The following is a 54,661-nucleotide window of genomic DNA, read 5'->3' as shown; positions in this document are numbered from 1 at the left end:
TTGTGTCCAGTTCTGGACCCCTCAGTTCAAGAACAATATAGAACTCCTTGAAAGAGTCTGGTGCGGGGCCACCATGGTGATGGAGTGGAATATCTTCCTTATGAGGAGAAGCTGAGGGAGCTGGGGCTCTTTAGCTTGGAGGAGACTGAGGGGTGACCTTATTAATGTTTATAAATATGTACAGGGTGAGTGTCAGGAGGCTGGAGCCAGGCTCTGCTCAGGGATGGCAGCGACAGGACAAGGGGCAGCGGGTGCAGCTGGAGCAGAGGAGGTTCCATGGGAATGTCAGGAGGAACTTTGTCCCTGTGAGGGTGACAGAGCCTTGGGCCAGGCTGCCCAGAGAGGCTGGGGAGTCTCCTTCTCTGGAGACATTCAAACCCACCTGGCTGTGTTCCTGTGGGATTTAGTCTGGGTGATCCAGCTCTGGCAGGGATTGGGCTAAATGAGCTTTCGAGGTCCCTTCCAACTCCTGCTGTTCTGTGACTTGGTGCAGCTGGGAGCTCAGGGGAGCAGAGCAAGGCAGTGGTTACACTAGGCTCCCTGTGCCTCAAGAATACCTCTTTTTTGGAGTAAATCAGAGGTGATGATAAAAACAAGCCCCCTTTCCTAGCTCCTGGGGCGGAGGGCGTGTGTTTGGGCAGTGCTTACAGTCAACACCCGCATGCTCTTGGATCAGTACCCGGTTTAGCAGGGCCTGGTGTTGTGATGGAGTACGGGTGTGAGCCCGGCTTCACCCTGAGCCGCCTCACAGCCAGGTCCCCTCACACAGCTGTGCAGCCGTTTTCTACTTTGCTTGTTTAAATCCAAGGGCACTGCTGTGGCGATGAGCTGGCAGCGTTCCTGGATCATCCACAGCCCCCCGCAGTGCCGCTGCCTCCCCCAGCGGCCTTCAGGTTCCCACAGGCCGGCCTCCGCGGGCCCTGCCTGAGCTGGGATGGAGCCCGGGCTCCCTGGGGGGTGGCCGTGGGGCCCGGCCATGTCGCCCCGTGCTGCTGGTAGAAGCCGGGACGCGGCGGGTCCGGGGCGGGGAGCGGAAGGACAACGTGTCCCCTCTCCTGAGGCGCAGGTACGCCTTGTCCCCCCTCCCGGCTGAGCCGCCCGGCCCCGCCTGGTCTGGGCAGCCCTCGGGACGTGGCTTTAATTAGCTGTGGGCGAGAGCCGCTTTCGCGGGGGCCATCTGCAGCCCCGGTGACAGGCAGCGTTGCTAATCGCGGGGGATTAAGCTGTTTACAGTCGACCCAGCTGGAGAGCGCCCGCAGCCCGGTTTGGGGCAGTAAGAGGGGGGCTGAGGCTTCAGGTTGGCCCTGTCTTCAGAGGTGCAGGCACAAAGCAGCGTGTGTCTACCCCCAGGTTCTGGCGAGGCCCAGCAGCGTGTCCAGCGGCAGCTGTCAGAGTGAGTAAGTGCCTACGAGGAGAGGGGTGTCCAGAGCCATGGAGCGTGCTGGGAGCCGTTGGGATGCTGAGCGGGGCCTGGGGTACGTCTCTCAGCTGAGAGTGGGGCCTGAAATGGTTTCCTGGGGTGGATCATGGCCCTCCTGCCTCCACCGCTGCGTCCTGGGACAAGAACGGGCTGGTTCTTGGCTGGAGCCACGACCGGCTGGCCCTGGTTAAGAGCACTTGGTGTGTCTGATCTGGCAAGGAGAGGCTGATGCCATGGGGTGGTTTGTACCACCCAGCAGTGAGGGATAGCCCTTCTTTCTGAGGCACGTGAAAGTACCATCTTAACCACTGGTTTCAACTCCCAGCGTGAAATGGATCAGCCTTGGTCTGAAGGGATGGGCAAATTAGCATTGTCTGTGCTGTTCTTAGGTGTTTATTGTGGGTCTGTCTTTGTTCTGGCCATGCTAAAATGGCATTCACTTAGAAGAGCTTGATTTACTTTTCATGAGTGGTGCTATTCACTGTGCTTTGCTTATAACAACACAAGTGTATTGATGAGTTTAATTTTTGTTTGCTTAATTGGCTGTTTCAGGTTTTAACATGTTGGGGTGTTACTGCACAGCACACACAGTCAGCACACAGTAAGGGTTTTAGCTGGAAACACAAGAGCTGATACGAAATCCATTGCTCATGGAGTTTGCAGTTAGCAAAATCTGCAGCTTGCTCAGTATCTCCTTTGGCCTTAGAAGAAGTTTCCAGAAAGCACTTCATAAAATCATGTTGCCTTTTGAGTAAGATTAACCACTGCTTACAAGTGGTTACATTAAAGTCCTGAATGGCAAAACAGCACTGACAAACACACACAAGGGCTTCATGTCCTTCCACAATCTGAATCCTTTATAACACCCTTTTGTGATACATTGCTAGCTGGCTGGCTGTTCCTGGGATGCAAGGAGATCTTCTATGGAACACTGGTCTGCTGCACTTTGTGGTTGCTCTTCCTGCAGTGATAGGTGCCCTGAAGAAGACAGACACGCTTTGGCTTTTCACTCTGTAGTTGCCAATTTTTACTTGCCTGGAAAAAATAATGGGATCTTCCTCTTAGTGGTACACTTGGTGTTGCATGAAAGGCCCAAGGATAATTGCAAAGCTGCATGACTATCTCCTGTGGCTTCAGTAATTGAGTTTCTTCCCCAGTTTGTGATGATTACGGCAGGAGTTTGCATGTGAGAAGGACAAGTGGGCTGTTTGCAAACAGGGATGACTGAAGCTCAGATGTTTTCTTAGAAGATAATGAGATAAACATAGTTTGGAAACAGTGTGTGATTTGACTGGAGGCCTTCTGGTATTTGAATATGTTTGAAAGACACAATGGGCATGGATTTCATAGGCCATGCTGTCTGTCTCTTTCTGTTCAGACTGGCTAGGGGGGTTTTAAGATGATGTGGGTGTGTTTCTCTTTTCATAAAACCACCTTCATTTATTAAAAAGGGGGTGGAAAAGAATGGTGGTTAGAATGACAGTGTGATTGACAACTTGCTTTTAAAATTCGAGGGAATGAAAGCACAGTCCCTTCAAATTGCACTTATCCTCTAGCAGAACTTACCAATCTGTGCTCTGCATGAGAATTTTATCTCTAACCATCTTCCTTAGTGGCTGGACTGCAAATTGGGTTGGCTGTGTAACCTCCAGGTTAGTGGACAAGGTTGGTTCTCTGGATATGTGAGTATGATTTCATCCTTTAGTGTGGAGAAGGAATTGGTTTGTGTAGCCTTGAACCATTGTAGGGCTGTTAAGTGAAGCAGTTTTCAGTTGTTGAGCAGTTACACAGTACGTTATGTCAAGAGACTGCCTTTCCTCCCAGCCCTGGAGAAAATACAGGTGTGGATGAGATCAGAGCTGGATTTCCAGTCAATGAAGAGGGGTAAGCATTGTACTTCAGCTGGAACCTGTTGCTCTGATGTCTGTAAAAACATTTTCTTTTAGATCTGTTCTTGTTTGGTGTCATGTAGACCTGGTTAGATGAAAAGCAGTTACAGACTGCCCTGTCTTGGCAAGAGGATAATTCATCCTCATCAGCAACAAGTTCTTTTTGGGGCATAATGCTGGAAGTCTCCATTTTCCAGGTTTTCTGCTGAGAATTGAGTCTGTCCCTTTCAGTCATTCCTGCTCTGCCAGACAGCATTGTCTGCTGAGAAGCAGGAAAGGAGGGGTGTCTGTAATGTTTTCAGGACTGCAGCTGGTGGATTGAAGACAAGAAATCTGTAAGGGAAATACCTAAAGCCAAACTTTGGTGAACTGGGGGAGATGCCAAGAGAAACGTACCTGCTCCTTTGTTTCTATTTCTTCTTATTTTTCTCCAGAGCAAAGAAGCATTCAGAAGAGTGTGAATGTTGATGTGTTGGGCACTAGAAATCAAGTAGGTGTTTCTCCTCACTGGCTGGAGGCTGCAGCATTCAGTGTAACCCCCAGCCAGAGAGCAGAGCAAGGCTGGCTGTGTACTACACCTCTGTCATCGGGAAGAGAGATCCCACTCTGAGACAGACTAATCTCTCCTGCCCTTCTCAGCCATTTCAGGACACCAGCAGTGGGTTCTCCAGTTCCTGCTTCCTGCAGCAGAGTAATCTCTGCCCCAGCCTGCAGCAGCAGCAGGGCTCTAACGGTGTGGTTCACAGGCTTCCCCATCTTGCTTTGTCAGCGCTCCCTGCTGTGAATCTCCCTCAGAGACACTCACCCCATGAGGGTTACACTTTAGAAGGAAGAAGGAATGAGAACATTGCCTTTCTTCAACATCACCATCAGGAAGCCAAGGCAGCTGGTAGCTGCTCCATACACACTGCTCACCATCGCCCTTCAGAAAGCAGGAACAAGAGCAGTGACTATCCAGTGGGAAAACAACAGCATCAGCATCCTGCTGCTTCTTGTATGGATCCTGTGAGCCCTTCACTACTCAGTGCATGTGTGTCCCCTCGTGCTGTAGATTCCCCTCTTAGGCATGAATTAGTGGTGTGTCCCCCTCCAAGGGGCTTGAGTGAGAGTGCAAATGCTTGTGGTGGTTCAGCCCTGACCTTGGGGGATCCTGATCCATCTGGTTTAGAGTCACTTCAGTCACTCCTGCAGTCCTCTCAGATTTCTGCTAACTTGTGCTGTTCAATCCAGAAGCTTAAGCAAGAAAGTGCTTTGATGGGGATATGGGGCTCTCTCCCCCTGGATCCCAAGACTTCTCCAGCCCGTGGCAGTCTGTGCTTTGCTCCTGATGATTCAGCTCCTACTGTCCTGAGCTTAGGAGAGCAGCTAGCTGGAGTAAAGACCAGTGCTGCTCAGGCAAGATTGAAATGGGGTGTCCCATTTGCTAAAGATAGGAGCCTTAGTGCAGCCACAGGGGACTTAAGTCATGCAGAACCTCTTTCAGTCTCTCACAGATATGGATACATTGACTCAAACATGTGGAGAACAAAAATTCCAGGTGACACCCAGCCAAAACCCCTGGCTTCTGGGGTGGGCTCTGGCAGGCTAGTGGATTCAGAAGCAGATTCCTCCTACAATTCCTCCCCTTACTTCAGATGCCAGTGCCAGGCAAAACCAACTCTGGAAATGGGTAGTCGTTACATTCACACAAAAAGCCATTCCTCTGAAAAGGTTCTTAAAGAAGAAGAGACATCTCATGGGGCATCCCTGTGTACTGGGTCTGCAAAGGAAGACCTTCCAGCCAGCCTGTATCCAGAGGGTCTGCAGGTGTCACTGAAGACAGGTTTGCAGGGGGCTCAGATGAACGTTGGTGTAGCCATGTATGGGACTCCAAGGGAAGTGTGTGTGAGAGTCACTTCTCCTGGAGACAAAGAGTTTAGCCCAGTCCAGCAGCTTGGTTTTAAATCTGTGGAAGTCAACAACTCTGGACCTCATGTTAAATCCAGCAGAGAGTCAGAAGAGATACGTGACACTAGATCACAAGCAGCCAGAAGAATGGTGGGCAGCAGCCTGTCCAGCCCTTCCAGTATGCAGGTTGGAGAAGGCTTCAGTGAATACACAGATTGTATGAGGGTGAGCAGAGAAGGAAGGAGAAACAAATACTCCCACCAGAGCAGCTGGAGGAACTGGGAAGCTGGTGCCAATCTCAACCAGCCTGAAGAACCTTCTGTGGAGAGGAGTGCCAGAGAACCACAGTGTGGAGAAAGGAACCAGACACAGGATGCTCTGTCCAGAGAGGTGAGAGTGTGCTCCCTGTCACACCTGTCTGTTCACAGGTACTGCTTGTGCTTGTTTCTGCCTCTTGTTAGAGGTGCAGAGTTGAGATACAGCAGTGATGGGGATGCTTGTCCTATAGCTTTTTCTGTCTGTGAATGGCCAGAATCTCCTCTATTCTGGTCCTGCTCCAGCCCAATGTATGCACCTTTCTGCTTCACATTCTTTGTTGTTCTTGGGAATGTAAACACATGTTTACCTTCTCTGGATCTGCATGCAGGAGGAAGGCATCAAACTGGTTTTTGCTCTGTGCATAGTTTCAGGGCCCTGAGATTTCAGTTCTGTTGTGCTTTTCCATGTCTGAAGTCTGTGTGAGTGTTCCCAGACCGATCCTGGGGACCAAGGCACCTGATACAACACAGTACCATGAGGTAGTGCTGTTCTGGTGTCCATCCAGAATGGACATGCCAGGCACAGACAAGTTCTTCAAGAGAGTAGAGCAGTGTGAATAATCATTTGAGTTACTGTCTTTTGTGGGTTTGCAGGTCTCAGAGAACAGCTTCTGGTCCTTGAAGATGAATGAGCAAAGGTAAAAAGACCCTGTGTGAGTGTGCTGGTAGTTAATGGGGGAGGCAAACTGCTGAGAAGTGGCTGAGGCTCATTCCTAGGAATGTTTCCCTTCAGGATTTAACCTAGGCTATTCTGCTGCAGCTGGCTCAGGGCTTGCATCCAGTTCTTTTCAAAGGGTTGCCACCTAGAATGAAACATACCCTAAAAAATGCTCTATATATCTTTTAAATTCTAGCTCCTAAACTCAATCTTGGTTGTTGGTAGTGATAAAAAAAGTGTTGGTGCCATATATGCTACTTCTCAGCACAGCAAATTGCAGTGTGCTCACTGCAGGGTTAGTGAAGATCAAAAAGTAGGCTTACCCATAAGACAGGACTCAAATTTATGACCTGTGGATAAGATGTGTGTGAGATTTGCTACCAATTTAGTACCAGTGGTACCTTAATTTGGCATGAGGCTGCAGGGTTTTCACTCTTTAGAGAAAATGATTTGAAATACCTCTCTTGAGCTTGATGGCTGATCTCTGATTACCACCTCCTGGCTGTGTTTAACTTCCCTTTCTGTTAACCAGGTCTCACTTTTGCTTTTTCTTTTCAAGCTTTCAGCATTTGCATGACAGACAAATGCTAAGGAGGTGTTTCCAAGCGTGGAGGGGACACATCCTCTGGAAAAGGGCTGCAGCCACACAGCTTTACAGACAGCAGCTGCTTCGGAAGGGCCTCGGTGCTTTGCAGTGGGCTGTGCACCAGAGGAGGATGCAGCTGGAGGTAGCCCAGCAGAGACATGCCTCAGCTCTGCTGGCTGTCAGCTTCTGCAGGGTGAGAATGGGCTGGGGACAGTAGAAGTAGTGCCATGATTTTTCTGTTGTGCAGAGAAAGCAGAAATCCTATTTGGGTAGGGAGGAGGAAAGGGGTACCCTGTGTGAAACTCACTGCTGTGCACTCTGTCTGTTCTAACCATGTGGTTTCTCATTCAGTGGAAAGAAGCTGTGACAAAACAGAGTGAGAAGCAAGCTCCACAGCCTGACCCATATTCTTATACCCAAAGTTCATCAGTGGGGTTTTCTGGAGTAGGAAGATTAGCAGCTATGACAACCTCAGCTCAGCACCAGCTTACAGCAGGATACTCAAAGGAAGCTGAGCAGGCTTGTAGGTAAGCTGAGAGCATTCTCTTCCTGTTACCTTGGACAAGTGAGAGGAATTTTTCTAAACTAGTGGGAAACTTGTTTCCAGGTGCTTGGATGTATTGCTGCAGATAAAACTAGGATGCCTTTTCTTGCAGTGCTAAAGAACTAAACAACCCATGGCAGAGCTGCTGGGCACTGGTGTTTTCAACCTGACAGATATGGTCCTGTATTATTCCTTGAGTTCAGCTGCCACCTGCATATGGGCTACAGGCATGAATGAGATCTGAGGGAGGCAATGCCACAGTCTCTAGCAGGACAGAAGAAGTGTCAAAAGACAAACCCCTTTTGTTGTGCCTTCTGATTCTGAAGGCAAGAGAATAAGTCCAGACAAAAAGAGAGCTACCTAGAGAGAAGGAAGGCTCTGGATTCTGTTCTGTGAGTGCCTCTTTGGAGAGAGGGATAATGAACCATGCTTGTGATTCTTCCAGGGTGGAGGGACAGCTGTGGACACAGCTTCATCGTAAGCAGAGAGATGAGTTCTGGAAAGCTCAAGCAATCAGAGATATGAGGCGGCTGGCTGGTAAGCACATATTCCTTAGCCTTGGAACAGCTTGGAGGTAATCAGCCTATCATGGTGGTTTGTGCCTAGTTGTTGCTTTGACTTGATCCTGCAAATATCTGGGATAGTGGAGGGTGGCCCACTCTCTGTGTTCCACACCTTGTGCCTCGTTCCTGCTGTGAATTCAGCTGCAGCAGATGCTGTTGCTCCAGCAATGTGAGCTGAGACAGCCAGAGTTCAGCCAGGGGATGTTTGCTGTGTGACACCAAAGTTCCTCTAAGGTATTTTCCTTCCTGCCAAACTCTTCCTGCCCTGCAACATAGCAGCTTTCAGACTGTGGCGCCTGCAGAAGGAGCTCCTGAGCAAAGAGGAGGCCAGGCTTTTGGAAGCCCGTGCTCTGCTGGAAAAGAAGCAGCTACAAAGGGTTTTCTGGAGCTGGCATTCCCGATTCCTGGAAGTGAAACAGACCTCAGCACTGGCAACTCGCAGCCAGAGAAACCTGATCTCCCAGTAAGTTGATGAGGTTTGTTTTTCCTGTGATAAATCTGTTCACTGTGAAAATCAAAGGAAGGACTGAACCAAACCAGACAGTGATGTATTGTTCCATCTTAAAGCCATCTATTCATTTGGTTTAGGTGTTGACAAAGACAAAAGTAGGGATACAAACATGAAAACAAACTACTGTGGCCAGAGATGTTATGACTTGGCTCCTGTGCATTGCCAAAGCTTTTTGGTTGTGACCTTTGATGTCCTGAAGACCAAGTCCAAGAGCACCCGCTGTGCAGGACAGTGTGGCTTTTTGATGGAAAAAACTAATAGAGGATGGCTTTTGTCAATCTTTCCTGACTTCTCAGGAAGAGACCCAAGCTTGTACACTCTTGATGTGGTTTTCCATGAGGTTTCATTTTCCTTTGCTTTTTTTCAGATGCTTCAATGCATGGAAAAAGATTGTTGAGCAGAAGGCACTTCACAAGTGTAACATGGCCCATCTCAGGGCAGTGTCACTGAGGAAATACTTCCAGCAGTGGGTTCAGATGCTGCAGGTCAGAGAAGGCAACAAGCAGGCAATGATGAGCTTCTTCCTCCTACAGTGGAGGCAGTATTATGGTGAGCAGCTCAGGGGGTAGGGTGGAATCAAAGATTGGAGGTGCTTAGGCTCCCTCCTCTTCTTGAGTAGTGAAAAACAGTTGGGATGTGAAGAACAGTTGGGATGATACATGGGATTAACAAACCTGAGTGGGCAGAGGGCTGGGTGTTTGGATGTATCAGTGAAGGTACAGGGAGATATGTTGCTCTGCTTCATAAACCTAGCAGAAAGTCTTAAGTTTGAGGGCTGGGCTGTGGTTCTTAGGAATGCCTCCTGACAAATATCTCTTGTCATTCTCTGTACCTGGGTAAGGACCAGTTATAAGCTTGGCAGCTGACAAGACTGCAACACAGAGACATGAAGATGGGCCGTTGTGGGCTGTAGAGAGACATCTTCCTGAGAAAACATGTTGCTGTCTTGATGACTTCTGCCAAAAGGTGAAGCTCCAGAGAGTGTATCAGCTGTGGAAAGCAAGGCTGTGCGAGCATCGCAGAGCTGAGTGAGTGAAGAAGAGCCAGTTCCTGGAGCCCTCCCCTCACTAGTAGTGTCCACTTGACTTTTGGTCCTTGTAGAACAACCCCTTTTACCATCTATCATCCATGTCTGTACTAGTGTGCCCCTCTGGTATCCCTTTTCAGTCACTTTGCCATGTCATTGTCTTCTGTCTCAGTTCTTTCTCTCAGGCATTGGACCAGTGTAGACTCAGAAATGCTCTGAAATTATGGCACCAAAAGTGGCTCATGCTGAAGACAACTGAACAAAGTCTCAAGGACTTGCACAGGACTGTCTGTGAAGAATCTCATTCCATGCCATTTTCTGAGGACCTCTCAACATCATCTGGTTTTGACAGCAGTGCTCCAGCTACTCTGGCCTCTCAGAGCTCACTGGAAAAGGTGAGGAGGTCTGGGTACAGCCAGACCACTCTGAGGTTTTAAATTGCTGGGATTTTTCAGGGGAAAATTACTGCTTCAACAGGATACTGTCACCAGCAAACTGCTTAGTATTTAGGCCTGAAGGACACTGAGCCAGTAGGGTTCTGGAGCTTAAATGTAATCAGAAATAATAAAGTCACTTCTCTCTGTGCCCTTTCCTGGTTCATCATTTAGTGATACAGGGAGGTGCTGAGCTAGTGAGGTTCTCTTGTGCACTTGCTCCTGTTTGTGGCTGCAGGGTGGAAGGGATGAGGTACAGCCTCATGGCTGAGAAAACACCTGTGTCCCTTTCCCCTTTTCTCACTATAGAAATAACTTGCCTTTCACTTCCATGTTTGCAATCCAGAGCTGTACTTGTTAGCAGTTCCTTTGGATGCAGACTGGATTTCCCTCAGTTCTTCCAAAAAAGAAGAGTCATTTGCACTGTCAGAACTGTTAGCTGAGCAATTCCATTGTAAGGACACTCACCTCACAGCCTGTCCTCCCCTCCATCCCTGCAGGAGTACAGTTTTAGTGACAGCAGCCAGCAGAGCTTCTCCCCCCTTCCAACCACTGAGGATGTCACACACATCCCATGTTACAGTTCTTTCCTGCAACTACACCAATGCACAGAGCTGCCAGCTGAGCTGGGTGGGGAGCTGCACTTACAGCCCTCCTTTCTTCCCTGGAGTACTGGATCTGGGTGAGTTGGAGATTGGTTTGTGGCAGTCTGGTATTAGTGGTCCCTTGTTTGGTCTGGCTGAATTCCTTCCTTCTGCATAGTCCCTCATGTGATTTCACACCATCCTTCAGGATACTTTATCCTCTTCTTTCTTTCCCTTTTCCCCAACACTTCTGTCTTGCAGAAGAAATTGGTTTGTGGGAGGTCCATTCCAGTCTTTGGCACTGCAGGGGCCAGAGAGTAGTGTCCAGCCTCTCACCAGTTACTCCACATGGGAAGAGGTAAGGCTGAGAAGTCCTGTGTTGCATGGAAATGTACAGGTGTTTTCTGCATTGTCCAGTTCAGCAAAAGAGTGTCTGGGTTTAAATACCAGCATGTGGAATGTCTCACTACTGTTCTTTATTGTCTCTCTTGGACAGAATGGTTGGGAGATTGAGGCATTTCTCAGGGTAACTCTTCCCTGCCATTTGCCACCCACGTTGGAAACTGGGCACGTGTCAAGGGTTTAAAAGTGGTGTGTGAGACCCTCCTGCCTGGGTGTTCCTGGGGAAAAGGCTGAGCTGTGCTGACTGCCTGTGTTACAGCAACAGTTACAGGTCCTTTTTTTGCTTTTCTGGATTACAGGTCTGCAGTTCTGACAAGGAGGTGAAGAGCTGCTGGCAGCCAGCAGAGAAAAGCTGCCTGCAGAAGTACTTCATTGTCTGGACAGCGAGGACTCGGCAACTCGTAAAGGCTCAGGAGTACTGCAGGCTCATTCAGCTGTCTCGGTAGGTGTTGTGCTTTCTGGAAGCTTCCTGAAGCTGATTTGAGAGCTCTACACGTGCTTTAAAAACAAAATAATAATAAATTCTTCCTCTAGCTATTTTTTTCCTGTCTTCAGTGGGAGTTTTGAAGCCCATCATTTTGGTTTTTGCCTGCTTCAGAATGAATATCTTTGAACACTATCGTTTCTGGTTTGATGGGGGGGCCTCACAAATCAGAGCCAGCCCTGCACTGCTGAGAACTAACCCCAGGAACTTCCTATCTACTGAACTGGCCTCACTCACTGCTTATTTGGAAGTTGAAGAGAACCACAGGCTTGGTGCAGCTAGGACAGAACACCTTACTCCTAGCAGAATCACAGAATTATCAAGGTTGGAAAAGACCTAAAAGATCATCCAGTCCAACCATAGCAGCTTGCCCTGTCCATCATTTTCCCTGACATTTCATGTGGAAAGGATGTTAACAGATCAGATAGGTTACCAAAACTCCCTCATGTGGATGTTTGTTGTTAAATTTTCAGTTACAAGGGGGTGAATCTCTGTGAGTTACTCCTACGTTTGGTGCAGTGACCTTTGTCTGTCTTAGAGCTGTTCTCAGCTGGCACCACTGGGTTGTGGAAAGCAAGAACAGAAAAGCAGCAGCAGCCCTAAACCACCGAGTCCATTGCTGCCAGATGGCTTTCAGCCTCTGGAAGAAGAGACTGGCCCAGAAAGTGGAAGCTGACCGGAGATTCCGCTGTCACATTCACCAGATGACTGCTGATGCTCTGTGGCGTTGGCATTCCTGCTGGCAAAGTGAGTTACCCCATCCTATAGCAGCACTTGTGTCTGTGGGGGATAAATGCTGTGGGAATGGTTGGGATAGAGAAAGTCCCAGTTATGGTTCTAACTCTGCACTGCTCCTCTGGAACCTCCTCTGGAGCAGCACATACTATAGCAGGGGTCAGGAAGTGCCTGTGTCGCTGCCTTCGTGGGGTTTGTAGTGCTTCATGCTGGGGAAATGCTCCTCTGCCAGCTGATTGGAAAAGGAGTGGGTCTTGCTTTCTCTGCACTACCAGAGGAGTTTTCAAACTGTGTTTTAGCAGCTGGGGAGTTAAATGGAGTTCAGATGCAGCATTCTGAGCTTGAACGTGTCTCCTTAGACCCCACAGTCAGGCTTTGCTTCAGTGGGAGCAGGGTGTATCTTTTGGGGCTGCTTAACAGTTTTGATCCTGTCCCTCAAGGGATTTCAGGTGCTTTAAGTGCTAAGTGCTTACACTGTGCCAGGGAAGGAACACTCCCAGAAGGAAAACTGCCTTGCAGATTGAGAGTGGAAGTGATCTGTAAACCCTTGCTTGGGAAAGGGCAGGGGAAAAAAAAAGGAAGTCTGACTGCCTTACAGACAAAACCCTATGAAGTGAATTGAAAAGTCTTTAACTGCTAAAGAGAGGACAGGAAATTTTAGGAAGTCTGGTTCCATTTGGTATTTGCAGTATATGTATCCTCTGCTCTTGTCTGGACTCTGTAATAGGAAATAAACCCATCAGGCTCAGCTCAGCAAGGTCTTCTGTTGTCTCACAGGGAAGCGTGCTGAGAGAGAGCTGCAGCAGCGATGGGCTCAGCACAGCAGCCAGCAGAAGAAGAGGCTGGCCTTGCAGACATGGTATTGCCAAACAAGGAAGCAGAAATATGCAGCTTTATTCTGGGAACGTCTTCTCCTGTACAGGTTTGTTTCCTACCCTCAGAGAATTTCTGAGGAAAGCTTTGAGTGAAGAGCAATTTATGTAGCAGAGAATCCAGTGTATTCAGACCATCGCTCGGGTTCGAAAGTACAGCTGACATGTTGGAGCTTCCCTGGGGTCACAGAATCCCAGGGGTTGGAAGGGACCTGGAGAGCTCATGGGGTCCAACCCCCTGCCAAAGCAGCTCCCCAGCTCATATTGCACAGGGTGGCGTCCAGATGGGGCTGGAATCTCTCCAGAGATGGAGACTCCACACCCCCTGGGCAGCCTGTCCCAGGGCTCCCTCACCCTCACTGGGGAAAAGTTCTTCCCCAGGTTGCTGTGGAACTTCCTGTGCTCCAACTTGCAGCCATTGCCCCTTGTCCTGTCCCCACAGACACTGAAAAGGGGCTGCCCATTTCCCCCTGCATCCCATCCTTCAGATATTGATAAACATTAATCAGGTCCCCCCTTAGTCTTCTTTTCTCCAGGCTGAACAGCCCCAGCTCACTCAGCCTTTCCTCACAGGGGAGATGCTCCAGGCCCTTCATCATCCCCATAGCCCCTCTGGACTCTCTCCAGGAGATCCCTGTCTTTTTTATCCCAGGGAGCCCAGAACTGGACACAACACTCCAGGTGGGGCCTGACCAGGGCAGAGCAGAGGGGGAGGATCCCCTCCTGTGACCTGCTGCCCACACTCCTCCTGATGCCCCCAGGATCCCATTGTCTCTCTCAGCCCCCAGGGCACACTGCTGGCTCATGGCCACCCTGTCATCTACCAGGACCCCCAGGTCCTTCTCCACAGAGCTCCTCTCCAGCAGGTCACCCCCAGCCTGTACTGACTCCAGCAGTTATTCCTTCCCAGGTGCCAGACTCTCCACTTGCTTTTGTTGAACCCCATCTGGTCTCTCCCTGCCCAGCTCTCCAGCCTGTCCAGGTCTCTCTGGATGGCAGCGCAGTGTCCTGTGTGTCAGCCACTCTGTCAGCCATAGACTCACACTCCCCAGCTCATGCTTCTCACTCTAAACTTTTCTTTCCAGAACTTCAGTCCTAGTTATGCAGTGAGGGATTTGTAAAGTAAGCAAGGGATATGCAAACAAATTTGTGTAATTTAAAAAAATGAAAGCCCCATTGTGATGGGAATTATTCAGTATTTGCTGAAAGGAACACTGTGCTGGGAGAGATCACAGAATATCCTGAGTTGGAGGGACCCATAAGGATCATAAAGTCCAACTCCTGGCTCCTCATAGGACCAGCCAAGCCAGAGCACGGGGCTGAGACCTGATCTTTACAAACCCAAATATTTTAGATTCTGAGCACAGCATGGTGATTTGAATTTAAGGTAATGTGAGAAACTGAGTTCAATATACCCCTGCAGAAAAGCAATATTCAGGGAAGCCTCTGAAGGGAGATGTTCAGTTCATCACTGTAGTTCTGAGTTACAGTGCAGATCCTGAAGACACAAGAATCAGGTCTGAAGAGCAAGGTGCCTTCTGCCAGTCATTAACAACTTCTTTTCTCTCTCAGCTGTTGTTCAGTAGCTTTCTCATTGAAATCTTTTTTGTTTGTGGTTTAAGCTGTGGGAGGATATTGCCTGCCTGAAACATGGTGAGGTGTCCAGCTGCAGTGAACCAGGAACTGCTCAGGTGGTTCTCTGAGATAATTCAGTAGGATAAGAAGGAATAAGATTACTTATGCCAAGGCTTCACTTAAGGCATGAGAAGTGCAGGTTTGGGCCCCAGCAGATTTCCTTTTGAACTGCAGGCTGAGGCTGAGTGGAGACAAAGATCTGCAGAGGAAAGAGTGACTAAAATTCAGTGAAACCTTAGCTGGCTCTGCACTCACCCCACCCAATTGCATTTTCTTCTGCAAATCAATCTGTGTGGTGGCACCCTGGTGGGAAGTGTGTTTGAGAGAAGTCCTTAATGTTGCTCCTTCCTGTAGAGTGTGTCTCCACCATTAATCTTCCTTCTGAGTTTGCCTTTGATGAGAGAGTGCTCCTAATTTCTCACCTGGGTATGGTACAGGCTGAGCCCTGTCTCTTCTGAGGGGGGCATTTTTCATGCTAGGATAACCTGCAATAGATTCTCTTGATCTTCAGAGAAGCCTGCCAGGCAGAGGATATTTACACCTCTGCCCTATGGAGCAGTGGGGTGATTTGCATAATGTAAGTCCAAGTGGAACAAGAAAGGAAAGGGACAAGCTGGGAGTTGAAAGCAGATTGGCTTCTGGGGTAGCAGAGGAAGACTGACCCCCCGTGCATCAGTCTGCAGATACAGAGGGGTTATTGTGGGTGCAGCTTTACAGTGCTCTTAATGGTAACTACTGCAAACCTGGGGTTTCTTGGAGTTAAATTATGCCCATAAAGATGCTGTATTGCTCTAGTTGTGTAGCCTGTGTACACAACCCCTTAGCTTGTGACAGCCAAGAAATGAATTAAAATCCCAATCTTGACAGCAAAGTGCTGTCTTAAACCCAGCCTTGCTCTGCAGCAGGCAGGCTTAAGGAGTCTCCTGGGTTCTGTGCTGAAGGAAATTTTAGCAGTTTGATTCTCATCCTGTAAGGAAAAAGCCTTCTTCAGACATCCTCATAAAGGTCAGCTGCTGGCACAGAGAGAGACTGAAGGCTGACTAATTGAATTCCTTCCTTTTTCTGAAGTACCAACTCAGTGTGGGGACAGGGCAGCCTAGGAAAGGCATTTGTTTTGTAGGCAGAGGGAAACATAACACATCCTTGCCTTGTTTTACATTCCTTTGAGGAGGAGGGAATGCTAAAACAAGCAAGACACACTCCTAAGCTTTGAGGAGTGGAGAGCTAACAGAGCTGCTTGCTTGTGCTCTCCTTGTTTTTCAGGTGCCTGGTCACCTGGGCCCAGGGCACTGCTCGCAGGCTGCAGCGCCAGGAAGCCCTCTCCTGTTTCCAAAAGATCAGGGAGCACCGGCTCCTAGTTGTGAGCTTTGCTGAGTGGAGGGTGAAGTTCTTGAGAGCTGAACAGCGGGTGGCAGGAGAGAGAAACCACAAGTGGCAGGAGGCCTCTCAGGGTAAAGCCTGTCACCGCTGGAGGGTGGCCTCAAGAGGACAGCAAGCCCTGCGCCTGGGATCTGTGGATGCTGTAAAACAGGTAAGAAAAGGTGAAGGTCCCTGTGAGGTAATTCTTCCTGACTGCCTGTTCTCTTGTGAAGAGCCTGGTCAGTCAGGATCTGGTGACAAGGCTTGTATGAAAACCTGGTTTGACTCCTGGTGACTGCTTAGCCCCTGCCTTGAAATGCTCCACAGCCTGTGCAAGCAACTTCCTCACCATAATCTGGCACTGATTGCAGCAACCAGCTGGAGCACAGCCATAAGGAATGGGGACATTTTGACCAGAGAGATGAGAGCCCTCCTTCCTCTCTGCTCAGAGATGAGCTGGGATAATCACTGTCCCTGCAGAGCAGAGTGAGCTGTCAGAGTTGCAGCTTCTCTCCAAAGACTCACAGCTAGCAAAGCACAAAGAGGTCGATTGATTTGGAAGGGCTGAGTCAGTCCTGCTGGGATCTCATCTGTGCAGTTTCCACCCTGGGGTCTGGCACATTAAACTACCTGCAGGGATGTGAACATAAATGTCTCTCTAAGGCTGGTTTGTGTGTGTGTGTGTGTGTGTGTGTGCTGGCTGTGTGCATTGTGTTTATCCTGGCTGCAGCTGTGTTATTTCTCTCCACAGGCCTGCAACTACTGGACAAAAGCAGCTGCCTTTTCCCAGTGCTTACGGCAGTGCAGCACCCTGATCGGTGCTAGGAAGAGCAGGAAGATGTCTCTGTCTTGGTCTCAGAGTAAGATGCCCTCTCCTTTCTTGCTTTTGTGGGGAGTGGGAGAAGAGGAAGAGTAGTGTTTGCTGGCCAGATGACTGGGATTCCTCCCTGGAGTAGGTGCTCGTGGCAGTTGGAACTCTGACTGTGGGTTGCTTCTGGGTTCAGGAGCCAAAGGACTAAGGTCTCATGGCAGCTGTGATCATTCCTTCTCTAGCTCTGAGGTTAGCTCCTGTGTGGTTCTTTTCTTCCTAGAAAGCAGAAGAGGCAGAGAAAAAGGTTCAGCACCAGCTGCCCCTCCTGGGTTTTTTCCCAGTGCCATTCACTGCTGGCTCTGGATCTACAGAAACCAAAACAGGGCTGACAGGCTGCTGCTCCCTCACCTGGAAGAGACCCCTGGAATGGCAGGACCCTCTCCTGCACATGCAAGAGCCCAGGAAAACAAAGCAGAGGTAGATCCGGAGGAGTGGGCTGAGGAGTGGCTCGGGTAGGTGGAGCAGAGGGCTCTGGGCTTCCCCCTGTTGCTGCTGTGAGGGAAGGGCTCCTGTGTAGGGCTGGTGAAGCTTATTTCCCCCTCTTGCCTGCAGGAGGAGGTGTCTGAGGCGCTGGCGTCACACGGTGATACTCCGCCGGTGCCGGCGAGAGAGGAGACTGCGCTGCCTGGCGAGGGGGTGGCACCGGTGGCAAGAAGCCAGCAGGGTGGTGACACTGGCTCAGGTGTTGGTGAGTGTCTGGTACTGCTGCCCGGGGGACAGTGCTGGGTGCTACCAGGGGAGCCTGGGAGGTGAGACCTGGGGGTTAACACAGGTACCAGTGTGCACCAGAAATCCTGGGCTGTTGCTGGGGCTGCTTTCTCCATCCCTGGAACTCCAGCATGGCAGAGTGGCACCTCCATCTATATTTTATGTGTACATACATAGCTGTGCTTTGCCCTGGCTTACAGATGGGAAGCTGAGACAGTGTGATTTGTATTGACTGTCTGTAGCCTGTGCATAAAGATCACAGCCAGTGTTACAACCTGTCCCCTGGTGTGTTCCTGGGACACCCTGGGGTGTCCACTGCCTACCATGGGCTGTCGTTTGGGCCTCCCCTTCTGGCCAGGCCCTGCCCACCCAGGGAACAGACCCATGTTCTGTCAGGCTTCTGGGTGAGATGTGCCCTGACCTGCCAGTGGGACAAGGTGACACATGCACAGTGAGCACAGCCAGAGGCACTGAGGCCCTGTGCTGGAGAGCTGATGGGGCATTGTCCTTTCTCCAGGGTACTGTGACTTCATTAGTTTTCTTCCCTTTATTCTGTGTTGAGTCTTTTGCCCATGATGCTAACTATGGAATGATCTCTCCCTGTCCTTATCTGGACTCCTGAGCCTCTCAGTATCTATTTTCTCCCCTGTCAGGCTGAATAGAGCAGCTTTGGTGGGTGTCTGGCCTCCAGCCAGGGCCACACCACCACAGCACAATACTTGCAGGAGACAGTAGTGCAGCAAGAGCTGTGTTAGTCATCAGCTTTGTTCATGACCAGAGCAAAGTCATTCAAGAGGGACCCTGAAAAGCCACTGGAAGCAAGGTGGGACTAGAGGGAAGGGAGGCAGTTTATCTCCCAGAGCCCAGCTAATCTGTGTGCTGCCTCTTTTCCTGACAGGACCAGCGGCGACTGATGGAGAAGGCCTGGAGGCTGTGGAGACAACGACATCTGCAGAGCTGTGTGGTGCAGAATTTTTTGGAGGAGGAAGCCAGAAGCTTACTATCCCAGGTGAGCATCTAGGACTGCTTTTATTCTGTGGATTTCAGTGGATCAAAAAGCTCCCCAAAGGTACAACTGGTGTTCCCTGTGTGCCCCTCCCTGCACAAAGCACTTGCTTAGGGAGAACTTGAATACATCAAGGCATGTCACTTACCCCTAAACAAAGGGAAATAGCTTCCAGCTTTCTATGGGCTCATCCTCGGGTGTTTTTCAAAGCTTTCTGTCAGCAGGCAGTTTCCCTGAGGTGTGCCCCCTTCCCTGCTGTTATCAGAGATGTTAATCCATTAATCCTCTGCCTCTCCAGAGCCCAGGCTCCACATTGGGGCAGGAGGACTGTGCTGATTTGCACCCAGGGACAGGCAAATGGCTGTAAATTTGAGTGAGCAGGCAAAGCCTTAGAGCTCAAATAGCTGGTTGGCCCCTCTGCCTCTCTCCCAAAGATCCATGCAGGATTAGTTTCTCCTTAAGGGGATGAGAGCAAGTACTGAAATTAGAGGGTGGAGAGGGCATTGGTCTGCTTCTCACACTAATTTGTACTCCTCACTTTGCTTACTGGGTACAGAAACATAGGAGAGACAGAGAAGGGCTCAGAGGGAACAGTGAGGCAGTTGGTGCAGCCACTGCTGGAGGATAAGCTCTGTTGGGGTACTGGGAGGGGGGCTGTCACCCCTCAAGAGTAACCCAAGTATCTGATTTGTCCACTTTACTGTTGAAGGCCTTTGGAAGGTGGCGCCAGCTGACAGTGTTCCAGCTCAAGGACAAAGGATGCTGCTGAATGTTGGGGGCCTGCCTGCAGCTGCTGCTCATTTCAGGACACGTGGAGGATACAGCTGGCTGTCACAACAAAGAGCTGGTCCTGTGCAATCAAGAAAGCCCCTGTGCTGCAGGCCTGGGGTGGGACAGCCAAGGGGCAGCCAGGAAGAGATGGGACCTAGTGAAGGGTCCCTCTCTAAAGGACTCCTATCTCCTATCCTTCCTGGAGGTGCCAACTGAGAAATTACTCTCTTGGTGTGAGGTTGCATTCCCTTCTCCTCTGGACTCTGATTTTGCTGGAATTCTCATTAAAGGTCAAAGAAACCACCTTCCAGGCTTTCCCTTTACTCTGTGTTCTGTCCTGGGCAGGAGTTTAGTGTCACACAGGGCAAGAAGAAAACACCATGAGCCTGTGTCTGCCTGTGCACAGCTACACCCCTGGGCTGGCCTCAGTAGGTGCCAACACAGGTCTTTATTTCTACATTTGGCTTTTCCCCTGGGTGGGGGGAGGATTCCCACAGGGCTCCCACCTCCTCCCCCTGCCTAGGTCCATCAGCTCTTCATTAAGCCTTTCAGTGGGTGGCCAACCTCTTGACTGCTTCCTGCTGGTTCCTTTCTGTGCTGAATGGGTGAGGGATGAAGAAACCTGCTGGCAACAGCTGAGCACCAAAAGCTTTGCTGAGGCAAGACAGGCGTGTCTGACCCCCAACCTCCCCATTACTGGCTTCTGTGATTGATGCCCTGTAATTACCCTGGATATATGAGCCCAGTCTCAGACAGCTGTAATGAGGGGGTCTGAAGAATCTGGAAAAGGCTTTTCTTCCTTGCTTGTTTGAAAGAGATGCTCACAGCCTGGCAGGGATCTCAAAATCCCACTGGGAGCTGCCCCAAGGTCTTGTTTTCCTAGCCTGTGGAAGGCTTTGCAGGATTGTTAAGTACACAAAGCAGCCTCCCTTGCTCCCCAGCCCTGGCTCTTGGTGCTGTGGGGCCTAAGGCTGCTTTGAATCATGAGGTCAGGAGAGCCAGGCTCTCTCCTTCCCTACCAGAAGAGGATCACAACTCTTTATGACCTTCCAGAACAGAGCCAAAGGTTGGAGGTGGTCGCTTTGGGTAAGTTCTAAGATTTAAACTTTTTCTTTTGCTCTACAGTCGAGCCTTGTCCATTCTTAATGCAGGCAGTGAAAGTAGAACTGTCCCCTAAACAGTTGGCTTTCTTACCATAATTAGCCTGGCCCAAGGCAAAGTGTTAACAAACTGAGTCTTTGCTCCTTGCAGGAGGGTGGTGCAGTACAAGACACAGGTGCATTTGTGGATTTTATTGTACTCAATCTAAGAAATAGTGTGATTCCTACTCAGCCTCATCCAGGAGTTAAATTTACATATTTGTGTGGAAAAGAAAACAAGAAATATAATAAGAGTTAGGGAGAAAACTTGACCCTTCTTCTGGAGGGAGTGCAAAAGAGCCTGGTACATCAGGTATGAAGAACTGCATCTCAGGAGTGCCATGTACAAAGCAACTGGAGCTTCTTTTCAGAGTCAGTAACTGCTGAGAATCTCCTTGCATAGGCACTGCTGCCAGGAGTGTTTCTGCCCCCCAAGGCAGCAACTCTGGCATGAGACAGTTACCAGAGCTAAGCTGTGGCACAAGGTTCTCCTGTCACTCACATAGCCACAATTAGCACTTTGTCACCCTGCAGAGCTGACCTTCAAGCCCAGGCTAGAGCTTCAGCTCAGACATTCAGGTAGTTGTGGCTGTTGTGCAGCAAGGAGGAGTCAGGGAGCCTGTGTGGTGGGGACAGAAGATCATGTAGTGTTGGTAGATCACAGAGCTGGGCTGGGGGCTGGGCTCAGGAGTGTGTGGTCCAGCATCAGCACAGCTGCTTCTCCTCTCTGGAGAAGCACAAGGGATCAGGAGAGGAACTTCACTGTTGAGTTGGAGAGTTCAATAGCTCAAAAGTATCATCCACGACCTGCCAGAGGCAGTTCTCAAGGGGGAAGTCATTGTCCACCAGGTTGACCAAGTAGTAGTTGTCATGGATGTACTGGATGATCATGCGAGAGGGCGACTCCTCCTCATAGAGCTTGGCCCACTGCTCGATCCACAGTGCAAAGGCCTCATCCTGCCAAGGGGGGAAAAAAAGCTGTAATGGCCACATTAGAGGTGTTTTCATGGTGCCCCACTGAGCTGAGCAGTGGCACAGGTCTGGCTGGCCTCTGAACTGCTGCTTAGCAGAAGCAGCGAGAGCTGAGGAAGGAGCCTGGTGCTTTCCAGGCAGTGTGAAGGGCCCAGCACACTGCTCAGGGCAGCAAAGCAGCTCAGTAGTGCTGCTGTGCATGTGTAAGAGGGGAGGGAGAGCTGCTCCCAGGGCTCTGGGGCACACAGCAGGGGCTGCAGTAGCTCCCAAGCAAGCCTCCTGTTACTGGGGACTTGTGTCTGTGTAATGCTCTTGCTGGAGCACAGCTCTTACACTGAGGAAGCAGGAGGAGCAGTGAGAGTGTTCTGGTATTAGATGCACCTCTGCATCTAATATCAGAACAGCACTCAACTGGGAGAAGTGTCACAGGCTAACAAGCAATCTTCTAAACACCTTCCAGGGTGTCCCAGCAACCTACCCAGCAGGAGGGAGGACTCACCTTCCAGGAGAGGAAGCTCACAGGATCCACTACAGTGGGCTGGATGATCTCTCTGCCTGGGAAGATGCCCCAGGTCACAGCGTTGGGTTGCAGATCTGGAGCATTGGTGATATTCTGACCCTGCCAAAGGAAGGATAAAAATTCTGGAGGAGCTGCTGGAGGAAGGATTGAGTGAGTTGGATTGTTCCCCCTCTCCTTGTTAAGGGATCAGACAGCTGTTGCACCTCCCAGCTAACTTATTTCACTTTCCCTTTTCAGCCCCCCCTTTGTTCCCAGTGGCATTTGAGTGTTTTAGTGTTGCCAGGGTGGTGAAAGGAAAGCATCCCAAGAACAACAGCCTACCTGGACGTTGACAATGTGGTAGTTCACTCGCAGCTCATACTTCTTCAGCACCTTGAGCAGTGCTGTGACAATCTCACTGGAGGTGAAGAACTCCAGGTAGGCCTCAGGGGTGAACAGGAAAGAGAAGAGCCTTTAGCCACAGCAGGGCTGGGACACACAGAGAGACAACCAAGAGAACAGCTGTACAGGCTGTGCTGCTGGGAAACCAGGCAGCTCAAGACTTGGGGGTCTAGTCCTGGGCACGTGTACCATGGAAGAGGCTTGAGGGCAGAGCTAATTAGTAAGAGAGCTGGGGAGAGCAGAGCTAACAGCCCAAGAGCAGCCAGCTCAGGTGAGCCACAGGCTGGAATAAGCTCCAATGTGGCCACAACTGCTGTGCCTGGGAAGCAGCTCATGCCAGAGCGGGCTGCTTGGAAGAGGCCCGAGCCTGATCTGTTCTCCAGGGTACCTTCTGCACAGCAGCATCCTGCCAAGGCAGCCCAGTCTGGCCAAAGCAGAAGTCAGTGGTCTCAGCTGGGCTCTCCCAAGCACCCTACCATTCTCTGTCCTCATCTTTTGTTCAGTTCTCCCTGTGTGCTTATACAACCTAATTCTGTACTTGCTCTGTGCTTGGCTGCTCCCAACAACTGCTTCCCCTCCCCCCTTTCCTGGCTATTGTGTGGGATGATGGATTTCCCCTCACCTCAGGGGAATATTTGCCTTTTGAAAACATAACTGCATTTGCCATCTGCTGGTCTCATGGCTCCAGCAGTTTGGATCCATCTCCAACAAGGCTGCTTTGTTCCCCAGCCTGAGCCACCAGCTTGGTGTTTCCCTTGATGGGAGATTCCCATCACAGCCATTAGTGGGAAGGCTCCAGGGCCTGAGCATGCAGGCAGCAGGAAACAGAGGTGGAAGAGAAGACTGATTGCAGGCCAGAGGAGGAACCTGGCAGCAGTCTGAGCAGTTCAGGATAGCTGTGGGGTGGGGGCACTTGGTGGAGAACTCAGCCTTAGAGAAGGACAGCTATGCCCAGTTATTACCATCAGTTGGTAATGGATGGAAGAGATGTGACCTCACTGAATGGGATCAGATGCAGTGGGCAGGCACCTGTTTTGTATCTAAAACTTCACAGCCCTGCCCTAGAAAGAAGCTCCCAATAATTACTTACTGAGGGCAAACCAAGGAGCTGTACAGATGCTTAGTGGATGTTCTGATGGTGGGGGAAAACAGCCCTGTAGTAAGCCACAGAGATGACCCAGTCTTAAGACATGAAAGGAGCTTTGCCTCAGCAAGAAGGCATGAAGGGGCAGGCAGAAGGATTATCTGAGTGAAAGCCCAGGACCTCCCTACCTAACAGGGCCCAAGCTGGGTCAGAACTCTTTGCTGCCCAGCCCAGAGTAGCACAGTACCTTCTGGAAGACGTAACCCCCACTGGGCCCCCAGCCTACTATGGGGTCTGTGGATGGTTTGCCATTGATGTTTGGCTGGGAGTTGATGGTGAGGATTCCTCGTCTGTTGACCTTCTCCAGCTGCTCTTTCAGAAGGTTGGTTTCAGTAGCAAGAGGGTCATCATTCCAAGGCATACATGTAACCTACCATGAGGAGAAAGGATGGCTCACAATGGATGGAACAACCCTTTCATTACCATCTGGATGTTGAAGGAACTCAGGAGTACCCTAATGGTCTCAAACACACCTAATCCAGGACAGAATTCCTGGTTTGGTTCAAGGGGCAGGATAACTCAACTGCTGAAGTCTATCAGTACTGCCCCTGTGATGCTGGAGCAGCTTTCCTTTCATGCTGAGCTCTGGCTGTTGGTTTGACTTCAGCCACTGTCTCAGCAAGTCTTTGTAGACATCAAGTGCTAGTTCTTGTTCAGAACAGTGTGATACCAGGAGCAAGAGGGAATATGCACTATTGTCTGTGCCACAGACACCATCCCTTTCTGGGACATCACTCACCTTGTGCCCATTCTTGTTGGGCTCTCCAGTGATGTAACACGTGAACACCTCAAAGACACTTTCCTCACCAGTCAGCTCTTCTCCCCACATCTTCAGGAGCTCCTCCCGGGGAGACTTGCTCTTCAGGTAGAAGAGGTAATAGTCCTTCAGTTCCCCAAAGGCTGGAGAAGAGGAGTTACCCCTGTAAGGGGAGCAGACACAGGGTTAACAGCCCACTGAGGACAAGGAGGCGGCTTGATGATGCAGGAAGACAACCACCCAGGAAGAGAAGCATTCAACAAAATCCACATAGAGATCAGAAGCTTCAGCATCTCTTGCCACTCTCCTCACCTCATTCAAATCAAAGCATCCAGGGATCACATTGAGCCTGTTCTATCAAGCCCAAAGCATGCCCAGGACACCCACTAATGACAGCAACCAACCATGGAACAGCCTTTCATACCACTCCTCTACCTCCCTGCCGTTGCAGGCTGACAGCTTACCATCTGCCATTGGGGAAATCATCCCACTCTTGAGTTCTGTAGATGTAACTCTTGGGCCTGGAGGCCCAGAAGATGGGCCGAACGTCTTCGACTCTTCTCTTGGGGTGAGCGCTGACTGCCCAGGGCAGAGGCCGCCTGCATGGGAGGAGCAGATAGTCACAACAGTTCCTCTGCTGACTTTCCACTAGAGACTGAAAGCTCTTCCTTAGAATCACAGACTGGTCTGGGTTGGAAGGGACCCCAAGGGTCACAGAGCTCCAACCCCCTGCCACAGGCAGGGACACCAACCTCCAGGCCTGGAGCTACACAAGGTTACCCAGGGCCCCATCCAACCTGGCCTTGAACACCCCCAGGGATGGGGCACCCACCCCCTCTCTGGGCAGCCTGTTCCAGCCCCTCACCACTCTCTTTGCAAAGAACTTCCCCCTAATACCTCACCTAACCCTTCCCTCCTCCAGCTTCACTCCATCCCCTTGTCCTGCCAGTCTCTGCCCTTTAACAAGCTGATTCCCCTCCTGTTCCTCTGCTCCCTTCAGGGACTGGAAGGCTGCAATGAGGTCCCCCCACAGCCTTCTCTTCTCCAGGCTGAACCAGCCCAGCTCCCTCAGCCTTTCTCCATAGGGGAAGTGCTCTTCCCCTAGAGAGCTTCACCTCTGGGGACAGCAAGGAACAGCAGCTGACAAGAGTTTTATCGTCAAGAAGTAGGACAGAAAACTCTTCTCCCTTTCTGGAGAATCTTTCCCCACTCAGTTCTCTGGCACGATGCTCAGTGGGTGTGTTAAATGGTTAAGTGCAGGAGTGACACCTGAAATGGGGTGAGGGAACTGGGGAAAAAAAAAATAATCACTATGTGAAGCTATTTTTATAAAAACCAGCCCAACAGCCAAGCATTTTCCTCTGTCAGCTGCAGAGAAGCCCAAAAACCCACAGTGGCAGTAGACGTAGCACCCAGCCTGGAAGAGGGGTTGTGACAGACCTCAAAGATCCCATTTCTGCCAAGTGGCAGCTCTAAACATTCAGGTTTTTAAACAGAACTGGCTACTTTAAAGCCACTTGACTAAAATTCCTCCTTCAGCTGTCCCTTGTATCCATTCATCCCACCTTTGAGCTGAGACCTAGAGGAAGGGTGAACTTCTGAATGCAGAAAGGCACCAACCCATCCATACCTTGAGTCTTCAGTAGGCAGGATGGATGGATATGGAAAAGGAACTACCAGAAACCAGCAGATCCTGCTCACCTGGGGTCCTCTTTCCACATGCCCAGGCGCTTCAGGACTTCAGTAGTTGCCACTTCCCGATTGAGGGTGTAAAAATGGAGCCCGTGGACCACACCACTATCCAGGAGCTCCCGGCACATGGACACCGCCAGCTCCACCCCGTAATTCCGGATCGCTGCATCGTTGTCCTTGATGGGTTCAATCACATCCTTGATCTCTTGAGGCACTTCCAGCTTGGAGAGCTTCACCAGCTGGCGCAGGGAGTGGTAACCCTGGGTGGAGATGCAAGGGATTTTCATTTCCCCAAGGCCCTTTGCTGACATCCCAGGGACACAGGAACTTGAGCTCCATTTTGGAGAAGGAGGATTTAAGAATTCAGGCTCCTGGATTCTACTCCTAGGCCCTGTATCTCTAGGATGGATGGATCAGGTTGGATATTAGGAAGAGGTTCTATGCTGAGAGCAGGGTCGGGCACTGGCACAGGCTCCCCAGGGAAGGGGTCACAACCCTGAGCTGGGCTGAGGGCAAGAAGTGTTTGGATGATGCCCTCAGCCCCATGCTCTGACTTCACTGGGCCTGTGTGGAGCCAGGAGTGGGACTCGATGGGCCTTATGGGTCCCTTCCAGCTCAGGAGACTCCAGGATTCTATGGAAATGCTATCCCAATCATATCCCTTTAGGTGATTTCTTCCTGTTTCTTGTTGCCTGAGCCCAGCACACAGACAGTGCTGACTAACACCTCAGGACTGGCAGCCCCCTCTCCTTTACATCCTCTGTGCCCATATGGGCACAGAAGACCTTCTACTCTTGCTATTCCATGTCAAGTTTAATTTGGCAAATCATCCAGAGCTTCCTCAGGTTTAGCACCCTCCCTTCCCAGAAACATCACAGAGGACGTTTGCAGGCCCTGACCCACGAGCACCCAACAGCCCAGATCCTTATTCCCACCCCGAATTACTGGATTTCACCTGTATGGGGAAGATGCCAGGAATAATGGGGCAGGTGATGCCGATGCCTTGACAGTCCTTCATGAACTTGAGAAAGGTTTCTGAGCGGAAGAAGAGCTGTGTAATGATGAAGTCTGCCCCAGCAAAGACTTTCTCCTTCAGGTGCCTCAGGTCTGCCTCATAGCTCTCTGCTTCAGGGTGACCCTTGGGGTAGCCTTTTTGGGGGAGAAGGAGGAAAAAAGAAAGTGAAACCCCACTGGTCAGGACAACATGCTAATCAGAAAGTAGTAATCAGGTCCAGAGGGGGAATGCTGTGCTGCTTTCCCCATCACAGACCCTACCCCACACCCTGAGATGCAGGACACACACCTGCCACACAGATGTCAAAGTAATCTTCAAATTCACCACGAATGTGCTTTACCAGGTCAACGGCGTAGTTGAAGCCATCCACCTCTTCTTCCCACTCCTCACCAACAGGGTCTGAAAAGAGAACACATCACAGCTCTCCAGCTGTTTGCTGGACTCAGATCTGCCCCTTGTGTGAAAACCTCTGGCTGTCAAAACAAAGATGAGGTGAAAACACCCAAGCTTGCAGCTTTACCCCTGACTGCTTTAGAATCATAGAATGGTCTGGGTTGGAAGGGACCCCAAGGGTCACAGAGCTCCAACCCCCCTGCCACAGGCAGGGACACCAACCTCCAGGCCTGGAGCTACACAAGGCTGCCCAGGGCCCCATCCAACCTGGCCTTGAACACCTCCAGGGACGGGGCATCCACTACTTCTCTGGGCAGCCTGTTCCAGCCCCTCACCACTCTCTCTGCAAAGAACTTCCCCCTAATATCTAATCTAAACCTTCCCTCCTTTAGCTTTAGTCCATTCCCCCTTGTCCTGCCATTATCTGCTCTTTTAAAAAGTCGAATCCTCTCCTGCTTATAAGCTCCCTTCAGGGACTGGAAGGCTGCAATGAGGTCCCCCCGCAGCCTTCTCTTCTCCAGGCTGAACCAGCCCAGCTCCCTCAGTCTCTCTCTGTAGGGCAGGTGCTCCAGCCCTCTGATCATCCTTGTGGCTCCTCTGAACCCTCTCCAACAGTTCCACATCCTTCTTGTATTGGGGGCCCCAGATCTGGACATAGGACTTCCAGATGGGGCCTCATGAGGGCAGAGTAGAGAGGGACAATCCCCTCCCTGTCCCTGCTGCCACCCCTCTGCTGATGGAGCCCAGGATCCCATTGGCCTTGCGAGCTGCACCCTTGTGCTGGAGGCACTGCTGACAAAGCCATCAGGTGAAGTGCAGTCTCAGTGTTTCATTCCCTCAGCAGAAGCACCCTCTCAATCTCATCTCTCTCTTTTTACCCTGGAACTGAACACAACAGCAACAGAGCCCCAGCCCTGTGCATCGGGGGGTGAAGGGACTCACCTCCACGCAGCGCCATGATGTTCTTCAAGCCGAGCCGCTTGGCCTTCTGCAGATGGGCTGTGATGTCATCCTTGGTCTGATTGCAGCAGGTCATGTGCAAGATGGTCTCCAGCCCACAGTAGTTGACTGCAGTGTTGGCAATGATCATGGAAGAGGTCTCCTTGTCAGATCCTGGGTCCCCTGCGGGGTGCCACGTCACATCGACGAAGAGCGGGCCGCCTGCTCCCATGCGATCAAACCTGGGGAGTTCAGAGCTGTGTCAGCCTACCCTGTAACCAGCTGCCTTCTCTTTGCCTGGGATCTCTTGCTCACTGCTGGGATGCCAGCAACAGGCAGAATGAGCTTGGATGACAGCAGCAGGAGAGAGCAAGAAAAGTGTTGAACTAGGAGTTTAGCAAGTGGCCAATGTGAGGGAAGCCATTCTTTAAGGCCACATGAGGAGCTTACAGTATCTCTGAAGAAGCAATTTAAGTGTTCTCAGTAAAATAAACTTCCTCCCAGCAAGCTCTATTAGACTGCTCTGTCCTCTGACAGCCAGCAATGCAAGTCCCATTCCTTTTGAGATGGGGAACGCTGCAACCCCCCATTACCAGCTTCAGCTCTAGAGGCCACAAATCTGAAGAGAGACACACCAGATCTCTGTTGTGCTCCCAAGAGTCTCTAATGGCAGGAACAAAGGCTCCCCAAAATCATCTCTCTTCTGCTCTAGGTTGGAACAGGCCCCTCTGATGAGAGCAAACCTGGCACTGGCATGCAGCAGTTACAGAGTTAAACTCCCTCCTCTGCTCCAGGTGAGTACACAGAGCTCTGGGTAACCTTTAGCTCTGGGGACACCCATCTCAGAGGCTAAAATTGTAGTCCTCAGTTACAGAGGCACAAACCTTAGCAGCTGGATGGTTCTGAAAACAAGTGGGAGTGTCTGTTCCAGAGACTTGGGCACACTTGCCATCAGCTGGTATTTTCTGCCTTTAACAGGTACTTTTCTGCTCTCCTGTCCCACAGTGCTCTGCTACAGCCCCAGAGCACAACAGTGGGGTTGCTCCATCTTCACCGAGCATGGGAGAGGGGAAACAGCCTGGACCCCTCAGTCACCCCACCATGACACTTAACCCTTCAGGGCCTCCAAGGAAGACAAGTTACCTGGTGTCCATTACCCTCCTCAGCAGGAAAGCACAGCCCCACTACCTGCTTCGTCACCTGGAAGGGGAGACAGAGCATGGGGCAGAGCCTGCCTCATTAGCTATTTTCCCAGCCCTCCACCAAAGACTTCATCTCTTCCCCTCTCCCACCCTGCAGCCCTCACCTGGAGATGAGGTTGACAGCAGCATTGGCTGTGCGTGGAGGGAAGAACTCCAGGGAGAACCACTTGTCTCCAGAGTCCTGCCTTCGGCGCATCTTCTCCCGCAGGCGCTCGTGACGGTCAGCATCGAGGACAGGGGTGGAGCAGCGCGAGCTGTCCTTGGAGCTCTCGCTCCCGCTACTGCTGCCAGCATCAGACTTGGAGCTGGAACTGGCACTGCAGGTGTGCTGGGTCTCATTGAGCATGGTGAGCTGTCTGGAGGAGGGGGAACAGAAGGAGCAGTGGGTACAAGGCAGGACCCAGGTCTCAGCAAGGAGCAGCTACTGCTGGGGTGGGTGGTGGATGATGGAGAGGATGCCTATGCTAAGGCCCAACATGAACCATCCTCATCAAGGAGTCCCTTTTGCCAGCCCTCCCTGCAAGTTCCCCAGTGGGGAGTCTGGTGAAAACACAGTAAGAAGCACGTGCTTAGGTAGCGCTGAGAGAAACAGCACAGCAGATGGCGTCATGCCACTTTGATACAGCTCTTCTGTGCCTGCTGGGTCAAACTGGCTCTCAAAAGGGTCAGGTCAACATAACTTTTGCCCCAACAACAACTTGGCAAGCCGTGACACCCACGTGCACTGGGTGAGGGCCTCTTTGATCTCGTGGCCTTGAGCTGGACATGCCAGCAGACTACTTTTTTTCCCCTACAGCAGCAGTTCCTTGGACTGTGTCCATCTGCTCCTTGGACTATATCCATCCTGAGTTGCCATCCTGTTTGTTCCCAAAGGCAGCACACCACAGACAGGAGAGTGAGTGCTAATGGGGCAGGTACACAGCTATTCCTGTGTCAGAAGGGAATCATGTCATCCCCACAAACACCAGCCTTTGTTTTGTCTTTGATGTTATCAGGCAGTTCTGTTGCTAACAATTAGCCTTCCTCCACAAGACAGCCATCTCCACAGGTAACTGTCGCCTCCACACCCAGCTCTTTCCTTTATGCTATTCATGCTCCTTCCCTCAGCGGTTCTGGCTGCTTGGAAACAAGGTCAGCAGAGACACTTCCCTTCTCCCTGCCCCACACCACCACCAGCTGAGCTTGCCTGGCTTCCCAGAAGGGGAAAAACCACCCTGTGAGTCAGTGATACAAGCAGGTGCCCAGCTCTGCTCAGCTCCCCAGAGCGATTCACCCTACGCCTTTAACACCAGATAACGATTACAGATAATTAGACAAGACCAACCACAAAATTTGGCTCTGCATTATTTGCTTATGTTCCTGCCAAACCTTAAAGTCATCACTGGGGAGCAGCGAGTGTCTGAGCGTTACGTAACGTTGCGGCCCGCGCCGGGGGAAGCGGTGGCAGGAGCCAGTCTGCACTTTGCCCTTATGACAGGTTCTGTGGGCTTAGGTCACCCAAAAAAGAATCTGGATTCATCTTCTACTGTTTACACTGAGCTGCCAGTCGAGCAAAACCCTTTGGGAGAAAGGCTACTTTTACCAGCTGGGGATGGCTCCAGCTGGCAGGAGATGTGAGGAAGAAGCGCAGGTGTTGAACTGGGAGTCTTGGATCTCCTGTGTGCCAACACAGCGGCTGTGACAAGAGTCACCAACACAGACCTGCTGCCAGGAGAAGCCAAAGCAACTGGGTGCACACTAAGAGCCCCGGCCAAGCCCTCCCAAAGGGCTGACATCCACATGGCACTAATCTGGGAGGATTATCCCACAGCTGATGATGGTGACCACGCTGGTGGCACAAAATGAGGTGTGGGTAACTCCCAATCTCTTGCTGCCCAGCCTGCCACTGCGCTGCAGGCAGATGGAGGGACCTCTGCTGAGAGTCAGTGCCCATCACAAGGGAAGGGTTTACGTACAAAAGCCTCTCTAGGACAACACCTGCTGCTGGAGAGGCCCTTACCTCACTGGCAACCTAGAGCCGCGCAGGCAGGGGAAAGGCCCCACTGAAACATTCAGAACAGTGTCCTTACCACCGGGTGCATCACAGATCTGCTGGCAGAAGCTCGCAGCTGTTGTAAAGAGAAAAAAAGAGCCTTCTAAACAACACAGCCAGTTGCAAAGCCAGGTGATCTCACACACCCATCAGCTCCCTTGGGTCCGCTCCCTGCTCCTCCATCCCTGCCACGCCGCAGAGCCCAGGGCCAGGGCCCGTGGCCCAGCTCATGGGCGCTGCCGCGCAGCGAGGATGCTCCCGCCGTGCCCGCGGGATGCTGCCGCTTCGCTTCGCCGCGGGGGGCTTTCAGCTGCTGCCAGGCCCCAGGCGTGCCGCGGGGAGCTCCGCGCCCCGCCGGGCTCGGTTCTACCGGCCAGTCTAACCTCGGCTGCGGAGATGCCGCTTCCCCTGGGGCGGGACACCCGCACGGGACCGGCCTGGCCCCCGGCTGACAACCCGCCGGGGCCCGCGGCTGGATCGGGGGGCACGGCCGCGGGGGCAGCCCGGCGCTGCCCGGGTGATACCGGGAGAGACGGGCCCCCGGCAGCACCGAGAGGCCGCTGCTGCCCGAGGGGTGCCCCGGCTATGCGGCCGAGCGGCGATCAAGCCGGAGCCCGATCGCTCCTTCACCTCAGCTGAACCCGCCAGGGTCGCGGGGCGGCCCGAAGCGGCGGGCGGGCGGGCAGAGGGGGCCGCGGCGCCCAGCCCAGCCCAGCCCAGCCCAGCCCTGCCCTGCCCTGCCCTGCCCGCCGCGGGGGGCACGCCCGGTGCCCGCTCCCCGCTCCCTTCCCGCGGCGCCGCTCACCTGCCGCCGGTGCCAGGCGCTGAGCGCGGCCCCATCCCGCGGCGCTTTAAGGGCGGGCGGGGCGGGGCGGGTCACGTGGCGCCCCGCGCTTTCCCTTCTCCGACATGGCGCCGCGGCCTCAGCTGCCCCGCGTCGCGCGGAGGGGGCGGGGCCGGGGCCGAGCGGCGGCGGCGGGGTCACGCGCGGCGCGGCGGGTGGGGCCGGGAAGGGGCGGTGGCGGCGGCGGCGGAAGATGGCGGGGTGCGGGGCCGGGCTGTGCTGCTGCTGCTGCCCGCGCTGCTGCGGCGAGCGGGAGAGCCGCACCCCCGAGGAGCTGGTACGGCCGCGGCCCCGTGCGCGCCTCCCCCCCACCCCCCCCGGCTTCGTCCCTCCTGGCCGCGCGCTGAGACCGGGCCTGGAGCCGCCGGCCCTGGGCAGCGCCTGTGGAGCGGGGGGCGTCGGGCGTTGCTATGGCGCTGGGCCCGGCGCCTCCGCCCCAGGCGCTGCCGCCTCAGCCCGCGCCCGGCCCGGTGCCTGCGCCCCCGGTGCCTCGGGAGGGGTACCCCGCCCCGCGCTCGGCACGGCGGCGCCTCAAGGCCCGGCCCCTCGCCCCGCGCTCGGCACGGCGGCGCCTCAAGGCCCGGCCCCTCAGCCCGCGCTCGCCACAGCGGCCTCTCGGCGCCCGCTCCCTCAGGCGGTGCTCGGCCCGGCGGCCCCTCAGCGCCTGGTCCCGGCGCCTCAGCCCTTTCCCGCTCTTTTGTCTCGGCTTGCCCCGGTAGCCCCACCGCTGTCGCCGGTGCCGCGGCCTGCGCTGGCCGGGTGTGACACCCCAGCCCTTGTAGCCAGTGCCTCAGCCTGTAGCGCTGCTCCTCACGGGTACTGCAGCCCTTGCAGCGGCTCTGGTGGGGCCTCTCTAGCTGCCTGGCGTGGGACGATGCTGTCTGTGCATGTGTCGTGCCCTGTGCTTCCCTCTGAGGCGCTGCTGTGAAGAAAGCTGGGATGGGGCTTTAGCCCTCTGGTTGATTGTGCTGTGGGGAGCTCCTGTCCAGAAGGAATGTGCCACAGGGCTTCCCTAATGTTGGCTTTGCTGCCAGCATTCATGAGCATATCCATATGCATTCCATCCCCTGATGGTTTTCCTTTCCCACCTTTGTTTTGCAGACTATCCTAGGAGAAACTCATGAAGAGGAGGATGAGATCCTTCCACGCAAAGACTATGAGGTGGGGTGTTAACTGATGGTGGCTTGTGAAAAGAACTGCAGAGAGGTTTTGGTCTGTTTGAGGTTGTAATGAGGCAGGTTCTCCATGTCCATCGCTAATTAGGTTGCATTGACAGACAAACCAAGAGTTCCTGTGCTGGCAGAGAACTGCAACTCATGGTTATGCATTTCTAGGTTAAAGGCCTGTGAGTAGGGCTTGAACATCTGCTGCTCAAGTCAGGCTGTTGTTGAGAAAATGAATTCTCAGAGTCGACTGCATTGTTCTACTTTTTAAATGTGTGATTTACAGGTTCAGGTGCTCTTGTTTCCTCCTGACTGTAGCTCAGTTGACTGTAGTAACTGTTGCCTTGCTGCTGTCTCTGTTGGCATGCTGGCTCGTAGATCTTCCCTTCTATCAGATCCTGCTTCTTCCAGGAGATTTTGCTTTTTGCATGTCTGTCTGGTGGCCCTGGGCTATTTAGAGCAGTTCCTGACGGCATGGGTGTTACCAGCTCAGCCTGTTACTGCTTGGCTTGAAGAGGTGAAGCTGACATAGGTAGAGCTGGTGGTATGTTGTGAGTACAGCTGGGTAACTCTTCTGTTGCTTTTTAGTCACTGCTCTGATAAGCTTAAGAATTGATGGTGTTTATCTAGAAATTCCTATCTGCTGTTGTGAAAGGTTAAATATCTGATGTTACCCTCTCTATGGTCTACTTTGAGGCACTTCAAGCAAAGTCTAAATCTGAACAGTGTGTCTTCTTTAAATTCAAGTTCTAATAAGCAGTTGTGTGCCTGTTTCGTTCCCTACCTCAGCTTGGTCAGTGAATTTGGCTTCTTAGAATCATGGAATCCCAGAATCCCAGGGGTTGGAAGGGACCTGGAGAGCTCATGGGGTCCAACCCCCTGCCAAAGCAGCTCCCCAGCTCATATTGCACAGGGCGGCGTCCAGACGGGGCTGGAACCTCTCCAGAGATGGAGACTCCACACCCCCTGGGTAGGGGGAGCAGTTAAGGACTGTAAGGGTTCAGGGTCAAGCTCATGCTCTGATTCACAGTAAGAATCCAATCTGAAAAAATCTGAAAAAAACCCCAAGCCTAATGAAACATTTCCATTGGATTCAACTGCATACAAGTAAAACACTGCTCCTTTCCAAAAACCACCTCTTCAAATAGCAGAACAAAATCTCTGTCAGGCTTATTTTACTCTGTTAGTCTACTTTGGTTTTATGGGTGGTAGAAGTATTCAATTTTGTTAGTGTTTCTAATATAAACAACCACTCACTTAGTTTAACAGGTTTTCCTGTCTCTGCAGGAAATACTTAAATGAAGTTTTGTCCAGGAGAATTTTCTTCTCCCACTGTTGTGTGTAAACCCCACTGAGGTGGTAGCAATGTCTTCTTTAACCTTTAACAAGGTCTTCTACCTGTAGTATTTTGCACAGTTGCAGATGGTTCTTCTAAACCAACCTCTTGGCATTCTTTCAGAGCTTGGATTATGATCGCTGCATCAATGATCCATACTTGGAAGTTCTGGAGAGCATGGACAACAAGGTAGGACCTTGCTCTTTCTTCCTCATTAGCTTGAGAGCTGAAGCACTGAAAGTTGCCCAGAGAAGCTGTGCTCAAGGCCAGGTTGGGTGGGGCTTTGGGCAACCTGGGCTAGTGAAAGAAGTTCCTGCCCATGGCAGGGGGAGTACTCTCCACTGTGGGAAGTTTTCTGGGTTTTTTAATTCACACAGTTTATTAGTTTATTAAATAAAAATATGTGTGAAGATTATAGGTCCCAGGATCTGTTCTGATCCTTGGCTTTGAAGTGAGATGCTCAACACTTCCAGTTCCCTATTTTTAGTTTGCTGTTGTCACCATCTTCTGTGCATTTACCACTCAAGCTGTAATGGAACTGTAGAGCCCCAAGGTGCTTTTTTCTGACCCCCATTTCTATGTTGCTTTGACTTGGATTTTTATTTTCATCCTTTCCCTGAACAGAAAGCTCAGAGATACGAAGCAGTGAAGTGGGTGATGGTCTTTGCTATTGGAGTCTGCACAGGACTGGTAAGGGTCATGCTGTTTGGGCAATGAGCAAAACTCAGGAGGCTAAGCAGGAATAATTTAGAAGTTAAATGGTGAAAGAGTAAAGAAACTTCTTTTCTTTCCATGAAGTGGGGAGCTGTGGAGTAGCTGAAGCTGTGTTTTGGGAATTACAGCATGTTACTGCTAGATTATTTTCTAGGAAGCCTTTTTTTATCTTGCTGGGCTTTCTTTGCAAAGTCTTCTGGCCAATCCTTGAACTCTACATACAGGAAAAAAAAAACTGAGCACTTAATAAACAGGGGTGCAAATTTACAGCTGAATTCTGGGGGGATTTTGTTTGGCAGTACTGTCTTTGCTGTGTGTGCTTTATAGAGAGTTGGAAATTTGGCTTTGCTGACTGAATGCTGCTGCTAAACACCAGTTTTCTTCTGTACCCTGAAGTATGTTGTGTGTGTTAAAAATGCTGCCAGCTTAGTAGTCTGAGATCCATCTCTTCAGGAATAATTTTAGGAAGGATCTGTCCCAGTGAGAAAGAGGAGGCAGAAATCTGAGCATCTGAAGTTACTTTACTTTGAACAAAGCTGCTTTTGTCTGCTGCATCCTCTGTCCTCCCATATGTCCCTGATGAAAAGGACCTGGGTGTCCTGATGGATGAGAAACATAACATGAGCCAGCAGTGGCTCTTGCAGCTCAGAAGGCCAATGGGATCCTGGGCTCCATCAGCAGAGGGGTGGCAGCAGGGACAGGGAGGGGATTGTCCCTCTCTGCTCTGCCCTTGGGAGGCCCCAGCTGGAGTCCTGTGTCCAGAGCTGGGGCCCCAGGACAAGAAAGATGTGGGACTGGTGGAGAGGGGTCAGAGGAGCCACAAGGATGATTAGAGGGCTGGAGCACCTGCCCTACGAAGAGAGGCTGAGGGAGCTGGGCTTGTTCAGCCTGGAGAAGAGAAGGCTGTGGGGGGACCTCACTGCAGCCTCCCAGTCCCTGAAGGGAGCAGAGGAACAGGAGGGGAATCAGCTTGTTAAAGGGCAGAGACTGGCAGGACAAGGGGGATGGAGTGAAGCTGGAGGAGGGAAGGGGGAGATGAGATATTAGGGGGAAGTTCTTTGCAGAGAGAGTGGTGAGGGGCTGGAACAGGCTGCCCAGAGAGGGGGTGGGTGCCCCATCCCTGGGGGTGTTCAAGGCCAGGTTGGATGGGGCCCTGGGCAACCTTGTGTAGCTCCAGGCCTGGAGGTTGGTGTCCCTGCCTGTGGCAGGGGGTTGGAGCTCTGTGATCCTTGGGGTCCCTTCCAACCCAGACCATTCTATGATTCTATGTGTGTGTACTTCTAGTAGGACTTGCTAGAGGGCTGTTACTTGTGTGTAGTAGTTTCTGGTGGCAGATGTGTGCTGTTTCTCACAGGTGGGCCTCTTCGTGGATTTCTTCGTACGGCTCTTTACCCAGCTCAAGTTCCGGGTGGTGCAAAGCTGTATCTTTTACCCAGTCTGCAGGTTCCTGTCAGACTCAAGTGACCTTTTACTTTCTCTTGCTGGTTTGCCCATGACAACAGTCATGTTGTTGATGATTAATCAAGTTTTCAACTTGATTTCAGCCCTTGCAACCAAGAAATGGTTCCAGTGCCATGTACACAGGCAAAGGCTTAGCTCTGAAAGAACGAGTGGTTTCCTTTCCTTGCAGCTCAGTCATGAGCTCTGAAAAAGGGGCCTGGCTTCCTGATGGGTTGTGCCAGCTGCCCATCTGGATTAGGAAGCACAGGCTTGGCTCCTGATGCCCATGGGACCCCCAGATGTTACTGAATGTGTGTTAGTGGGAACATTGTTGTTTTCCTTGACCATTCCTGCAGCGGTGGAGGAGTGCACTGAGAAAGGCTGTCTTGCCTTGTCCTTGCTGGAGCTGCTGGGCTTCAACCTGACCTTTGTTTTTCTTGCCAGTCTTCTGGTTCTGATCCAAGTAAGACTTAGGTCTGCTGCTGTTCCTTGCACAGCCCCCCTTTCCTCTGCTGGGGTCCTGGGTATGAAGTGTCCTTGCTAAAAGCACTTTCTCCCCCAAGACCTCAAACTAGCTCCCCAGGACTAATTGATTTAGCTCAGCAGAGTCTTGCTGTGCTCTCTGATGAGAGTGTTGCTCAGCTCTGAAATCAATGCAGCACAGCACTGGTGGTTCTTTTCTGCAGCCTGTAGCAGCTGGGTCAGGAATTCCTGAAATTAAATGCTACCTCAACGGGGTGAAGGTGCCAGGGGTTGTGCGTCTGCAGACTGTGGTGTGCAAGGCCATGGGAGTGCTCTTCAGTGTGGCAGGAGGTAAGAAGGGCTGTGGTGTCTTGATCTTGTTGGAGTAAAGAATCTCTGAAGGGGGGGAAATGCTGTGTCTGAGGTACACAGAGTACAGAAGATCGGAGTGATGAGCTCTGAATGCATATGTAGTATGGAAAATAGAATGATCAGGACTGCTGGGAAACCAGGTACTTTTCTGGGTGGGCTGGTCAGAAGTGTCTCTTGGTGGCTCAGTCCTGAGAATTCTCTGGAAGGTGTTGCCTAGAGCAGCCTGAAGGAGGTTATGATCTAGGCAGCAGGGCAGAGTAACTTGGGGAGTTCAGGGTCTGTGAATGGTTCCACCCACTTGGAGTCCCAAGTCTGTGCAAGTTTTCACAAACATTTGTGGGGAGGGAGGAGTGAGGGGATGGGGTCAGCACCTTCCTTCAGCTTGAGAAAAGAGGGAGGGGCTTCAGGCTTGGCACAGAGAACTGTACCCTGGTGTGGGAGTGGTGAGCTAATCCCTCCTGGAATTGTCAGCAAGGGAGAAGGGCAGGGAGAGTGTGTTGCCTCATCAGTCCTGTTTTTCCAGGTCTGTTTGTTGGGAAGGAGGGTCCAATGATTCACAGTGGTGCTGTCGTGGGTGCAGGTTTGCCACAGGTTAGTGCTGGCCTGGGTCTCTCTGACCTCTGCTCACATCACTGCTTTGTAAGATACCACAAGGAGTAAGTTTTTGTCTCCTCTGTTTCTCAGTCTCTGCTTTGTTTGTAGTTCCAGAGCATCACTTTGAGGAAGATCCAGTTTAACTTCCCGTACTTCCGCAGTGACAGGTACTGTGCTCAGGGTGTGGAGGAGAGGAGAGAAGGATGAGTGAGCAGGCTTCTTTGGGAGAAGGGTGGCCAACTGGGATGAATCCATTGGGTGTTCAGTTTCCCAAGTGTTCTGCAGCTTCATTCTGCAGCACAACCCCACCAGGACTTGACTCTCCATGCTGCTCTGCTCCCCATGGTCATTGATGTTCCTTTGCAAGTCACACTCAGCAAAGCTTTACCTAGTTAAAACCTTGAATCTGAATGGTTAAATGTCTTCATTGTTGGGAACAAGCTCAGTTACTCACCTGTTCTGATGAGGATATACTCTAGAAAAGGTTGGTTCTCCTGAATATGAACGAAATATTGCCTTTCCTACTCTGATTCTTTCAAGTGATGCTGGAGCCCCATGGCATGGGATGGTTCCTCAGTTGTGCAGTGCCCAAGTTTTGCTCTGTGTTGGTGCTCTAGAGGAAAGGCCTGATGCTGCCATGATTTACTGAATAAATGGTGCTGCCTGCCATGGCCAGCACTTCTCCCAGTTGCCACTCCTGTATCCCTGGGATATATCTGTAAATGGGAATGGTCTCTTACTATGCAGAATCTAGAGCTTGATTTAGTTAAACTGAGATTCTTTTTCTCTTCATTTCAGGGATAAAAGGGATTTTGTATCTGCTGGAGCAGCTGCAGGGGTTGCAGCTGCCTTTGGAGCCCCAATTGGGGGCACACTCTTCAGCTTGGAAGAAGGTTCCTCCTTCTGGAATCAGGGACTTACATGGAAGGTGGTGAGTAATCACTCTTGCCCTTTCTGTGTGTCTCTTCCTTGAGCTGGACCTTTGGGAGGGATTGTCTGTGAGGGCATTCAGGTTATCCTGTGTTACCTCCTGAGCTCTCCTGGCCAGAGAGAGATTGCCTGCTCTCAGTGCTCCAGAATTCCTCCAGATCAAGAGCAGAGACTACCTGGAACTAGGGAGCACCTCTGTGGACAGCAGATTTGTGTACATGGGAGAAAGGGCCTCTGTGTCTGGGTTCTTTGCAGCCCAGTCCCTTGGGAGCAGAATGGGCAGGTGCTGGGTTTCTTTTGCTGTTCTCTGCCCTGGGGAGCTGTATTGCAGTGATGCCACCTGCCTTCAGGTTGCTGATTTCTCTGCCTCCAGTGCCTGCTTCATGAAGGTGACAGTACTTTAAAAATGTATTGGATTTCATGATGGTTTTTACATTTCTTATGCCCAATGTCCTGTTGATAGGATTCAGTGTGTTTGTTTTCAGTGGGGATAAAAGGAGTCAGGGGAATTGTCAAGACAGCAACTCTATGAGCCAATGAAGACCTCGATTCCAACTCTAAATAAGCTGTGCTAGTGCCTTGTAATTGATTTGTAACTGCAAAATATAATCTTTGACAAGAAAAAAACCCACCTGTTTCTGTAAAAATCCCTAAGTGAAATTTCTAACTTCTTCTGTGGGAAACCAAACCAGATGATTATGGTGTAGTCCATTCTAGCCCTGCTGTCTTTTGCAGCAGGGAATGGGTGTTAAACCTCAGTAGGAGGTTTATTTTCCTGAAGGTTGAGAAGGCTCTGAAGTTCCCTTCCCAAGGCATAAGCCTCAAGAAGGAGCTGACATTCTTTGATTTTAGGAGTGTTTAGTTCTTCCCTCTCTTTTTTTTCTCCCACTTCCTCAGCTTTTCTGTTCCATGGCTGCCACCTTCACCCTGAACTTCTTCCGCTCTGGGATTCAGTTTGGAAGTTGGGGATCGTTCCAGCTCCCTGGGCTGCTGAACTTTGGGGAGTTTAAGGTAAGATTTAGTGCTCTTATCTCCCCTACTCTCTCCAGGCTCTGTTTCTGGGGTGTTTTTTTGATACATGCTTGTATTTCAGTGCAGGGCAGTTGATGCTTGACTGCAGGACATTGAAAGCAGAATTGTTTCCCTTTGGTCATAGCTGCTTAAAGTCTCCTGCTGTGGAGACAAACATTGATAGGAACCTGCAGCAACTATTCTAATAGCTGTAATATTCTTTTTCTCTGCTTTTCTGCACATAGTGCTCTGAGTCTGATAAGAAATGCCACCTCTGGACAGCTGTGGACTTGGGCTTCTTCATTCTGATGGGCATTGTGGGAGGCCTCCTTGGAGCCACCTTCAACTGCCTGAACAAGAGACTCGCCAAGTACCGCATGCGGAACGTGCATCCCAAGCCAAAGCTGGTCAGGTATCTGTGTGCTCTCTTGAGTTTCTGCAAGGATTTCTGCTCTCTGCTCAGTGTTCCAAAGCCAAAGCATCAATCTAGGAGATCCAGTGAGGAAATCCCAGACCTGTTGTTTGTGAAATCACAAACGAAACCTCCTGGAACATAAAAGTGAACACCAGGAACCAGATGTTCCAGTCCCTCTGCAGTTTTATGCTTACTCTGGTGGTACAGAGAGCTGCAACTCCCTTCACAAGGGCTATGAACAGTGCTTTTTATTATAATGTCTGTATAGAGCTGGACAAACCTGTCTCCATGCAGTAGGGTTTTTTGTCTCATCCAAACAGATGTGGAAGGAATAACTGATCCCACCTTTTGTTTTTTTTTAATTGTCTTGGTTAATTAAATTCTCAACCGAGCTAGTATCTGTGCTAGTTAGAGAAGGAGCTGCCATTCTGTAATTCTGGAAAATAGCTGTTGGTTTGCTCCAGACAATTCCTTAATAAGAAGCCCCAAACAAACCCACAAAAAACTAAAAACCCCAAATCAAACTGTGTTTAGCAGTTAGAGAAGAAAAGAGAGATGAAAGACTGTGCATCAACCACTCCAGTCCTGTCTAGACTTCTACCCTGTAAGGATCTACAGAACATTGTTTCCATGTGAACAACCTCATCACTGGACCCTGTAGCTTTTTATACATGACTGCTAGTGTTCTCTGGGCAGAAATAGCTCCTTTTTGGGGCAGGCAGTTAAAAAGGGGAGCTAACGTAATCCCTAAGTCATAATTCAGCATGACTTGCAGAGTCCCCTGCTTCTGATGTTTAAGCTGTGGTGACTGCTGCTTCTTGCAACCTTATCAGAGTCTTGTGCAGAGTGTGGACTGGGTTACAGAGCTGATTGTGGCTTCAGCAGGTGGTTTCTTGTGTGCTTGCAGGGTCTTGGAGAGCCTGCTGGTGTCACTGACTACCACGGTTGTGGTCTTTGTAGCCTCCATGGTTCTGGGGGAATGCCGACAGATGTCTTCCACCAGTCACAGTGGCAACGACACTCTGAGCCTGCAGGTGAGAGATCTTACATGAAGATTATGTGTTAGGGCCATGGAGATGATCAGAGGGCTGGAGCAGCTCCCCTACAGAGAGAGGCTGAGGGAGCTGGGCTGGTTCAGCCTGGAGAAGAGAAGGCTGTGGGGGGACCTCACTGCAGCCTCCCAGTCCCTGAAGGGAGCAGAGGAACAGGTGGGGAATGGGCTTGTTAGAGGGCAGAGACTGGCAGGACAAGGGGAATGGAGTGAAGCTGAAGGAGATAAGGTTTAAATTGGATATTAGGGGGAAGTTCTTTGCAGAGAGAATGGTGAAGGGCTGGAACAGGCTGCCCAGAGAGGGGGTGGGTGCCCCATCCCTGGGGGTGTTCAAGGCCAGGTTGGATGGGGCCCTGGGCAACCTTGTGTAGCTCCAGGCCTGGAGGTTGGTGTCCCTGCCTGTGGCAGGGGGTTGGAGCTCTGTGACCCTTGGGGTCCCTCCCAACCCAGACCATTCTGTGATTCCATTCTATGATTCTATGTTTTGCATCATATTGTTTGTCCTCCAAAGAAGCACAGGCACACAATGAGCTTTTGACAGCACACAGCACATAACAGAGCTTCAGTGAAAGCCTACAGATGGTTGCAGGAGCTTAGGGTAATAATGGAGGCTTTGTGCTTTCGTACTTTAGCAAAGCAGCTCAAGCTGTGAATCAGAGAGCCCGTTGGTGTTACAGGCCCCATCCCTGCTGTTGATGCTTTGTCTGAACTTCCAAAGTGTGGGCTGGCAGCCCTGTACAGGAGGGCTGCTCCCATCCTACACAAAGGCTAACGTAGGAGAGGGTGAGTTGTAACTGTTTGTGTCTTCTGTGTCCTGCATTAGGGTATGTCAGAGGACGTGAATTCAAGCATCAAAACATTTTTTTGCCCAAATGAAACCTATAATGACATGGCCACGCTCTTCTTCAACCCTCAGGAGTCAGCTATCTTGCAGCTCTTCCACCAGGACGGTGAGTAGCTAGGGAGCAGTACCCTGTCACATAGCTAGGCTTCAGAGCTTCATCTTGCTTGAAACAGTCTTGCCATAAGAACCACAAGGCTAAGAGCATCTTCAGGCCTTCATGGCTCTGAGACACTGTTAGTACCACAGGTAAAAGCCTCCTCCATGGGAAGGCAAGCCTGCTTTTCCTCTCTTTTTCACTTACCCATTGTCTGTTTGTGTGTTTGTTCTGGGACACTAAGTAGCTGTTGTGAGATGAGCCTGCTGTGAACTGTGAGGGGTGGATGATGCAAGACTACTGTCTTTGTCTGACCAACCCGTGCCCTTTTGTCACGATTCTTCTTGTGTTGCAGGTACTTTCAGCCCAGTCACACTGTCCTTGTTCTTCCTTCTCTATTTCTTACTCTCCTGCTGGACATACGGGATCTCTGTGCCCAGTGGTCTCTTTGTGCCATCATTGCTTTGCGGGGCTGCCTTCGGACGCCTGGTTGCCAACCTCCTCAAAAGGTGCCTTGAGTGTGTGTAGGTGTGTGAGACGTGCTGCAGGTGCACACTGAGCTCTCAGGTTGTTCTAATCTCCAGGCTCTGTATTTTGCCCTAGCTACATTGGCCTGGATCACATCTACTCGGGAACCTTCGCGCTGATCGGGGCAGCAGCGTTCCTGGGAGGAGTAGTTCGCATGACGATTAGCCTGACAGTCATCCTAATTGAATCCACCAATGAGATCACCTATGGGCTCCCAATAATGATCACCCTCATGGTGAGTGCAGGGTCTTAGTCCTGGCTTCTTGCAGACCACTCCAATGCCCTGGATCTCTGCTCCTTCCAGAGCTGTGATAGGCCAAGGAGCCTTGTACTTGGAACAGCAACTCAGTAGACCTTCCCTTTGCAGGTAGCCAAATGGACAGGAGACTTTTTCAACAAAGGCATCTATGACATTCATGTGAACTTGAGAGGAGTCCCTCTTCTGGAGTGGGAAACCGAGGTGGAAATGGATAAGTAAGGCTGCCCCTCTTGTCAGGGTTGGTTAGAATTTGTAGGAGGGTTCCTGCTCAGTGAGGAGTGCTGTAATGCCAGGGGGTGGTGATGCCTCATCTCCATTGAACCTGGCTGCTCTGAGAGGAGCAGCTGGGAGTTGTGCATCAGGCCTGCAGTGGGAAAGAGGTGCTGGAGGAGGAGGGTTGGATGGGTAGAGATCTGAGGGGCACATTTGTGAGATTAAGCAAGAACCCTATGAGGTGTTCCACTGGACTTTGCTTCTTGTCCAATTTTATCTTCCCACCTGTTGTCTTTTCCCAGTAGTGTCTAACCTTTTTCCTTGCCTATAGTGCATCATTGATGCAATGTTATGTTAAAAAAAATGTATCAATTGTGCCACTAATAGTGTGCTGAAGGTGAGCACATAGGAACAAGGAGTTGGCAGAACTGAACTGAACACACTCCTTCAGGATCTCATTTTGGGAATGGTTTATTTCCCTGCTTGCCCAGCAAAAGAGGCACTCAGCAATCTTGGATCTCTCTTTCCTCAGACTACGAGCCAGTGATATCATGGAGCCCAACTTGACATATGTCTACCCACACACCAGGATCCAGTCCCTGGTTAGCATCCTGCGGACCACTGTCCATCACGCCTTCCCTGTCGTGACTGAGAACCGGGGCAACGAGAGGGAGTTCATGAAGGGAAATCAGCTGATAAGTAACAACATCAAATTCAAGGTAAGGAGGTGCTTGTTGGAGAAGCTGAAGGGTAGAGAGCAAGTGGAAGGCCCTTTCTTTTGTATCTGGGCTTCTGCCAGTGCAGAATTCAGGTCAGACAGAAGCACTTATTGCAATACAGAGTTTGAGAGACTCGATTTCATTTAATTCTCCAGGTCATGGTGAAGGCAGAAGAGTAGACAGAGTCCACTAGAGGCAGAAGTTAAGAGTTCCAAGTCACCTGTTTAGGATAGACATGGAAAAAGTTTGCATTTGGCACTGAAGTACTGAACACAACCATTGAGACCAGTAGTAGGTGCCTAACTGCTTCTCTAGTTTGTAGGACAGGTAGTGGGGTAGATGCTTTAGTCTCTTGGGAAACGTAAACTGTAAGGCCAGAGTGAATAGTGAACGTGCTTGTGGTGTCCTTGAGGATGCCTGAGTTCCTAAACTCCAGGTTCTCTGGCCAAGGAGAGCACAGCCCTGTTTTCTGTTCTTACCAGTACTGCAGCAGTACTGACTAATGTCAGTACTGGTAAGAACAGAAAACACCTCATCCAGTGACACAGAGCTATGATCTGATAGCTCATAGTCGCTCTTGGGTGACTGTTGAGCTGCTTAATGGGCATCTGAGAACTGTTTGGTGTATCCAGAAATCCAGCATCCTGACCCGAGCCGGGGAGCAGCGGAAGCGCAGCCAGTCCATGAAGTCCTACCCGTCCAGTGAGCTGCGGAACATGTGTGATGAGCACATCGCCACCGAGGAGCCGCCCGAGAAGGAGGATCTGCTGCAGCAGATGCTGGAGAGAAGGTGAGATCCTGGTAGGCCCAAATGTATGGGAACAGGGTGTTTCCATAGGTTGAGGTGTGGTGGTATGCTTCATACAGTTCCCATCATTCCTGTGGCAGAGGAAACATGGCTAGTATCCATGTTTTAGGAGTGACTTGTCAGGTGTCCTCAGTCAGTTGTGGGGCTCCCACTTGTGACCAAGTACTTGGACACCATCACATCATTACCCAACTTGTTAAATTTCCTTTCAGAAGAAGGTTGCAAAGAGCTGAATTAGCTGCTCTTGTTTTGGAAGGGAGGTTATGCATTTCTCCTTAAGTTTATTCACCTTCTGACATGTTCAATCTACCACAGGTACACCCCCTACCCCAACCTGTACCCTGACCAGTCTCCCAGTGAAGAGTGGACCATGGAGGAACGCTTCAGACCTTTGACCTTCCATGGCTTGATCCTGCGCTCCCAGCTTGTCACCCTCCTTGTCAGGGGTGTTTGCTACTCTGAGAGCCAGTCGGTGAGTCTTCCTAATCAGGAACTGTAGTAGAGAAATCCCTCTTCTCTTGGCTGAGAAGATTGGGAGCAATATTTATGGACTGTCCAAAAGGACTTACCTATTTTTACATTTTAAGGAATGCATCTGTGTTTTAAAACCTGCAGACAGATAGAATGAAGAGAAATTCATTTTTGTTTAAGTACCAACAGGAGAAGAGAACAGCTACTGGTTAAAACATAAGCTATGAGACCGTTTCTTTTTGCATAAAGGTGCAATCCTGCCATAACTGGAGAATTGGGGGTGAGGGGGGCAGATACTAAGTACAAATAGAGCAACCAGCAGTGTACACTCTGTGTTTTGGTTTGTGCCAGTTCTGGGCTCCCTGGGATAAAACAGACAGGGATCTCCTGGAGAGAGTCCAGAGGGGCTATGGAGATGATGAAGGCCCTGGAGCATCTCCCCTGTGAGGAAAGGCTGAGTGAGCTGGGGCTGTTCAGCCTGGAGAGAAGAAGACTAAGGGGGGACCTGATTAATGTTTATCACTATCTGAAGGATGGGATGCAGGGGGAAATGGGCAGCCCCTTTTCAGTGTCTGTGGGGACAGGACAAGGGGCAGTGGCTGCAAGTTGGAGCACAGGGAGTTCCACAACAACATGGGGAAGAACTTTTCCCCAGTGAGGGTGAGGGAGCCCTGGGACAGGCTGCCCAGGGGGTGTGGAGTCTCCATCTCTGGAGAGATTCCAGCCCCGTCTGGACGCCACCCTGTGCAGTATGAGCTGGGGAGCTGCTTTGGCAGGGGGTTGGACCCCATGAGCTCTCCAGGTCCCTTCCAACCCCTGGGATTCTGTGATGAGCGATTGTTTGAGGCTGTTCTTCCCCGAGGCTGGTTTGTTGCTGCCCTCCAGTGTTCAGCATGGACCTGTCCGAGGCTGGGGAGCAGGTCTGGGGGTGTGGCAGCTGCAGCCTGGGTAGCTCTGGGCTTGCCCTGTGGGCATAGGGTGGGATGGAGCTCTGAGTGAGCCCCTTGGAAGCATTGCTTGCTGTGCTGCTTGCAGCTCTGAGCTGCCTGGGATGGAGCCACAGGAGTTCAGTGTGATCTGTGTTACTTGCAGAGTGCGAGTCAGCCCCGGCTGTCCCATGCAGAGATGTCAGAGGATTACCCCCGCTACCCAGACATCCATGACCTGGACCTCACCTTGCTGAACCCTCGCATGATAGTGGTAAGAAATGCACTTGCAGCATAACAGTGTTTCCTGACAGATGTTTAGGACTGCCCCAAGCCTTTAAAAAAGGCTGAGAGGATGTTTAAATGCACCCTTGGGTGCAGTGACCAACATTCTGTTCTTCTCATGCGTTCGGTCAGCCTTGGCTGCATGTGGAAGTCCATCCTCATCCCTGCCGTGGGGTAACGTCACACACAGGGGCTTTACTTCCAAAATAAGATGTTGCCTGTCTAGTTTAATTTCCTTCTGGATTAGACTCCTCCCTGAGTGAGACTGGACAGGAAAACTGCTGCTGTCTGTGTGGAGCTGTGTGTGCTGGCAGCTCAGTCAGTGGCAGGTCTGTCATCCTCTTAGTGACAGGAAGGTCGCTGTGTTGGCCAAATTCTTTAATATACTTTTTCTGGACCTGCATTTATCCTTCTCAGATGCTTCCTGCAGCAGAGGGTTCTTAAATTCATGGGTTACAGTGTACAAAAGACCTGACAAATTCAGGTTCCTGAAATAATTTCATACACATGGAGAAACAGAAGATGCCCACAGTCCACCACCCCATCCGGAGATCAGTGCATTGGGGGACTTGTATGAATTGCTTGTTAGTACTTCCCAGAGATAGTGAAACTGCCTCTTGTTTTGCTTTCCCAGGATGTCACCCCATACATGAACCCATCACCCTTTGCTGTCTCTCCAAACACTCACGTGTCACAAGTTTTCAACCTGTTCAGGACAATGGGACTCAGGCACTTACCTGTTGTGAATGCGGTTGGAGAGGTGAGTCCTCACCTGCTTTGTCTTGGCTGAGTGAGGGAAGCTGCTGTGTGTTTCTCAGTGCTTTCCACCTTTGGGAGTGACAGCAGGCAGGAATGTTTTCAAGTGATCAGAAATGCTTCTTAAGGCCCTGAAGCATTGTTGGGTACTGTGATTTTGGTACCATTTTTTGTGTCAGCTTCCTGCTTTCCCTGCAAGGGGCAGGACACAGTCTCTCCCCTGTCTCAGGCTGGCAGCATGTGGAAGCTCTGACTGTCTTGTACCTTGTACCTTGAACTCATCAGAGGCCACTAAGCTGGCTTCCTCTTTAACAGCTTTAGTCAAGGCCAAGAGCAGACGTTCCTGTTTGTTGGGGAAGGAAGGTTGGGGTTTTTTTTGCTGGAAGGGAACTTGCATTCTGTTCCTACTCAACGGAGCAGCAAAATAAAGGAGTCTGGTTGGTGCTCAATTCACCATACTTGTCTTTGCTGTCTACAATGCTCAGGACCAGTCAGTAGGTGTCAGTAACTCCCTATAAACGTAACGAGAGACTGCGTTAAGGCCGAATTGGTCCGTCCCTGTGAGACAGCAGCGCCTCTGGGCACTCTGGGGTTCTATTAGAACCCTCTGGGGTTCCTAATAGCTACTCTGCAAAGCCTGCTGGTTGAAAACCAGGGGTGATTCGTTCCATGTTTAGTGCAAGATGCTCTTAAAATACTGGAGAGCAGCCTGGTTCTAAACTCTTGCAATGCATATGAACCCCTGACGTGTCTCCTCAGCTGAAATGGGAGATTTGACTGTTTCCCCAGCAGGCTGGGAGAGGTTCCCTTTTGTGATGTGCCAGCTAGTGCTGGTCAGTGTGCAGTCACCACTCAGCTGGCCTTTACTGTTTCTCTGGTTTGGTCTTTAGAGCTGACTGTATCTGATAGGAGCTATCTGCAGTCATGTTATGTGGCATACCAGAAATAGCTTTGATGAAGCCATAAGAGACAACTTTATTATTTCCAATTCAAGTTTTCACTTTTCAAAGGATTCAGTTAGATTTCTGTACTAATGTGGACAGGTTTTCCCTTCCTAGCCAGGGGGTACTAATGCTGTGCCACAGCAGTTAAGCTGTCTGGGTGTAGTTAAAGCAGTGTCTTGCTTGTAGATAAGTGCTAGGAGAAGGAGGGCTGTTATTTTGGTGAGATTTGAATTTGAATCTATTATTTTCCAGCATTTATCAAGAACTGCTTGTAGCTTCCCTCCTCCTTGGGGGTTGTAAAGAACAGCAGCTCTACCACGCACATCCTAGTGGCACACCTGTGATACTGACTTGTATCTCTTTCTCCTCTTTTCTTCCTCTTTAAGATTGTTGGGATAATCACTCGGCACAACCTGACCCACGAGTTCCTGCAGGCAAGACTGAGGCAGCACTATCAGACCATCTGATGCCCCTGCCCACCCTGCCCCACTGCCAAGCCTGCACACGCATTCTGCTTGGACCCCACAAGGCCCAAGACTTGCCATTTGGCTTCTCACATGCATATCAAGCCTGGGGAGCTGGAAAACATCTTGCTAGCCAGAAAATTAGAGGAGCCTGCCTAAGGCCAGAGCTGTTGATTGGTCTCAGGCACTTGGTTTGACCACTCTTGATCCAGGTTTTGCCTTTTCCTGTGCCCTGTTGTCTTCTTTCATCAGATGTTGTCCTGACAACTGTATGTTCTGCTATTTTTGGTTTGTTTTGGGTTGGGTTTTTTTCTTTTTAAAGGGTTGGAAAAAAGAACCTTCTAATTCCACTGTGTCCTGTGCAGAGAACTGCAGCATCTTTTCCCTGTCCTCCTGTATGTTTCCCTTTTCCTCTTCCTCCTTGTTCCTGCAACTGTTGCCTTACTTGTGTGACAAAGGGGGTCAAGGCTGAGAGGAGGTACTGAAGTTTGCAGAGAGCAAAGAGCTGCTCTAGAGGATGGCTTTTCTCAAAAGCAGTATTAAAGAAATCAACCTCATGTCAAATGCAGCTCTCCTTTCAGATGTGCCTGTTGCCCATGTTTTTCCACTCTGGCTTCATTTGTTCCTCATTTCTCTCCTTTCCTGGGGAATTGTCCCTGCTGTGATGTTGTTGACAGCAGCTGACTTTTGAGAGCAGCTCAGCAAATCAGGAGTTCAAAACAGTTAAATTCCAGTTACTGTTTGGGATTATAAATATTTAATACACTTGTAGAGCACCTCAGAGAAGGGAGATCTCTTTCCCTGTTAGCTCTTGCTATTATCTCCCTGTAAGAGACTCTTCTAAGGCACTTTGTGGCACTTTGTCACTACCCTGACATTCCTGCATTTCTTGGCATTTGTAGGCACTTTGTCCTTGCACTGATCCAGCAGTGAGAGCCTGGGACGCCTTTCCAGCGACAGTTAGAGACCAGAAAACCTCTCTGAAGAACCCCACATCCTCAGAGCATGCTTTGCTTTCTGGAGGCAGGTAGAATTGATGCCCTGTCTCTGGGCTTAGTTGAATTATCTCTGTTGTGAGAGGAGCTGCAGTAACCTCAGGCTCTCAGAGAGGAGGGATACTTGGTGCTGGTGACTAACAGGCAGGATCTGCTGCAGGGTGATAAGTGGGGCTGTCTGTGCTCTAAAAATGCTTCAGATAACATGTGCAACTAACAGCTGAATATCTGTGAGGGTAAAATCAGCACTGAGAAGCCAGTTGCAGCCAGTTTGCTTCTTTAGCAGGTACCATCCTGGCCAGCATCTGCATTGTTCCAGCAGGCACCTGCCCTCCTGAGTTTTGCATACAGATAACCCTCAGTGGGAAGCCAGTGCTGTGCCCCCAGGGGCTGCAGAGCTGATTGGCTTGATAAAGCACAGAGCATTCTCTCAGCCAAGAGTCTGGGCCAAGTAACATGGGGAATGTATCCCAGAAAAGCTTCTACACAGCCTCTGAGCCTCCTGATTAACCTGTTGGCTGCCATGAGAAGCTGGGTAAGTGAGAGCTGTGGCAGGAGGAAATCAGACAGTGCTGTGTTTCCTGAGTTCAGGAGCTCAGCCCTGCTGAAGATTTTCCTCACTGAGCCTGGAGAAGTTGTGCCCTTTCTTTACATGCATCAAAACACTATAATGTGAGTTTGTGGAAGCTGATTGTTCCAGGGCACTGCTCTGCAGACTGCTGAGCCCTGCTCAGGTAGGGTTTGGAGGAGGCTTTGTGCCCAGGTCACTGACTATGATCTTGATGGCTCTTTAAGTCACTGGAACTCTTAGATGTTCATGGAGTCATTGCAGGACAGATGTTTTCTCTGGCTGTGCTTGGCATTAAAGACAGCTCAGTCAGGAGAGGCTTTTGAAGATTGTTCAGCAGATGAGAGAAAACTTGGTCTTACAAATGGTTCCTGAGGGCAAGTTCTAGCATAGAATTGCTCCTTGTCATTCAGTGTGTGGTGTGGCTCAGCTGGGAAGTTTGGGTTTAACAAACCTGTTTGTGAGCACTTAGATTATAATTTTGATTCCTCTCCATTGACCTCTGATGGCCTCTTTTTTCACTTGGCTTTCTCTCCCACCTGCAGCCTTATTCTGAGAGGAAGGGCAGGTCTTTCTTTGTTTTCAAGAATGGATTTACACTGTTTCCACAAAGGAAAGAGTGGGCTGTGGTACGTGCAGTGGCAGTTGCTGCAGAGGATGCTGTGTGTGTCCCAGGACCCTGTTTTAACTATGGCTGCTCTCCAGGGCTGCTTGGAAGGGACCTATCTAAGGAGCAGGGAATATGTCTGTTCTTTCCCCTTTCCTAGAGTGGAACTTGGAGCAACAGCTCTTGTCTCCTCCACTATAACAGTTTTGCTGGCCTCTGAATATCCTAGCTCCATTTCAAATAAGGTGTACCAGCTTCTGAGAGTAAAGCAAAGGTGTTTTCCTACAGACAGTGTCCTCCTTGTGCCTTCAGCCTGGACTTCTTAGCTGGGACAGGTGAGGCATGTTCCTTAGAGCATCTGAGTTGGCACTGGCCACTGCTCTTAACTTTGAGAGTTGTTTCTGTGTAAGTAAAGTGAGGATGTTTGTTCTCTTTGGATAGTCCCTGTAGATGGTTTCTAAAATAAATGCCTGTGTTCCCTGAGCTCTGGTCTTGCACTGAGCTATCCTAAGAAACTTCCAGCATCCTTCTGCATTCCCTGAAGCTGGACTGTAGGTTTGAAATATGCTTCTGTTAACCTACCTTTCATTCAGAGGACTTGTGCTTGTGGGCAGTAACAAATCACAGGAAGCCTGTTTGGATGGGGTTTTGGATCACTGTAGTGTGGAATTAGCAATCCCACACTATCAAATTGCCTGTCAAGAATGCCCTGTGTCTCTCCATGACAAATCTTTCTCCTCTTGCTCATGTGGAGTGATTGTGTGTGGAAGGTTCCTCCTTCTCCTGCACATGGATAGGGCTCCTTAGGTTGCTTGCCTTGAGCTGATCACGTCCTGGTTTATTTCTGTACACAAACTGCAGGTGTATTTCACTGCAGGAGGTCTCACCCTGGCTGCTGAGGCCTGGAGCTGGGCAATCCAGACAAGACAGGCTGAAAAAACCTTGTCCAGGTTTGTCTGAGTGCCTGTCGCACTTCCCCAAGAGAAGGCTGCTTGCCTTCAGCCTGCTGTCAGCACTGTCTGCTCTGCACCCATCTTACTCAAGCACTTCAGCTGGAAAACACACCCCTTTCACTCCTGTAGGAAAGAATTGTGATAGGAGGGTGGTGGGTGACCCTGTCAGCTGCTTTAAAGGGAGATCTCAGTGTGCAATCACTGTGGCATCATCTGCAGAGGGGGAATTACAAGCCCATCTGATGGAGATGCAGCGTTCCCCTTCAGCTAAGGGCTGATGTAAAGGGGCTTGTGCTGAATCAGTCTTGTTCTCACAGTTTGATCACTTCATTCCTTTCTTGCCACACACTAACTACTTCTACTCTGGCTCTGGTTGCTTAGGGATTTACCAAGAAACTTAACTTCTAACATAGCTGCCTGTAACCTTTTACTCAGAGCAACACTAAAGGGATAGTAGCCAAGAACTGGATGAGTGTGGATGGCTGAAGTTAGGGGTAGTCTGGGGTGTTCTCCCTGCCTCATGGTTTCCTGTACAGTGATGTTTATTTTGAATTGTTAACTTACTGTGAGCCATTCCAATGGTAGCAACTTACCTTTCCATTTGGGTTTTTTTTTTGCACTGTTTTTTTTTTGGGTTTTGGTTATGAACTGATGTAAGCTAATTCCACAATGTATATAAATTGTATTTTTTTTAAATTTGTATGAATATATTTTTATTTGAACTCTGGCACTTGGGAAGTATTCGTGTAACCATAACATGTCTGAGAGTAAAGTGTGTGTGTGTCTCCTTCAGCACTTTCAAGGCCTTTTGATGTTTCATGTTATTTTTCATAGACTGGTCTGGGTTGGAAGGGACCCCAAGGATCACAGAGCTCCAACCCCCCTGCCACAGGCAGGGACACCAACCTCCAGGCCTGGAGCTACACAAGGTTGCCCAGGGCCCCATCCAACCTGGCCTTGAACACCCCCAGGGACGGGGCACCCATCCCCTCTCTGGGCAGCCTGTTCCAGCCCCTCACCACTGTAAAGATCTTCCCCCTAATATCCAATTTAAACCTTCCCTCCTCCAGCTTCACTCCATCCCCCTTGTCCTGCCAGTGTCTGCCCTTGAACAAGCTGGTTCCCCTCCTGTTTGTAAGCTCCCTACATACATATGTATGTAGACAGACAGACAGACAGGTGTGTGTCGCAGCACACAGGGGAGGAAGCAGGATGGGTGCTCTGAGCTCGGGCTGCTCCGGTGTGGAAGACGAGAGAACGAAGCTGCTCTTCTTGTCCAAGGTGCTGAAGTGCTTCCCAGCAGCAGGGCCGTGCAGTCAGCTGCTCTCGCAGCTGCTGGAGCATTTGGAATGCACGTTGGGAGCTGGAATGGGATGGCAGAGAGTCCCTCTGGGGCTGCTTCAAAAGTCCCCTTCTCCCAACTTTGCTGTGCAGAGGATTCTGCTGGTTTTCTGAGGGAGCTCTCAAGAGGTGGGAAGGTATGGGGAGAAGAATCCTCCTTCCTTCCCCCATGAGAGATGAGCTGTTGTGATCACAGCTGCAAAAGGCAGGCAGGGTATAGCTTCCTGTTTGAAAGGGCAAGTTGTGCTGAGGAGGGGAGAACTGATGTGCTCAGGATCCTTTGAACTAGGAACCTCAGTTGGAGTAATTCCTTTTGTTTTGCTCATAGAATCCCAGAGGGGTTTGGGTTGGAAGGGACTTTAAAGCCCATCTCAGTCCCCTCTCCCACCACAGGTAAGGACACCCTCCCATAGCCCAGGGTGCCCAAAGCCCCATCCAACCTGGCCTTGAACACTGCCAGGGATCCAGGGGCTGCCACAGCTGCTCTGGACACCCTGTGCCAGAGCTCCCTCCTTCCCCTGGAAGGATTTCCTCCTTATATTTAATCTAATCTAGCCTAATCTCCCCTTCTTCAATTTAAGGCCATTATCCCTTGTTTTACCACTGAATGCCCCTTCAGATAAGGTGATGGGTGGGCTGGTCTCCAACTACTACAAGCAACCACTGAAGAGGTCCCAAGGCAGCAGCAGGTCCTGGCTGCCAGCAGTGAGGTACAAGAACCCATCCTGTGGTTGTGGTTTCTTCCAGCCTTTTTGTTTCACTCCAGTCTTTTCCTCACTGTGAAACTCTGATCTTGAGATCTCTTTATACTTGCAGTGATGGCAGGAATAAGACTCAAAGCCCACTGCTCCATCACTTGCTCTGGTAAAGGGTCAGGGGTTGGAGCCAGTGAAAGATTCTCTTTTAAGCTCTTTATCCACAGCAGCTGTCACTGGAGTGGCAACGGCCCAGCTCCAGCAGGGACTGACAGCTCAGGGGCATCTGCTGCAAGAAACATTCTTGATTTCCTTCAAGACATTTCACACTTCAAAGGTGTGAGAAAAGCACCAGTAAAGCTCCCCTTCCTTTATCTCCCAGCAATCCTTATGGAATCTTCCTTCCTTGT

The 54,661-nt window shown here is 50.8% G+C and overlaps 3 protein-coding genes across 4 annotated transcripts; 2 read left to right on the top strand and 1 right to left on the bottom strand.

The window, feature by feature from the left end:
• Positions 1–10,871: 10,871 nt before the first annotated feature.
• LOC311200270 (uncharacterized protein) lies at positions 10,872–19,561 on the top strand (the record flags this gene model as incomplete). The annotated part of the gene is made up of 8 exons (XM_084274471.1): positions 10,872–10,946; positions 11,122–11,264; positions 15,812–16,079; positions 16,659–16,767; positions 16,999–17,230; positions 17,331–17,466; positions 18,385–18,495; positions 19,202–19,561. 8 exons carry the CDS (start codon positions 10,872–10,874, stop codon positions 19,259–19,261), a joined length of 1,134 nt encoding a protein of 377 aa, XP_084130597.1. The 3' UTR covers positions 19,262–19,561.
• Positions 19,562–20,590: 1,029 nt separating this feature from the next.
• Positions 20,591–29,763, bottom strand: MTHFR (methylenetetrahydrofolate reductase; the record flags this gene model as incomplete). Its single annotated transcript, XM_084274766.1, has 11 exons — positions 20,591–21,359; positions 21,874–21,993; positions 22,216–22,317; positions 23,607–23,789; positions 24,159–24,339; positions 24,641–24,775; positions 25,878–26,128; positions 26,824–27,017; positions 27,172–27,282; positions 28,219–28,457; positions 29,522–29,763. 11 exons carry the CDS (start codon positions 29,761–29,763, stop codon positions 21,162–21,164), a joined length of 1,956 nt encoding a protein of 651 aa, XP_084130892.1. The 3' UTR covers positions 20,591–21,161.
• A 2,723-nt stretch (positions 29,764–32,486) lies between these two features.
• CLCN6 (chloride voltage-gated channel 6) lies at positions 32,487–49,095 on the top strand (the record flags this gene model as incomplete). 2 transcript variants are annotated; one of them, XM_084274740.1, is made up of 23 exons in its annotated part: positions 32,487–32,570; positions 33,395–33,454; positions 34,916–34,981; positions 35,417–35,482; positions 36,861–36,927; positions 37,303–37,409; positions 37,633–37,759; positions 38,304–38,371; positions 38,483–38,541; positions 39,173–39,305; positions 40,202–40,315; positions 40,561–40,727; positions 41,638–41,764; positions 42,608–42,731; positions 43,075–43,228; positions 43,323–43,482; positions 43,615–43,721; positions 44,252–44,438; positions 45,071–45,228; positions 45,562–45,718; positions 46,810–46,917; positions 47,563–47,688; positions 49,015–49,095. In XM_084274740.1, 23 exons carry the CDS (start codon positions 32,487–32,489, stop codon positions 49,093–49,095), a joined length of 2,607 nt encoding a protein of 868 aa, XP_084130866.1. The 2 variants fall into 2 exon arrangements, with proteins under 2 accessions (XP_084130866.1, XP_084130867.1); XM_084274741.1 differs by lacking the exon at positions 34,916–34,981.
• Positions 49,096–54,661: the final 5,566 nt, after the last annotated feature.

Source organism: Gallinula chloropus (assembly GCF_964237585.1).
Source record: "Gallinula chloropus genome assembly, chromosome: 23".
NCBI classification, from domain to species: domain Eukaryota; kingdom Metazoa; phylum Chordata; class Aves; order Gruiformes; family Rallidae; genus Gallinula; species Gallinula chloropus.
The sequence above is the reverse complement of the archived record's forward strand: the minus strand, read 5'-3'. Positions and strand labels throughout refer to the sequence as shown.